The 72,089-nt window shown below is 43.4% G+C and overlaps 2 protein-coding genes across 2 annotated transcripts; both read right to left on the reverse strand.

Moving 5' to 3' along the window:
- Positions 1-31,257: 31,257 nt before the first annotated feature.
- On the reverse strand, positions 31,258-32,631 carry LOC128070326 (melanoma-associated antigen B2-like). Its single transcript, XM_052663631.1, has 2 exons — positions 31,571-32,631; positions 31,258-31,468 (listed from the first exon to the last, which is right to left on the reverse strand). Exons 1-2 carry the CDS (start codon positions 32,629-32,631, stop codon positions 31,258-31,260), a joined length of 1,272 nt encoding a protein of 423 aa, XP_052519591.1.
- A 15,499-nt stretch (positions 32,632-48,130) lies between these two features.
- Positions 48,131-49,180, reverse strand: LOC128069626 (melanoma-associated antigen B3-like). The gene has a single exon (XM_052662749.1). It carries the CDS (start codon positions 49,178-49,180, stop codon positions 48,131-48,133), a length of 1,050 nt encoding a protein of 349 aa, XP_052518709.1.
- Positions 49,181-72,089: the final 22,909 nt, after the last annotated feature.

Here is a 72,089-nt window from a genome sequence, read left to right on the forward strand (position 1 = left end):
GACAAATGGATAAGAAAGCTGTGGTACATATACACACTGGAATGTTACTCAGCCATTAAAAAGAATACATTTGAATCAGTTCTAATGAGGTGGATGAAACTTGGGCCTATTATACAGAGTGAAGTAAGCCAGAGAAGAAATACACCAATACAGTATGCTGCTGCTGCTGCTAAGCCGCTTCAGTCGTGTCCGAATCTGGGTGACCCCATAGACGGCAGCCCACCAGGCTCCCCCATCCCTGGGATTCTCCAGGCAAGAACACTGGAGTGGGTTGCCATTTCCTTCTCCAATGCATGAAAGTGAAAAGTGAAAGTGAAGTCGTGTCCAACTCTTAGTGACCCCATGGACTGCAGCCTACCAGGCTCCTCCACCACAGGATTTTCCAGGCAAGAGTACTGGAGTGAGTTGCCATTGCCTTCACCAATACAGTATACTAACGCATATATATGGAATTTAGAAAGATGGTAACGATAACCCTATATGTGAGATAGCAAAAGAGACACAGATGTATAGAACAGTCTTTTGGACTCTGTGGGAAAGGGTGAGGGTGGGATGATTTGGGAGAATGGCATTGAAACATGTATATTATCATATGTGAAACAGATTGCCAGTCCAGGTTCAATGCATGAGACAGGGTGCTCAGGACTGGTGCATAGGGATAACCCAGAGGGACGGGATGGGGAGGAAGGTGGGAGGGGGGTTCAGGATGGGGAACACATGTACACCCATGGCTTGTCCATGTCAATGTATGGCAAAACCACTACAATATTGTAAAGTAATTAGCCTCCAATTAAAATAAATTTATATTAAAAAAAGACCCTATGTTTCACATAGCAATCAATCAATCAACAAAATACCATCATAGGAAAAAGTGATAGGGATCCCTGAAAGAAATAATTGATGAGCTAGATTACATTCCCTTTAAATGTCTGCTCTGTAAAAATATAGCATCAAGAGAACAAGAAGAAAACTAACATCTAATAAAATATGGACAAAAGATATGAATAGACCTCCCCAAGGAAGATACATAGCTGGCAACAAACATATGAAAAGATGCTCCATGTCATACACCATTCAGTTCAGTTCAGTCACTCAGTCGTGTCCAACTCTTTGCAACCCCATGAACTGCAGCACATCAGGCCTCCCTGTCCATCACAAACTCCCGGAGTTCACTAAAACTCATGCCCATACTGTCGGTGATGCCATCCAGCAATCTCATCCTCTGTCATCACTTTCTCCTCCTGTCCCCAATCCCTTCCATCATCAGAGTCTTTTTCAATGAGTCAACTCTTCGCATGAGGTGGCCAAAGTACTGGAGTTTCAGCTTTAGCATTATTCCTTCCAAAGAACACCCAGGACTGATCTCCTTTAGAATGGACATACACCATTAGGGAACGGCAAATTAAAAAAAAAACCAGCAGATATCACAATATGCCTTTTAGAATGGCCATCATCCAAAGGACTGACAACACCAAATGGTGGTAAGGATGTGAATCAACAAGAATTCTCATTCCTTGGTGGTGGTGATGCAAAACGGGAGAACCACTGTGGAAGACAGTCTGCAAGTTTCTTAGTAAACTATACATATTCAACACTGCTGGTAGGAATACAAATTGGTACACCCACTATGGAAAACAGTATTGAGGTTCCTCAGAAAATAAAAAATAACACATAATATTCTCTGCAATTCCACTACTATCCAAAGGAGTTGAAATCAGGACCTTGAAGAGAACTCTGCACTCCCATGTTCATTGCAGCACTACTCACAATAGCCAAGAGAGGGAAGAAGCCTAAGTGTCCAGGGACAGATGAATGGATAAAGAAGATGTAAATATACATACAATGGAATATCATTCAGCCTTAAAAAGAAGCTAACCTCTCCAGTTATGACAGCATGGATATAACTAGAGGACTTTATGCTACAGTGAAATAAGCCAGACACAGAAGGACAAATACTACATGTCATTTATATGAGCAATCTATAATGGTCAAAGTCAAAGAAGCAGAGAATAGAGTGGTGGTTGCCGGAGGCTATGGGAGGGTGGATGGGAAGGAACTGTAGACTTAGAAAACATTCACAACCTAAAAGTTAACAGTGTTGTTCTATTTGGTAGAAACGTTTAGGACTTCTACCCAGGAGGCAGCATCTCGAGTAACCCTGAGAGTTCGAACTGCTCTGGGGAAGGGAGGGGAGGAACCAGGTCATATAGAAGTTTTACAACAAAGGGCAGGTAGTCTGAATGTCAAAAGATTATCATAAATGAAGGAAAACCAGATAACCCAAGTTAAGGAGTTTAGCGCTTCTGCTTGTATGGGAAGATGCAAGAATCTGGGCCACTGAAATCATTTTTTGATATCCACCTCACCTATCTGTATCCTGTAGTTTTACATCTTGTGTTCCCTCAAGGCTCACCATCTGTGGGGGCTGCAGCTGTTGAAAACTGACAATGTTTATTCACTGATATGGCAGGCAGTATTCCAATTCTCAGTATTAATCAAAAGTTACAAAGTTTAATTATACAAAATGAGTAAGTTCTGGGAAACTGCTATATAATACAGAGCCTATACTTAAGAATACTATATCGTACACTCTCTAAGAGGGCAAATACTATGGTCAGTGTTCTTATCACACACAGAACACAGAAAAGGTGAGAAGGCAACTGTTAGAATGGCCATGATCAAAAAATCTAAGAACAATAAATGCTGGAGAAGGTGTACAGAAAAGAGAACATTCTTGCATTGTTGGTGGGAATGTAAATTGATACAGCCACTATGGAGAACAGTATAGAAATTCCTTAAAAATTAGGAATAAAACTACCACATGATCTAACAATCCCACTATTGGGCATATACCCTTAAGAAGCCATAGCTGAATAAGACACATGTACTCCAATGTTAACTGCAGCACTATTTACAACAGCTAGGACGTGGAAGCCACTTACATGTCCACTGATAGATGAATGGATGAAGAAGCTGTGGTACATGTATATACAACAGAAAACTACTAAGCAATAAAAAGGAACACCTTTGGGTCAGTTCTAATGTGCTGGATGAACCTAGAGCCAATTATACAGAGTGAAGTAAGTCAGAAGGAGAAATGTAAATATCGTATACTGACGCATACCTATGGAATCTTGAGAGATGGTACTGATGAATGTATTTGCAGGTCAGGAATGGAGATGCAGATGTAGAGCTCAAACCACTGCTCTGTGATAACCAAGGGGGTGGGAAGGAGTGGGAGGTGGGAGGGAGGTTCCAGTGGATGGGGAAATATGTATACCTATGGTTGATTCGTGTTGATGTATGGCAGAAACCAACACAATATTGTAAAGCAATGAAAAATAAACTTTAACAAGGGTGAGAGGGAAATTTTGGAGGTAATGGATATGTTTATGGCATAAACTGCAGTGGTAGTTTCACAGCAGACTTAACTCCAAACTCATCCATTTGTATACATTAAATATGTACAGGTTATTGTATGTCAATCATACCTTAATAAATTGCTTTTTTTTTTTTAAACAAACTAAACAAATTCTTGGGCTTCCAAGGTGGCTCAATGGTAAAGAATCCATCTGCATTGCAGGAGACATGGGTTTGATCCCTGAGTTAGGAAGATCCCCTGGCAAAGGAAACGGTAACCCACTCCAGTATTCATGCCTAGGAAATCCCATGGGTAGAGGAGCCTGGTGGGCTATAGTCCATGAGGTTGCAAAGAGTCGGACATGACTGAGCGACTGAACAACAAACATACTCTCACCCTACGATTTAGTGGTCATGCTCCTTGGTGTTTAGCCAGACGAGCTGGAAACTTACATCCACACAAAACCTGCATGCAGTTCTTTACAGCAGCTTAACTCATATTTTCCAAAATTTAAAAAAAGCAACAATGCTGTCCTTTAGCAGGTAACAGGATAAGTATTGGAATACTGTTCAGTGCTAAAAATGAATAAGTTTCCAAACCCTGAAGAGACATGGAGGAACGTTTGATGTGTATTACTAAGTGATAGAAACTAATGTGCAAAGGCTACACACTGCATGATTCCAACTACATGACTCCTGGAAAAAAGCAAAAGTACTGAAACAGTAAAAAGACCAATGGTTGCCTGGGACTGGGTGGGGATGGGCAGAGGGAGGGATGGACAGAGTACAGAGAGGTCTTGCTGTTGTCAAACTGCTTTGTATGACCCTATAGGGGTGGGTGCTGTTGTTTAGTCACTCAGTCATGTCCGATTTTTGTGACCTCACAGATTGTAGCCTGACAGACTCCTCTGTTTATGGGATTTCTCAGGCAAGAACACTTGGGTGAGTTCCCTCTGTCTTCTCCAGGGGATCTTCCCATCCAGGGATTGAACCCGTGTCTCCTGCATGGGCAGATGGATTCTCTACCACTGACTCACCAGAGAAGCCCATAAGGCTGGATACAAGTCATCATCCATTTGTCTATACTCACAGAGGGTACAATACCAAATAAAGAAGCTAATGTAAGTAAGTGTGCTAATGATATATAATGTAGCTTCCTAGATTGTAGCAAACGGCCTACTCTGCTGGGGGACGTTGACAGTAGGGGAGGCTGTGCATGTGTCCAGGAGGAAGATAGATGGGAACTCTCCATACTTTCTGCTCCATTTTGCTGTCACTCTAAGACTGCTTAAAAAAGTAAGCTTAAAAATCTAATGGGGCTGGGGTGGTGGCTCAGCCCCATACCCTTCCCTGGGGATTGCAGTCTTGAGTGCAGGGCCAGGCCCTCTTACCCCTCTATCCAAAAGGGGGTGGGCCCCTCAGTCCTCATTCAGTTTGCTTGATCTGGATGCTGGCAGGGCCTGAGGGCTCCACTCTTTTAGGGTCTGAGATCATTTCCTGAGATCCAAAAGGATGTGAGGGTGGTATCCCTGGACCACACTTGCCATGCCATGAGTGACAACTGCATCAGGCAGGTTGAGAACGCATATGATGGTGATCCCACTGGGGGTGCTGACTCCACACCCTAAATCTGACTCGGGTGAAGGCCTAAGAGTTTCCCCTCTGCTGACCTGAGACCTCCACCTCAAATCAAGCTCATCACTTTTCTGTTACCCCTGAGAAGGACATGAGGCCATCTCTTTCTGACTTTACAAGGATCTTCCATGGCAACAGGGAGGATTCCATGAGGTCTCTGCTGATATGGGCTTGGCAGGGCTCCTCTCCTTCCTCTGGGCACACCTTAGAAATATTTCTCTCTACTGACCTGAGCCGGCCAACCTCAGATAAAGGTCTGCTGACTTGGGCACCCTCCTAGGCGGGAGTCATAAGTCCTTGAGAACCCTGAAAGTTAAGTGAGTGATTGCTCAGGCTGATAACATTGCCTGGGGCAAGTTACCCTCCCCAGCCCACCTGTAAGGGCCTCTTCCTCCTGGCTCGTTCCTTTTCTTTTTTTTTTTTTAATTTAAATTTATTGATTTTGTTTGGAGGCTAATTACTATACCATATTGTATTGGTTCTGCCACACATTAAAAGTCTTCCTGGGCAAGGCCACATCCTGGCAACCTCTTGACCCATTTCCCTATTGAAAACATTTAAGAGACTGGGTTCCTGTCCCAGGAGTGATGTGAATAGGGAAGTTGTAAGGCAAGGCAGGATGGATGTCTTGACAAAGGATAAAACACCTTCATCTATCCCTTCTCTTTACTAGCAACACTTCACTTTTTTTTTTTTTTTTACTTTATTTTACAATACTGTATTGGTTTTGCCATACATTGACATGAATCCACCACGGGTGTACATGCGATCCCAAACATGAACCCCCTCCACCTCCCTCCCCACAACACTTCACTTTTTATGTAACTTCTCTTTGAACCGTTTTAACCTCCAAATGCAAGGGGCTATCCAGCATGATTTCCTGGGCCCCTGATCATTTGGGTTCTCTGACTTTGGATATGTAGATGATTATATTGTCACTAAATATTACCTTTCTCTGCTTTATTCAGACTTCTCAATTATTTTGATATGCTTATTTCTGTGGTTACATATTTCCATCCAGTGTTTTGGGCACAGAGTTCTCCTTTTTATCACCTGACATACATGTGGGACCAGTCAATCAGACGTAAGGCAAATGAAGGAACACAAAGTTGGCCTCAGGCTAGGAGGATTGGCAAGGTGTAGGCATCAGACTTATTTAGGCCAGGAGTCTACTTCCAACCCTGTCATTTAAGAACTGTGTGAAACTGAATACCTTACCAAACTCTGGGAGTCTCAGTTTCTTCATCTGTGAAATGGGTTTCAGAAGGTCTGTCTTTGGGATTGAGAATAATGCCTGTAAAATGCCTGGCCTGTTATTTGGCCTGTCCTGAGACTATCAAGAATGCCAGTCCATACAGTGATCAATTGTCCCTGGAGATTCAACCCACTACACTGTGATTCAACTTTCAACCCAGGAGATGTCAAAGAATAAGCAGGGGTCTGGAAAATCCCTGGACGGAGGAGCTTGGTGGGCTGCAGTCCATGGGGTCGCTAGAGTCAGACATGACTGAGTGACTTCACTTTTACTTTTCACTTTCGTGCATTGGAGAAAGAAATGGCAACCCACTCCACTGTTCTTGCCTGGAGAATCCCAGGGATGGCAGAGCCTGGTGGAGTGCCGTCTATGGGGTCACACGGAGTCAGACATGACTGAAAGGACAGCAGCAGCACCAGGGCAAAGAACCTTCTACCAGAAAAATCCTGGTTAGCAAGGAAAACTAGCATATCCCAGTTAAGAGTATGCCACTGAAGGTCACCATGAGGTAGACATCCTCAATGGTTGTAACACAAAGCTCTAAAATGTTTCAAGGGCCCCAAACTTACCTATCACTCACTTGCTCTTTTTTTTATAAACCATTCCCATTCTCATTCATTTAACCACCCACAAGTGTCTATTCCTTCCTTATTGTTTGCTAAAATACAGTCAAGAAAACTTAATTTGAATTATTATTATTATTTTTTTAGTGGCGTGGGCTCTGGCTCCCCCACCGGGGGAAGAGTGAGCCAGTCCAGTGGCTTCAAGGCATCATCCCACCTCAGAGGAGTGCCACCCTGATTTCTGCGAAACGCCATAAACAAGAGACAACATGAATAAAACATCTAATCTGCACAGTGTTTACCCGTACTAGAACATGGGCACAGGACACATTTCATGCCAGCTTCACATGATTTCTCTCTGATTTACTCACAATCCCGAAGCACAGGCAGTATCAGAAAATACTGCAGGTTTGGGTCTCAACCCCCAAAGGAAAGCCCATATCACAACTGAGTCATATGAATTTTTTGGTTTCCCAGTGCTTTCATAAAATTTATGTTTACACTATACTACAAGCTAATAAGTGGGCAACAGCATTATGCCTAAGGACAATATAGATATCTTAAATAAAACCACCTCTTTGCGAAAAGAAAAAAATGCTAACCATTATCTGAGCCTTCACTGAGTCCATCTTTTTGCTGCTGAGGGTGTCAACATTGCAAGAGTTATCAAAATGTGACACACAGACATGAAGTGAGCAAATGATGTTGGAAAGATGGAGCCGAAACACTTGCTGGAAGCAAAGTTGACTAACACAAACTTTCAATTTGGTCAAGAAAAAGAACAAAGAAAAGAAAAGCAGTACCTGTGAAATACAATAAAGCAAAGTGCAACAGAGTGAAGCGTGCCTCTAACTGTTAAGGGCAGTTCCCAATCCCAGGCTTCGTCTTTAAACTATGGGGTCCACCAAGTGAGAACCTGGTCCCTGGTCACGACTACCACAGCCTCATCTAGCCCACCATGCACGCAACTTATAATTCCTTCCCACGAAGGACTTACATTTTCCCAAGGCCCACCACTACCTTGCATCAGGGAATTCACATTTGACTGCTGTCATGTCACCATTTGCTTTACATGACAGCTGCCTCTAGACTCTGTATTTTTATGGTTAGTGGCTAGATTTTTTTCTCAGCTCTCCAAGTATTAGCACAGAGTCTTCTATGAGCCCAGGCTCAATTAATATTTAGGGAATAAATGAGCCTGTGAACATGAGGATGAATTTCTTAGAAATTAATTTTACATTTTTCAATTAACAAAGCATACACTGTCATTTATAATTTTGTAAAAATAGCGTACAAAAGAGGAGGATACAGCATGCTTGGGGCTGGTGCATGGGGATGACCCAGAGAGATGTTATGGGGAGGGAGGTGGGAGGGGGGTTCATGTTTGGGAACGCATGTACACCCGTGGTGGATTCATGTCAATGTATGGCAAAACCAATACAGTATTGTAAAGTAAAATAAAGTAAAAATAAAAATTAAAAAAAAAAAAAGAGGAGGAAACCAAATACCGTCCATCTCACTTTCCCTCTATTTCTTGATCCCACATATTTCACTGCTTAATTTTTTCATATTTTCAAAGAAATAACATATTGTAATGCCATGTTATCTTGCACCAGCTTACTAAATAAGATGGAAGCTTTCCCATTTGTTTTATACAACAGAAACACTCTTATCCTTAAGACAGATAAACAACAGTAAGTGTGACTGATGTCATTCGTAAACTTAGATTAAGCTTTCATTGAGGAGCAACCTTTGAAAAGTAGCACTAACATAAAAACACAGATTTATCTCTAAATTGGTCATACAGAACACAAACCCCAAAGAATTATACACTGTGCACCCTCTGGGATGCTCAGTTCTATACCACTTAGAGAACACTGAATGCTATCTTCTGCCACAAAGTACAAAATTTGGCCCAGCTTCACTGGGTGTGGGAAGAATTGCTGGAGGAACACTGGGACATCCGCTGGCTCGGGCCCTCTCTTGCTCACCTCCCAAAGCTGAGATACCCAGGATCTCCGATAGCTGACAGAAGGGGTGGGGTTGGGGGAGTGGAAGAAGCCCGGCGGGGTGTTCTACAGTCCTCATCAGAGTCCCCATCTTCGTATCTACCATCGTCTGACACTCCTCCCTTTACGGAACTGTGCCCACAAGCCTCCAAACAAAGTTTCACCTCTTCGAGTTCGGCAGGGGAGAAGTCCGGGAATTGAGCGCATGCGTGCCGCTTTGTCTCGCCATCTTTACCGCCCCATGCCTCGTTAGCACTCGGCGCTCTCCCGGTGACTGGAGATAGGGCCTAGGTTTCCTTCATTTACACAATCAAGTAATCGCTTATCTTACAGAATGTCTTAGATCAAGATATACCGAAGAAATCGGCCTAAGAGAGTTGTAGGAACCGTCCCCTGCCGATCACAGAGATGAGACTTTTGGCGTCATCTTTGTTACAGGACAGGGACACGGCCCCTTGAGTCCATATTCAGGTCCTCACCTTGCCTGCAGATCAGTCCTGGGAATCCACTCTTAGCCACACGAATGCACCGAACATCAGTCCCAGCTCTTCGCCACCAGCATGGAAGTTTTGCAGAGACACTTCCACAAAAGACAATTCCGGAATCTATGGCTTCCCTGTGCACGAACTCTGAGGGATGACGGAAAGGGCGGGGCTCTGTGGGCACCCCGTCGTTCAGTGTTCAGCGGTCCCATTGGTCATCCCTTCGGGTCCTCACCATGCCGGCTGTCAGAGCCCGGGACACTTCGCACTACAGACTTGAGTCCTCCTGCCCCCAAACCAAGCCCTCATCTCTCCAAGTCCCTAGTGGGGAGACAGGGCGCTTCTCTGAGCATCTCTCCTTGACAGGGGGAGCATCACTCTGTGAGCCTTCTTCCTTGGTGGGAGAGACCCTCTCATTAGCACTGATGTTCCTCATCTTCCTGGTGGTGATGGCCAAGATGTCACCCTCCTAAGAACTGGGGTTCTATCCATTCCCTCGCTGAGACCAGACAGAAATGAAGAGGCTTCTCATTCCTATCACTCTGCCTGGAGCCTCTGGGGTTAGGAATAGGGGCAGGGGTCTGTAAAGCCTCCTCATTTGTGGCTCTAGTGACAATTCTTTCTTCACTATGTGACCTCACCATGATCCTGGCCAGTCCTGGGACCTGACCCTCCAACCTGAGATTCTCCCTCTGTTGAACTGAAGCCATTCTTCTTAGACTGAGACTTTGACCTCACAGAGAACTACAAGGCTATTAAGAGGGAATGTCTTGTCTGGGCATTCTAGACCTTAGAGCAAGTTTGGGCAGGTCTCTGAATGACCTGGATTTTATGGTGGTTGTCTCTCCAGTCTTCACCTATGGGGCCCAAATTTTGTCTATCTCTTGGGTTAAAAGATTCCTGGGGAAAACCACATCCCGGCAAACTCTTGAGCAGTGTCCCTAATGCAAACCTTATAGTTTCATGTCCCAGACTTGACCTGAGAAGGGGAAATAACACAGAAGGCAGGGGGCAGAATGGGGTGTGCTCCCAGAGAAAAATGCTGCTCCATCCTTTTCAAAAGCCAGAGTCAGTCTCTTTTCATGACTTGTTTTAATTGATTGACAGGCATACTTTTAAAACATTGTACTGCATGTAATCATGCTTCACAAATACTGTGTTTTGTTACAAAGTGAAACCTTATGGTAACCATCCACTGAACATGTCTATGGCACCATTTTCCCAACATCATGTATTCACTTGGGGTTTCTGTTCCACATATTGTTAATTCTTTAAATATTTTAAACTCTTTCCTTATTTTACTTCTTATGGTGCTCTGATCAGTTGTCTTTGTTACTATTGTAACTGTCCTACATTTGTAAATTAAGCTATGTGCATTTTTGGACATCTTCTAGGAAGTGTACAATAGGATTAACAAGTTTTAAAGCACTGGGAATCCCCCAAATTCCTAATGATTTACTCTATGGCAATTTTCACTTTATTGCAGTGATCTAGAACCCAAGTCACCATATCTGAGCTATCAGTACAATTCTAAAGAAAAAAGCCATCCAAGATGGTTTTGTGCTATTCTGATTGAGGTTATCTGACACTGCACAGAGAGATGATCTTACTGTCCCTATCATCTGTTTCTCTTCTTTATTCCTGTCATGTATTGATGTAGACTTCAAGGCTTTGTGCCTAAAGAAGTGTCTTGGAATATATCCAGAGTCCTTACTTTTATCCCAAGATACCTTTGAGTGTTAAGGAACACAAGCTCTGCTTTAGGGCAAGAGGAGTATAACAGCATTGGATCTAGAGGAATTAAGAGAGGAATCTAATTCCAGGCCTATCAGTCACTAGTGTTCCCCAGCAAGGGCTTGCTGCCTGATGCACATAGAAGCCAATACTATGGAATGGGCTTTTGAGAGAAAAACTTTAATCCAAGGTGGAGTGGCAAGAAGACAGGAAGTAGGGCTCTCAAATCTGTCTCCTCAATCCAGAGTTTGAGGTAAAATTAAAGGGTTTAGGGGAACTGCAGACTTGGAAGCTAATTGGCTAGTCTTGAATTAGTTCATGTAAGCTATTCATGCTGCTAGAAGCCAGATTTTCCATATTGAAGGACTTCATACAGTTCTCCCATGGCAACATTCCTACTCTGAGAGTTCCACAGACGGAACCCTCTTGGTTCTGCAGTCATCCTGGAAACATAGGCTCCTTTTTGGCACATGCATAGTGCTGCCTCTAAAAATTACTCAAGGTTTGATTAATCAACAACCTAAGGAGGCAAAACCACTTTAAACTGGTCAATGTTTTATGTTTCAGTCCCCCCATTTCTCTTTGTACATTCTTCAAGCTTGTTGGAAATCCTCCTCAATTTGGTTAATGATTCTCAGATTCTGTAGAAAATGATAATCCCAGGTCCCAGATTTCTGTACCACCAGGACTGGAGTGTTATATAAGCATTGGCAAGCTTGGATTAATTGGTATTTATGAAAGGTGATCATCAGAGGCTTGGTTTCCTTCACATGTCTCTTTACAGGCTATTGCTTTAAAGTTGGCATTTTGGTGCCTGGATGGAATTTATTACTATTGGGTCAGCTGTCTTGGCTCTTCCTGGCCACTCATCAGCCCAAACTGAGCTTGCAGTTGACTCTACTGCTCAAAATAGTTTACATTTTGGCCAGCAAACAGAGCCTGGACCAACTGTCTTACCAATGCTTGATGCTTCTTCCCAGCCTTCATGGATTGCATCGACCTCAACCAGGACTCTTATCAGGAGCTTGAGGTCTCTGGATGAGGCAGAAATGTTGGCTTCCCCTGGAAAACCCCTGCATTCATGGGAGCTGTAGGAAAGCCTTCAGGGCTTGTCTATCTGTGGCTCAGAGTGCTTTGTTCCTTTCTAGGAAGAAAATGGGCAAACTTGAGGCTTTGCCCCTTAATTTAGAACCCAATTCCATCTCCTCGTTTGGTTTCTGGAAAGCATTGGCTGTATCAGTTCCCTGGAGAAACCACTGAGAACAATGGACAGTTTCAAGGTGAACAGCTTGGATCTGAGAGTTCACTTAAAGAACCCTGAAAAGTTTTCCATTATTCTATGTGGTTGTCAAACTGTAGCTTGAAAGGCACAGGTGCTACCCAGCTTCCAAGGAATCTGTCCCACCACTTCCAAGACTGGAGCCCATTTGGTCAGAGGCTCTAATATTTCTGCTCCGCCATGTGCTGAGGGCATGCTTGTCTACTGAAGAGGGTGCTATGGAAGTTCAGGCTCTGTCTCAGTCTCCACATAGAAAAACTTACCTAGTGAGCAGGAGGCTGAGGGAGTGATTGCATCACATTGAAGAAAGTGAAACAGGAAGCTGTCTTAGACTCAGAGAGCTGACTTTCAGAGAGCCATTCAGGAGCACACACATTTAAACACCGATTTCCTCACTTCCTTTCTGAGCATGCTGGGGTTTAATCTTTCTGGTAGATGACCAAAATACTTTACCCTTCCAGCAGAGATCATCGACAAGCAAATCTAGATGTCTGGGCAATTTCCAGGGGAAATACATTCACTCCAAGGCCTCAATGTAGCCCATGGCCTTTAAGACCACAACCAATGGCTATTTTTCCTGGTAAAATTTCATTTTTCACATCACACATGCACAAATATACAATAGTAGTTCAGTAGTGCTGCTGCTGCTGCTGCTGCTGCTGCTGCTAAGTCGCTTCAGTCATGTCTGACTCCGTGCAACCCTATAGATGGCAGCCCACCAGGCTCCTCCGTCCCTCCCTGCTATTCTGGCTGACACAGAATAGGACTAGACTTTTTAGTGAGGAAATGCCAGAATGTGTCCAATTGTATAAAATTCCTCACCCAGATTAGGGTGCGTTCTTCTGTGGGGAGGGGGGAGACTTTTCCTGCTTTATACTCCCTCATTTTACATTTATGCTTGCACCACAACAAGGTAATCAGGGCTGGTTTTATTAAGAATACACTCGTGTGGAACTCCAAGTATCATAAGAAAGAATGACAAACAACTATATGCAAATAAAATGGACAATCTAGAAGAAATGCACAGATTCTTAGCAAGGTACAACCTTCCAAGACTGAACAAGGAAGTAATAGAGAACGTGAATAGATGGATCACAAGTACTGAAGCTGAAACAGTGATTTAAACTTTTCCAATAAAATGTCCTGGACCAGATGGCTTTTCACGTAATTCTATCAAACACTTAGAGATTCTATCACCCTCTTCCAAAAAAAATTACAGAGAAAGGAACACTCCCAAGCTCATTCTATGAGGCCACCATCACCCTGAGAGCAAAGCCAGATAGAGAAGCACACACAAAATAGAAATGAAAAGAAAGTGACAGGCCAATATCACTGAAGAACACAGATGGAAAAATCCTGAACAAAACACTAGCAAACCGAAAAAGACAGTCTCTTCAATAAGTGGTGCCTTGAAAACTGGACAGGTACGTGTAAAATAATGAATTTATTATTTTTAATATAAATTTATTTTAATTGGAAGCTAATTACTTTAAAATATTGTATTGTACCGGGGACCAGCCCCAGTTGGAACCAGGGTATCTGAAGCGTGGACGGCGTGGCGAGAGAGATATATAGATACAGAGACAGATAAGGAAAGAATTTGTAGTTAAGAGAATAGAGGAGAGAAAAGAGGCTGATTTATTTTGGTTTACATGGAAAGCCAGTAAAGCGCTGGACAAGGGACTTGCACTGTTCACGTAGGCTGCAGGCACCCTCTCGAATAGCAGAAGGTGCCCCCACCTTGGGCACCTTCTCGAGTGGGTCTTAGAAGCCCAGGCAGGAAAGTGATCTCAAAGGGCCCCTGCGCTCCAGGGAATTAGCCTGAAAAAGAGATAAAGAGAGAAAGAAAGTACGACATGAGGAGGCCAAGCTTGTGTAAGACTCGCAACTTTATTTTTAAAGTGAACTTATATACCCTAAATTTTACATAATGGAAGATGCAGAGTCATGCAGGGGCAGCAGTCCTAACCCTTATCGATACCAGGCTTTCTTTTTGCATACCTTTCCGTATACAAAAGTTCTCAAGTGATTTACATTCTCTTCTGGCCAGGAGGCCTGTTTACATTTTATGGCTCTTTTCCTTGATAAATGTTAATCAACCAAAAAACTCATTTTTCCTTGAAGTGTTTTTTCTTTAATCTGTATCTCCCTCAAAGTACTAAATAAAGTTACAGTCTTATAGAACAAAGGTGCAGTGGGTTACAACAAAGAAAGTACTTAACTCAAAGATCTAATGTTGCTAATGCCAGGGCTACTACCTGTTTTTTCTATATACCAACTATATCAACAAATAAAAGATATGAAAACTTGGCAGCAAGTATTGGCTAAACAATGAAACCCTTAACCAGTTCTATTCTAATGATTTTTAACTCCTCAAAAGGCTCTATATTCCTAGAATGTTTAAAGCTTCCTGTGCCTCTCGCGGCTGGGAGGCTGTAAACAATCCCATGCGTAGTTGAAAAAGTACGGATAAACCTGTCAGGCAAGTTAGAAAGCTATCAGAGGGGTTTGAATTGAAACACTCCAATTACATGCCCAGGAGACTTATAAACTAGAGCTCTAAGTTAATTTTCTTCAGAGAAAGGCGATCAGGGACAGTCCCCCGTTGGTAACAGAGGAGTTGGTGAAAAATAGCAGGACAGGCAGATTCTGGTTTTGGGGTAGATGCTCGAGCAGGTCCAAGGGGTCCCTCGAGTCCTGACTTGCCTTTGCCTGTCAGGCCTCTTCCTCATGACCTTTGTCATGGGTGGGATCTCCTGTGCTGGCTCCAGGCAGTATTGGTTTTGCCGTACATCAAGATGAATCTGCCATGGGTGTACATGTGTTCCCCATCCAGAAACCCCTCCCACCTCCCTCCCCATACCATCCCTCTGGTCATCCCAGTGCACCAGCCCTGAGCACCCTGTATCATGCATTGAACCTCGACTGGACATTCTGTAACACCATACACAAAAATAAACTCAAAATGGATCAAAGACTGAAATGTAAAGCCAGACTCCATAAAACCCTCAGAGGAAAACCTAGGCAGAACACTGACATAAGTTGCAGCAGTATTTTTTTCTTTTAATAAAATGGTTTTTGATCCATCTCCTGGAGTAATGAAAAGAAAAAGAAAAATAAACAGGTGACATTTAATTAAAGTCAAAAGCTTCCCCACAGCAAAAGAAACCATAAACAAAAAGACAACTCACAGAATGAGAGGAAATATTTGCAAACAAAGCAAACAACAGCAGAATCATCTCCAAAATATATAAATAGCTCATGCACCTCTGTGTCAAATAAACAATCCCATAAAAAAGTTGGCAGAGTGTATAAACAAACATTCCTTCAAAGAAGACATACAGATGACCAAAAAGCATATGAAAAGATGCTCAACATCACTAATTATCAGAGAAATGCAAATGAAAAGGACAATGAGGTATCACCTCACACCAGCCAGAATGGCCATCATCCCCAAATCTGCAAACAATAAATGATGGAGTGTGGAAGAAAGGGAACACTCTGGCACTCTCGGTGGGAATGCAAATTGACACAGTCATTATGGAGAACGTTATGGCAGTTCCATGAAAAACTTAAAGTAGAGTTACCATATGATCCAGCAATCCCACTCCTGGCACATATCCAGAGAAACCTATGATTCATAAATACACATGCACTCAATCTTCATTATAACACTATTTACATTAGCCAAGACATGGAAGTAACTTAAATGTCCATCTACAGAGAAATGAATAATGCAGATGTGGTGCAATGGAATATTCAGTTCAGTTCAGTATGTCCGACTCTTTCCGAGCCCATGAATTGCAGCACGCCAGGCCTCCCTTTTTTGAGAAAAGAGCTTTACTGCAAGGCCGACCAAGGCAGGAGGCAAGGTATCAAATCTCTCTTCAATCCAGCAGCTTGGGTGAAATCTAAGGGGTCACGGGAATTTCTAACTTGGAAGCTAATTTGCTAGTCTTCAATTAGTCCATTTCAGCTACTCAGGTTACAGGAAGCCAGGCTTTCCTTCTTGAAGGACTTCTCATTTTGCAATGGCCCTTGGGGCAACATTTGTATTCTCTGAGTTCCCCAGATTGAGGATCTTGGCTCCGGGGTCATGCTGAGGTCATGTGTTCCTTCCTGGACGCATGCAGTCCTTTCTTGTAAAATGACTCAAGGTGTGATTAATCAACAATCTTTTTGAGGAGGCAAAAGCAGTTTAAGCTGGTCAATTTTTTCACATGCTGTTTCACTAACCTCCTGAACTCCAGCACATTAACCAAACTCCAAGACAAAGAAAAATCACAGTGAATTTAAATGTTGCCTAGCAAGGACAATCATGTAACAGTCACACCACAGGATGTAACATAGAATGTGCTTGAGGTAGACCCTTTCCCAGTTGGATACAACTCAAAGTTCTTAGAATTTTTGTCATTGACCAGTATCTTCCCTGGAAGGAAATGGCACCCCACCCCAGTACTCTTGCCTGGAAAATCCCATGGATGGAGGAGCCTGGTAGGCTGCAGTCCATGAGGTCGCTAGGAGTCGGACACGACTGAGCGACTTCACTTTCACTTTTCGCTTTCATGCATTGGAGAAGGAAATGGCAACCCACTCCAGTGTTCTTGCCTGGAGAATCCCAGGGATGGGGGAGCCTGGTGGGCTGCCATCTCTGGGGTCGCACAGAGTCGGACACGACTGAAGCGACTTAGCAGTATCAGCAGCAGCAGTATCTGCCCTCCTAGCTACCTTTTCATCTAAATAACCAATATTTCCATGTATTAATTACCAACAAAAAATCTAGAACTTGCCTAGAATTTGCCCAATTACACACAAGATAAAAATAATTAAGTACTTTCTTTTTTCTTTTATTTTTTTAAATTTATTTATTTTAATTGGTCTCTGGCTCCCTCAACCCAGGGTAAAGGTCACCAGTGCAGGAGTCTTTGGACTCTCTGAGGCCCTCCATCTGAGAATCTGGCCATGCCCACCACTCCCACTGTATCTCTAGCCCACAAGACAACTTCAATTAAAATGACTGCTCACTGAAGGCCCTGCATTTTCCTAAGGCTCCAAACCTAGCCATTGTATTAAAAAAGAGATATACTTTTGCTGACAAAGGTCCCTATAGTCAAATCTATGGTTTTTCCAGTAGTCATGTACAAATGTGAGAGTTGGACTGTAAAGAAAGCTGTGTCAAAGAATTGATGCTTTCTAACTGTGGTCTTGGAGAAGACTCTTGAGAGTCCCTTGGACCATCCTCAAGGAATCAACCCTGAATATTCATTGGAAGGACTGATGTGGAAGTTGAAGCTCCAATACTTTGGCCACCTGATGCAAAGAGCCAACTCATTGGAAAAGACCCTGATGCTGGGAAAGAAAGATTTGGGGTAGGAGGAGAAGGGGACAGCAGAGGACAAGATGGTTCAGTGGCATCACTGACAATGCACTTGAGTTTCAGAAAACCCCGGGAGATAGTGAAGGGCAGGGAGGCCTGGTGAGCTGCAGTCCACGGGGTCACAAAGAGTGGGACATGACTTAATAACTGAACAACAACAAGGCTCCAAATTGCCTCACTGCAGGCCATTTACACTTGCTTTCAACTCCAAGCGCTTGCCCTCCTTACCCCTGCTTTTGACTTGTTCTTTCAGCAGTCCCCAACCTTTTTGGCACCAGGGACTGGTTTTGTAGAAGACAATTTTTCCACAGACTGGGAATGGGGGATGGTTTTGGGCTAATTCAAGCACATTCCATTTATTGTGAATTTTATTTCTAATATAAATGCCGCTGCTGATTTCACAGGAGGTACTGGTTGGAGGCCTGAAGTTTGGAGACCCTGCTTTTGCTCATAGAGAGTATCTCACCATCTTTTCATATAATAGTACCTCCTAGACTCTAAAACTCAATGGACAGGGGCTAGATCTTGTTTTGGAGGTTGCTGTTGTGCCAGTTTTTTAAAAAGCATCCACAGTAAGCCTACCAAAAAGCTCATTCTCAGAACTTCCCTGTTGGTCCAGTGTTTAAGACTCCCTGCTCCCAATGCAGGGGCATGGGTGGGTTTGGTCCCTGGTTGGGGATGGTCCAGTATGCTTCACCAAGAGAAAAAAAAAGAGCTCCTTCTCAAATAATAATTGGGAAATAACCAAGAGAATAAGCATGTGGCCTAATCCATTAGAATTTATCTTACATTCATAAATAATATAAGCAAATACAGGCATATAACTTTAATTTTAGAAGAAAAAGCACAAGAAGGAGTTAGGTAAACCAAAAATTAACTATCTTTTCATTATTTATACTCTTTCTTTCAGCCTTTATTGATTAAATATAAAGTGCCTACTGTACACTTTGCATTATGCTCAGACTACAACCCCAAATAAGACCAAATATCTGCTCTTTTTTTTAAAAAAAACACTTTATTGAGATATGATTATCATATAAAAAAGCTGTACTCATTTAATGTATACAACTCGATGTTTGGAAATAAATATACACTTCTGAAACACCGCTACAATCTATGCCATAAACGTGTCCCTTACCTCCAAAAGTTTCCTCCTACGCTCTTTATTGATTTACTCATTTATTTTTGTGGAGGTGAGGAGGAGCAAGGAAAATTAACATAACATCTATCCTTTCAGCAAAACTTTAAGTATCCAATATGGAATTGTTAACTATAGGCTCTATGCTACACATTACATTTCTAGAAATTATTCATCTTGTATAACTGAAAATCTGTGTCCTTTGACAATCACTTCCTCATTATGCCCCCTCCCAGGCCCTGGCAATCACCATCCTACCCTGCTTCTATCAGTTTGCCTGTTTTAGATTCCTCATTTAAGTGGTATCATGTATTTGTCATTCTGTGTCTGGCTTATTTGACTTAGCACAATGTCTTCTAGGTCATCTCTGTTATTGCAAGTGAAAAAGTTTCCTTCTTTTTAAGGTTGAGTAATACTCCATTATAAGCTTCCCAGGTAAATAATCCACCTGCCAATGCAGGACACACAGGAGACTCAGGTTCAATCCCTAGATTGGGAAGATCTCCTGGAGGAGGAAATAGCAACCCATTCTAGTATTCTAGTACTGGAGTTTCAGCTCCAGCATCATTCCTTCCAAAGAAATCCCAGGGCTCATCTCCTTCAGAATGGACTGGTTGGATCTCCTTGCAGTCCAAGGGACTCTCAAGAGTCTTCTCCAACACCACAGTTCAAAAGCATCCATTCTTTGGCACTCAGCCTTCTTCACACTCCAACTCTCACATCCATACATGACTACTGGAAAAACCTTTAGATACCTCATATAAGTGAAACCATAGAGCATTTGTCCTTCTGAGACTGGCTTATTTCATTAGAATAATATCCCTGTGGTCTCTCCATGTTGTCCCATATAACAAGATTTCTTTACTTTTTAAGGTGAAATTATTCCCCATTGTCTGTGTCTACCACATGTTCTTTATCCATTTATCTGTTGGTAGATTTTGGGTTGTTACCGTATCTTGGCTATTGTAAATAATGGTGCCATGAACACAGGAGTGAAGATGTCTCTTTGAGATACTGACTTCACTTCCTTTGGATGTACAATTGACCCTTGAACCATGTGGAGTTTAGAAGCACCAACTCCCATGCAGTCAAAATCCCTGTATAATTTTGACTCTGCCCAAACTTAACTAATAATAACCTACCGTTGACTGGAAGCTTTACTGATAAACAGTCAATGCATATTTTGTATGCTATAAGTATTTTCTTCTGTATTCTTACAATAAAGTAAGCTAGAGAAAAAATGTTATTGAGAAAATTATAAGAGAAAATATATTCACAGTACTGTATTTATCAACATTGTAACTTTACAGCATCCATTTATAAGAAAAATTGGCTGTAAGTACCGACATCTATATTGTCTTATATGACACAAAGGACTACACATACAAGACACTAAACATCAACCATGAAAAAATAATATGAAAAGAAATTCATATTTATTTACAGGTATAATGATTCAAGCTTTGATAATGAGGAAGCAGCAATATGACTGCTTTATAGTAGCCTAGTGTAATCGATAGGATTGCCTCATGGTAGCCGAGCATATACAGTAATGAATGAATAGCTAAAAATTTTGATAGCATACACTATTATGGTAATACTTATAATACACTACTGAAAACCTTGTTACTTTAAGAGAAAACACTTACCTGTGAGGACAGGCTGATGGGCAGTTTATCCATTGACAAGAGAGAGGTGGGACAGTGTGCAATAATACAATTCTTTGAAACTAAAGTTATAAAGCAATAATAAAATGAAACATTACTAACTTTATATTAAATATCACTCACCTTCTGCCTATGCAATGGTAGGCTATCCATTTCAATACAAGTCTTGCACGCCATGTTCTACGTGATGAATACTTAGCTGGTGGTGATGATGACGATGGTGACACAGAAACATCTCATACAGTCCTGGCCTACAGTTATTAGCTCTTAGCACAAAGACACTCACACACATACCCAACAGATAAGATTATTACCGGTATGGCACAGTGAGTATTCACTACTCATTGAGTGGAAGTGGAGCGTCATGAAGGTCTTCATTCCTGACACCTTCTTGCTGAGGAGGCTGAGGAGGAGGAAGAGGAGGGCTTGACCTTGCCGAGTGGCAGAGATGGAAGAGCAGAGGAGGTGGAAGGGGAGGCAGGGCAAGCAGGCACACTCGGGGTACCTTTATGGAAGTACATTGTAATTTCTGTCTGAAGGTTTTGCTTTTTCATTTCTCTAAAAACGTTTCTGCGTGTTATCAGTCCTCCTTCCACCATTTGCTTTTGTTTCCGTGCCCATATCACAGAAGGGTCCATGCCACACAAGAGTCAAAAGCAGTCTTGAGAACTCAGAACGCTTCTGCCAGATTGTCTAATGCCAGTTTGTTTTCTGGCACTGCTGCTTCTAGGTCTTCTCCCTCATCATCCAGCTCTGGTTCGGAACCACTCATCTCCATCAAGTCGTATTCTGTTAATTCCTCTGCTGCAGGGTCTGCTAGCGCTTGGATTTTTCCAAGATCTGTATTTTGGGACTCTTCACCCTCTCCCACCCTTTCATGTCATATCCACAGTCTCCTTCATGATTTCCTTGACTGACTCTGTCACAAATCCTGTGAAGGCATGCACAACACCTGGACAGTTTTATTTAGCAGGAATTTATTGTTTGGGCTTTCATGGGCTGTGTGTGTGTGTGTGTGTGTGAGAGAGAGAGAGAGAGACAACAGTTGCATCTTCAGTCGTGTAATCCTTCCAGACTTCATGATGTTCTATCAGGGTTCGCTTCCATAGCACTGACAATCATTTCCATAGAGTACCAGGTGTAATGAGCTTTAAAGGTCCCTTCGACCCTCTGATCCATAGGCTGACTTAGAGATGTGTTTAGGGGAAAGGAGACACTTTGACACCTTCAGTGTTGACCTCACGGGGTTCTGGGTGGCCAAGGCATTGTCCAATATTGAAAGAATTTTAAAAGGCAGTCAGTAACCGGAAAGGTACTTCCTGAATTCAGGGATGAAGCACTGATGACACCAATCCCCCCAAAGGTTCCTGCTGTCCGGCCTTCTCGTTGTACAACCAAAAGACTGACAGATGGTGTTTATCGTTTCCCTTGAAGGCTCAGGGTTAGCAGCTCTATAGGCAAGGGGAGTCCTGATCAGGGGAGTCCTGATCATTTGCACAAAAACCTGATGGCATTTGCACAAAATCATAGAATTAGCCTATCTCAGTCTGTCTCAAATCCTGGAGTTCACTTCCCTTCCTTACCAATGCATGTACTTTGTGGCATTTCCCCCCAGAATAGGACACTTCCATCTGCATTAAAACCTGTCCAGACACATCTGTTTACTCAGTGATTTTCTTTTCTAAATTTTCTTGGTGTACAGGTGATTTACAATGTTGTGTTAGTTGCAGGTGTACTGCAAAGTGATTCAGTGATATGTCTACATATATCCATTCTTTTAAAGAATCTTTTGTCATATAAGTTATCACAGAATATTGAGTTTCCTGCTCTATAGAGTAGATACTTGTTGGCTATCTACCTTATATACAGTATGTGTATATGTTCATCTCAAGCTTTGGATTTATTGCTCCCTCCCTGCCCCATTTGCTCTTTGGTAACCATAAGTTCATCTTTTATACCTGTTCAGTCTGTTTCTATTTTTTAAATAAGTTCCTTTGTATCATTTTTTAAAACTGTATTCCACATATGAGTGATATTTCTTTGTCTAACTTCACTTAATATGAAAATCTCAACGATGTCCATTGTCTCCACTTTCACTCAACATGATTTGAGAAGCCCTAGCTGTGGCAATCAGAGCAGAGAAGATATAAAAGGAATCCAAGTTGAAAAAGAAGTAAAACTCGCACTGTTTGCAGATGACATGGTACTATCACATCGTGACAAATGGATGGGGAAACGATGGAAACAGTGAGAGACTTTATTTTTTTGGGCCTCCAAAATCACTGCAGATGATGACTGCAGCCATGAAATTAAAAGATGCTTGCTCCTAGGAAGAAAAGCTTTGATCAACCTAGACAGCCACAGGACTTTAAAGGTCAGTTTTCATTCCAAATCCCAAAGAAAGGCAATGCCAAAGAATGCTCAAACTACCGCACAATTGCACTCATCTCACACACTAGTAAAGTAATGCTCAAAATTATCCAAGCCAGGCTTCAACAATATGGGAACCATGAACTTCCAGATGTTCAAGCTGGTTTTAGAAAAGGCAGAGGAATCAGAGATCAAATGGCCAGCATCCACTGGATTATCAGAAAAGCAAGAGAGTTCCAGAAAAACATCTATTTCTGCTTTATTGACTATGCCAAAGCCTTTGACTGTGGGAATCACCACAAACTGTGGAAAATTCTGAAAGAGATGGGAATACCAGACCACTTAACCTGCCTCTTGAGAAATCTGTATGCAGGTCAGGAAGCAACAGCTAGAACTGGACCTGGAACAACAGACTGGTTCCAAATAGGAAAAGGAGTATGGCATCTTGGAATGGTGGCAGCCATGACTGCAGACCCAAAGTGTGGTACACAACAAGTAATTCAACTTTTTCATATAATGTCATGACTTCTGTTTCTTGAGAGCACTTCCAGCACCACTAGCGGCACTTCATATGAGTTCAATGGTGTTATTCAAGGTTTACAGTATTGTACTAAACCCAGTGAGAAATACCTGAGAACCATGGTGATTATTTTTTTTTTTTTGAGATCACAGTTTACTATAGAAACTGCTCATCAGAGATGAATAGTGCTATTCATGGTCCATAAGTGTGTGTGTGTCTGTGTTTGTGTGCACAACTTTTGATAAATTTAACCTTTTCATATTTGTGCATATTTTATGGCAGTAAGTGATAAAATAGACTAGTATCTATATAAATTTTATGCATTCATGACACTTTTTCCTTAATTTTTGATATTTCTAGGCTATGTGAGTCACCTGTGAGTTTTTTCAAGTCATCTCAAATCTCGGAATAGTTTTCCCATGTATTTATTGAAAAAAATTCATCTATAAGTGGCCTTGCACGTTCAGTCTTGTGTTGTTCAAGGGTCGACTGCACACAAGGAAGTGGCAATGCTGCGTCACACGATAGCTACAGTTGTGATGTTCTGAGGAGCCTCCACACTGTTTTCCATAGTGGCTGTGCCAATTTATATTCCCAGCAACTGTGGGCAAAGGTTCCCTTTTCTCAACACCCCTGCCAACACTTCTTAGCACTTGGCTTTTTGATAATAGTTCTCCCAACAGGTATGAGGTGATCTGTGATTGTGGTCTGGATTACCATCTCACTGATGATTAGTGATGCTGAGCCCCTTTTCACATAGCTTTTGGCCATTTCTATGTCTTCCTTAGAAATATTTAGGTTCTTTGCTCATTTTTTAGTTATTTTTGATTAACTAGTCTGTAATTGAGTTGTATGAGTTCCTTTTATAATTTAGATATTAACTTATCAGCTATATGGCTTACAAACTTTTTCTATTTCACCTTTCCATTTTGTTGATTGTTTCCACTGCTCTACAGAATCTTTTTAATTTGATGTAGCCCCATTGATTTTTCTTTTTCTTGTCTGTGTTTCTGTTGTCAAATTAAAAACAAAAAAACACAAAACATTGCCATGACCAATGACAAGGAGCTCTCCCCTATGTTTTCTTCTAAGAATTTTATGATTTCTGGCCTCATTTTAAAGTCTTAAATCCATTTTTTTTTAGTATGATGTACGATAAGACTCTAGTTTTACTCTTGCAGGCAGATTTTCAGTTTTTTCAACACTATTTGTTCATTGAGGATACTTTTTTTTTCCCTTTGTATTCTTCGTGCCTTTGTTAAGAATTACTTGCCTATATATGCGTGGGTTTATACATGGCTCTATTCTGTTCCATTGGTATGTGTGTCTATGTTTATGCTGGTATCACACTGTCTTGTACTGTAGTTCAAAATCAAGAAGCACTGTACTTACACCTTTGCTCCTCTTTGTCAAGATTACTTTATCTATTCAAGGTCTTTTGTGATGTCATATGATTTTAGCCTTTCTATTACTCTGGAAAATTCTACTGGAATTATGACACACATTACATTAAATCTGTAGATCACTTTGGGTAGTATGAATATTTTAACAATGTGAATTCTTCCAATCCCTATAGTTGGGACATCATTTTATTTGATCTTTTCCACTTTCTTCAATCAATGTCTCCTTGTTTTCAGTGTGTAGATCTTTTACTTCCTCGGTTAAATTTATTTCTATGTATTTTATTCTTTTGACGTTTTTGAAATAGAACTGTTTTCTTAATTTCTTTTTCAGATGGTTTGTTGTTAATGTTTACAAACATTACTCATTTTTGTCTGTTATTTTGTGTCCTGCAGCTTTCTTGAATTCATTTCAGAGTTCTAACATATTCCTGGACACCCGGAACATTCACCCCACTCTCACTTTTCCCCACCAAGAAAGGTCACAATCTCTCTTGGCACTGAACTGTGCCAGCCTGAGACAAGGGCTGATGCCAATAAAGTCAAATTGCTGTTCTTACCCACTTCAAGTACAGCTGATCTAAGCTATATGCTTACCCGTGGTACTGCAATTTCTTAATTGCATTCTGAAACTTCTATAAGGGTATTTTGTTACTTATACAATGTTAAAATCTGGGCTGCTGAGGGGATACAGGGGCTGGGAATTCCCATTCCACTGTATTACAGATGCCACTCAATCAGGACCGTTTTCTTTATTTCCTGATACCAACAATTTTTCTGTGTTCATTCACGTTGGCAAGCAAATGCCAGTTCTCTTGACATGTTATCTTGTTCTGAACCACAAAAGGAGATTCAAGGATTTGATTCATTATACAAAATACCAAAACGTTTATACTTACACTGAAATACAGCAAGAAATGGGATATAGTTTGTTCATAAACACAGATACGGAAGTCAAATAAACTTTCGATTACAAGGAAGAGTATTTTAAGAGTACCAAAAAAGAAAAAGAAAGCCCTAAACAGAAAAAGATACATCTCCCAGTTACTGAGGTCAAGCAAGAACAAAGAAAGACATGAAATATGTTCCCTTCAGCTCCATCTTGGCACTCAGTTACTTGGAATACTTATGTCTCTTTTCAACCTCAAGATGAAGGATCTGCCCTGGATGTCACTATGTGGGAGGAGCTGGAGGACTTGGTTCTGGAACATGCCCTGCCCATGGCAGTAGCACTCTGTCTCTCTCAGCTCTCAAGGCCTCTCTCTTCCTCATTCTATGATGGAATTCAGGAACTCCCAGGGCTGACAGCAGGAAGTGGACGCTACAGAACCCCAGTGGTTCTGGGTGGCTATTTCTTTACTTCTCTTTAAGGGGCTTTACATATATATCTGACAATTCCTTCTCTGACCTGAGATTGCCCTCCTTAGACCAAAGGTCTCAAGCCCCTGACAACTGTACTGTGAGCGAGATGTTCAGCTTGAGAGCTCTGCCTGGAGCCTTCTTATACCTAATATTCTGGGGGTATTGCTTTCCTCAGTCCAGATGCATGGCTATCTTCCTATAGGCCCTTGCCCATTTGATAAATGGCTTCTTGGGAAATGTCACATCCCTGAAAAGCCCCAAGCAGTTTCCCTACTGTAGGTGTTGCAGAGATGGAGTCCCTGTCCTAGGAGGGATGACAGATGGGAAATCCATGGCATAAGTAAGGGGGCCCAGGTAGAGACCCGTGAGAGAAACAAACATGGTAAGTTGTCCCTTCTCTCCCTCAGCCAGACTTCTCAGCAACTTATGTTCGAATAAAGAAACTTTGTATTTTATGTCCAATAGATATTTCTTTATGCAAAGAAATGGCTCTGAGATGACTTGCTTTTGAATCCTGATCTTTTGAGCTTATGTGTAACTTTAAACTTTTCAGAACTTTTAAGTTTATCCGAGACCTCATATATATGGACAGATGATCCTATGGTCAGCAAACATTATTGCTTTGTTTCTTCTCTTCATATGGCACATTTATTTTAGTTTTATTATTATTATTGCTCTAGCTATGTATTACAACAGTTTGACCTGAGAGTCCTTCTTCTTATTGCTTCTGATACATTTCTCAGTAATGAAAATAAACAGGGAATTAAGGGCACAAGGTCAGCTCAGGCTTGCAGGAGTGAGAGGGCGAGCTTTAGACTAAGTCAACTCAAGGGCCTACGACCATCCTTGTCACTTACCAGCCATGGGAAGTGTGTCAGGTCATTAAACTCTCTGAGAGCGCCTCAGGCTCTTTATCTGTGAAGTGAGTTTGACAAGCCCTGTCTGGAGGGACTGGTGCCATGTGGTGGTAATTGTAAAGCATCTGCCACAGTGCCTGGAAGGCACCATATCCCTCCTTTCTCATGACTGGTGGCTGCACTTTCCAGCAAAGACCTGACCTCCCTTAGGCCTGAAATAGGGCCACTCTAGTGGCTCAGCAGTAAAGGATCTGCCTGTGGTACATACAGGAGCTGCAGGAGACCTAAGTCAGTCCCTGGGTTGGGAAGATTCCCTGGAGGAGGAAATGGCAACCCACTCCAGTTTTTCCCTGAAGAATCTCATGGACAGAGGAGCCTGGGGGGCTACAGTCCATGAATCTAAAAGGAGTCAGGCACGACTTAGTGATTCAACAATGACAAAAAGAAGGTCTGATAGAAAGAAGTGAGGGAGAGCCTTGCCTGACAGCCCTCCCCTGAGCTTTCTAGAACTGCTATCAAAGGCTATGGCATGACACGCTTTGTCTCTATTCAGGGATGGGTAGACCCCTCCGTCTCCACTCGGGCTCCACAATTTGACTTCTGGTGGGGCCTGGGGAATCCCCTCCTTCTGGACCTGAGGCTTATCTCCTCATAGTAAGACTCTTACCTCCCTGTGAGCCTGGAGGAGGAAATAAGGGTGGCCTTATCTAGCTACCCCTGCCCATAGTCTAACAAGGATGAAAGCTCTGGAAGCTGGTTGAGGATGAAAGACAGTTCTGCTCAGGGCCCCAAATCACCGTTCCAAATCGGGGTCCCAAATTTGACTCTCAGCCAAGCCCAAGATCCCCCCCTCTCTGTTGACATGGGACCACCACCATCAGACCAAAACCCTAACTTTCCTGCTACTCCTTGGTCAGAACTGAAGGGTCCCTTGGGCTGACAACTCTGCCTGGGACCTTCTAGCCTGATAGTAGGGACGATTCTATGTGGCCATCCTGGTATGTGTATTCCCGCATTCTTTACCATCCTCACCCTGACTTACAAATAATCTTGAAATATTTACAACCTGGAAATATTCACTGACTTACCTTAAGGCTTCTCCCCTCAAGCCCCCAATTCCCTGAGACCCTCAAGGAAGAGGTGGAATTTGCCTCATCAGGCCACCACAGCCTGTGGTCTTCCACTACTGAGGCAAACAGTAGTGGAAGGAATATGTTCTGCCCCATTGTTTTGAGGTGGGTGGTCTTTTCAGTCATCAGGGTCCTTACCTTGGCTTCTGGCACAATCTGGAAACCATACTTCTGTTGAGCTGTGGCTGCTCCCTTTGATCAGGATGAGGTTCCTTACCTCCATGAGATGTTCTGGAAGGAAGTGAGTAGGACTCACCATGTCACCAGGCCTAAGGGGCACAGTCTAAGGCCTAACAGGGACACTGCCCTCTGTAGCCCCCTTCTTTCTGGGAGGGATCCCTCACTGTTGGTCAGTATCGTCAGTTGACTCCTGTTAGGAACTGGGTACCCTTCCTCAGCTGATAGAGGCTTCCTCCATTAGTCCAAGGACTTTAATGCCCTGAAGCCATTCTCCTTCAGGAAATAAGGGATACACTTACTCTGAAGGCCCTGCCTGTTCCCTCCCAGGGCCCATTACATTTGCAGGGCTTTCTAAGAATTTACCTGTAATGGGGTAGTTGGCTGCCATACCCCTCATACATACAGGACTGTGCAAATATCATGCCTGGGATTTCCACTCTCTGATGAAGAGCCAGCCTATAAACCAAGGTCCACATCTCCTTGACAGCCTCCAGTCAGAAGTCAGGGGGACATTGGGCTGGCCAGCACTTACCTATGCTTCCCAGGGCTAACTGGAGAGGAGGGACTAAGTGTAGCCCTGTCGGCTGGGGTTGCGGGGCTTCCATATCCACACCCTGGGTCTTCAATTTGACTCTGCACCCTTTCTGGGGCTCTATTCTCTGCTGATCTGAGGCTGAGGACTCTGCTGATTCCCAATGTCCCCACCTTCCTGGGACCTGAGTTGAAAATGTTAGCCACAGCAGCCTGGATTGCTCTGGACTTCATGGGATTGCCAATGAGGCCGGGTCTTTACGGGTTGCTACTGTTGTGGCTGGGTCTTTCTATCACTCTCATTCAGGTTTATCACCATCATTTCTGAGAGATTGACCCTCTCTCCTATCCAACCTCTGAACTCTGCCCCAAGACCAAGTTTCTGAGAAGCCTGAAAAATAAGTGAGGCATGCTTAGCCTAACAGTTCTGAGATCCTCTGTGTCTGAAAGCAGACGAGAGTGCTGTCCCAGTGACCCCCACCCCATATTCTGGGGTGTTGCTCTCCTCAATCCTCCTACATGGGGTCCTCATCTTGCTGTGTCTTGGATTAAAGGCTTCTCGGGAAATTCCCCATCTCTGCAAACTCTTGAGCCGTGTTTGATCTGCAGTGCTACAGAGAATGAATGGGTCCCTGTCCCAGGAGTGTTGGGAGATGGACAAGCTAGAGCCCAAGGAGTCCCAGGAGAGGTGGTAGCCCGTCAGGGAGGAAAAAAAAAAAAAAAAAAGGTACATCAGTCTATCTCCTCATCAGCCAGGTGAAAATTTTCATGTCATTTCTATTCTGACAGATTTACTTTCTATAGGCAAGAGACTGTAAGCATGATACTGGAGAGCCCTTGGTCTTCAGAGGTTATCTAATATGGCCAATGTACATGCTTATACTGGCACGGAATATTGTCTCTTTATCTGTGAGTAATGAATAAGGTATACCTATTTTTTGTTAAATAGATTTGGTATTCTTACTGCTCTGGCTACACATTCCAATCCAGGAGCTTGAGCACAAGGGCATTCTTTTTTTATCACCTAGGACAAATTTTGAAGTACTGAGAAAAACACTGAAATAAAAGATACAGGGTGGGGACTTTCCTGGTGGTCCAGTGGCTAGTACCCCAGGCTCCCAATGCAGGGGGCCCAGGTTCGATCCCTTGTCAGGGAAGTAAACCCCACGTGCCACAATTAAGATTCAACACGGCCAAATGAATAAATAAAAAGTAAATAAATAAGGAAAAGGAAATGAAATGTCGAAAGTACTTGTTTGAAAAAAAGACAAGGGTATGTCTCAGGGTGGGGAGAGAAGAATAGTATGAGTGCTAAAGTAGTTTAGGGCAGGAGTCTAGCCCCAGCTCTGTCATTTACCAGCTTTAAGTATTTCGGCACAAAACCAAACTAACTCTCTAAACCTCGGGCTCTCCACTGTGAAGTGAGTTTGATAAGCTCTGTCTGGTAGGACTGTTGAAATATATGTATTTATGGAAAGCACTGGGCATGGCGCTTGTCTCTATTGAGACCTTAGGGGCAATGGCAGTTATTACTATGATTATCTTGACCTCAGATGTTACATCAGCTGGGCTTTTTTTTCTTTTTTGGCATCTAAGAGATGTCAGGGACTATGCAGTGTTCTAACTGAAAAAAAAAAAAAAAAAAAGATCTACCTCCCCAATCAGCCAAACTTCTGCTTAGCAATGAAACCAAATATGTTCTCGCCACCCCCTCTTTACCTTGCTTCTTTCTTGTTCTTCCTGATTTAGAGAGTAACTCAGCCTCTTCCAAATAATGACAGCTTCTCTGAGAAACTATAACTGCATGGGCAGAGGCATGCAATGCTTTTTTTTTTTTGACTAAATATTGCCAGTACAAGCATGAAGTTTTCTTAACAGCAGATGCTCAATTAATGTTTGTGTGAAAGAAGAACCACGTATAAATCATTTGCTATAATTTATATTCTCAAACATTCTTACAAAATATAATCTGATCAAAGCATATATCTTTTACATTTACATAAAGGGAAACTAACAAGAGAGTAAAACAAACCAAAAATTGACGAACTTTCAGCTTTCTCTCTATGCATCTATGTTCTGAGCCTTTCTTAGTGTGGTGTCTTGCACATTTCTAAGGATATTCTTATCCTAAAGTATAGTTATTCTCATCCTGGATCACAAAAGCGATTTGAGGATTTCCAATATGTATTTCAAAAAACAAAACTCTTAATCCTAAATCTGACAAACAGCAAACTGCATGAGACCCACGTAATTCATATACTTCTATCATGAACCTAAAATAAACTTTGTTGAAAAAATTAACAGTTGAAAATTGAGGAATAAAAAGTCAACAAGTTATTGATGCATATTAGGAACATAGGTTGTCAGGCTTCTCAAACCACAAAGTGAAGAACGGGCTTCAGATGACACTAGGGGCGAGATGAGCAGCTGGATGTGGCCCTAGAGCGGGCACTGGCTGAGGTAGAAGTGCCAGCCCTGGCCGAGGCCGAAGTGCCAGCCCTGGCCGAGTCCGAAGGGCCAGCACTGGCCGAGGCAGACATGTCAGCCCTGGCTGCAGCCGAGGTGCCAGCCCTGGCCGAGGCCGAAGGGCCAGAACTGGCCGAGGCAGACATGTCAGCCCTGGCCGAGGCCGAAGGGCCAGCACTGGCCGAGGCAGACATATAAGGCCTGGCTGAGGCTGAAGTGCCAGCCCTGGCTGCAACATAAGTGCAAACTCTGGACAAGGCAGAAGGGCCAGCAGTGGCTGAGGCAGAAGGGCCAGCACTGGCTGAGGCAGAAGGGCCGGTCCCGGCTGCAGCTCCAGCTCCGGTGTTCTCTACCTCCTCTCTCGAAGCCTCCAAATAATGCGGCAGTAAGGCATCAGGGACCAAATGGTTGACCTTGGTCAAAAACTGCAGGACTTTCGTCTTGCAGGTTTCTGTGAGAGCTTTAGGACCCCACAGGAACTCATAGCGAGGGGGATTGCTGCCGGGCACCTGGTTGTATTCCAGATACTCTTCCCGCACCAGATCTTCTGTGATGAGCTTCCTGGTGTCTCCAAAGATGAAGTGACTTCTTCCATCATAGATACCCAGAATATTCAGGAACTTCCAGATCTCCTCCTCAGAGGTGCGATGGCCATTTAGGTAGATGACACCCAGCAGAGGCATCAGAAGACCATTCTTCGGCAGCCCCCAGTCACCTCTCATAGACTCACTGTCGCTGAGATCTAGGTTGCTCACCAGGGTATAGCAGTGACTGTTGGGCCTGACTTCCTTCAGCACCATGCCAAACACCATCTCCATGTGCTCAGAGGCCCTGCTGAGGATCTCAGGGAATTGCTCCCTGTACCTTCTATGGACAACTTTCAGCATTTCTGACCTCTTAATGAGCTCCCTCGTATTATACTTAAATAGCATGTACTGCACCAACATCTCTGCCTTCCAGGTCAGAAGATCTGTGTGAGAGCTCTCAGCAGCAGCTGAGGCCTGGGAGGAATTTTCCCCTTCCTGAACCTGGCCCTCGGCACCTACACCAGATCTCGAGCGTGCTGCGCGCCCGACACCAGATCTTTTGCGTACAGCACCTGCAGCAGCACTGGTGGTGCCTTGGGCTCCCTGAGGCTCCTTGGAGGTGCCAGCAGCAGACGAGCTTGAGGGACCGCTCTCTGAATCAGGAGGGGAGGAGGAGGTGGTCTCTTCTCCCCCAGATGTGGTAGCCTGATCATGAAGACCCTGGGTCTCAGCCCGGGCCTGGCGACGTTTCTCACGAGCACGGTGCTTACTCTTCTGCCCACGGGGCATGATGGCTGTGGTCAGGGACTGCAGGCAGGAGTCTGGGCCAATAGACAGGAGGTTGGGGCACCTGGAGGATGCAGAATGAGATGATATGAGCACCTTAAAACAGGGAGTTTCCACCTTGGTTTAATCAAAGTCCGCCTCTGCAGGTGTCCTTGAGGACACTGCCCTAGGAACCAACAAGGCTCCTGTTTCCTGGTCAGCCTGTCCCCTGAGAATCCCAGAGGAAGAACAGAGGCCTTACTTTTCCTCTGCGTCCTCTCAGCCCTGCTTTGGATTTACTGAGGTGACAGCAGGTGCTGGCAGTGGGGTCCTCTCAGCTCATCTTCAGTATTATCACATCAAGTCCTGGCGGAGCATGGGCACCCTTCCCTCTGATACTCTGATGAAGACACTTTAGACCTCCACATGATTCAGAAGCAAGTGAAGGGCTGCCTCAGTCCACCTCTCTCCCAGGGGATACTCAGTGCTGAGAGCTCAGTAGGGTCTTTTCTATCCTGAGTTCACTGGGATCATCATTCATGGTCCTTACTTTGGTTCCTTAACACGCTGGGCACTATTCTCCATTTGCTGACTGGTGGCTGCACCTTCAGACTAGACATTTCCCCTCCCCTAGACTTGGCATAAACAGTAAAGCAGATGTTCAAACTCACAGCCCATCCCTGAGATTTCCTGGGTTGAAATCCAAGGGTTGGGATGGATGCTCTGAGTCCTCACTCAGGTTCCTCAACTGAGCGCCTGGTAGAGAACCTCCTCTTTCTCCTGAACTGATACCTGTCTGATAGTAAAAGCAAACCACCCTGTGTCCCAACAGGAGGAAGTGAAGATGACCTCATCTTACCAAACATGGTCTCCTAAGAATGGAAGCTGTTGCAGGCAGGTTGATGTCCCTGTGGTCCCATCCAAGATCCCAATTCAAAGTTAAAATTTTTTTAGCTTCTCTTCTTCTCTATGTCTTTTTTTAAAATACATTTATTTTTAATGGAAGTATATCTTTACAATATTGTGTTGTCTTATGCCCCACATTAATATGAATCAGCCATAGGTATACTATATGTCCCCTCCCTCTTGAAACTCTCTCCCACCTCCCACCCCATTCCACCCTTCTTAAGCTGTCAGAGCACTGGCTTTGAGCTCCCTGAGTCATAAAACTAATTCCCACTGGTTATCTGTTTTCCATATGGTAATATGTACGTTTTCAATGTTACTCTCTCAATCTGCCCCTCCCTCTCCTTCCCCCACTGTGTCCACGAGTGTGTTCTCTAGGTCTGCATCTCCAGGCTGCCCTGCAAATAGGTTCATCAGTACCATCTTTCTGGATTCCATATAAATGCATTAATATATGATATTGGCTTTCCTCTTTCTGACTTAATTCACTGTGCATAAAAAAACTAGGAATAAAATTACCACATGAGCCAACAGTACAAATACGGGGCATATATCCTGAGGAAACTAACTGAAAAAAACACTTGGACTCAAATGTTCACTGCAGCACTATTTACAATACCCAGGACATGGAAGTAACCAAGGTCTACATTTGATTGATGACAGGGTCTAAGAGTTCTCCCTCTGCTGACAACTCCTTAGCCCACAGTGGGGACCGACATGAATTCTTGAGGTCTGCCACAGATGACGACAGGGAGGATTTGGTCTGAATGATGTGGTGTGGAACATCCCCACAGCCCCCGAGGTTCTCACCATGACTCCTTGCAAATCTGAATTGCCAACCTGAGGCTGCCCCCTTTGACCTGGTCACTCACTTCCCTTAGATGTCCCGGGAAGTGTCATGTCAAACGCCCGATTCTCCCAGGCCTGAAAACAGGGCTGGCGCTTTATGCGGCCCCGTTTCTTACGGAACTGGCCCCCATCCTCACTCAGCGTCACAACCATGAATCATGTTGGGGACTAGCTCCCTTTGTTGAACTGGGTTTATTCTGTTAGAGCAAGGCTCTCACTCCCCCAAACCAGCTCCAGTGGACACCAGGGGGCACCACAGTTGGCCAGCTCTACCCCGGGCCTCCTAGCGCCCAGTATAGGGGAGTCACTGTGTGGCCTCCTTGCGGTGTCGAAGTCTGCTCATCAGCCCTCAGGGCCGTTATCTAGGTCCTAGACCTCCTCCGGGGTAGAATCCGGGCCTACCCCCACAGACCAACACCTTAGCCTGAGACACTGTAGACCACATTCAGCCGATAGCACTGAGGGGCCCACAAGAGCCATATCACAGGGGTGGGATGTGGATGGGTCACTTTTATTACTGGGAGGGTTGGGAAGTCCGTTCAGCTCCATTCAGGTCCTCACCTTGGTTCCGGACGAGTCCTGGACACTAAGTTTCCGCCAAACGGTCGCTGCGGCTACCCGTCGAGCTTCTCGCCGTCGAAGCGGAAGTGGAGGGGGGCTGCGTAAGGTCCTACGTGAGGTCGCCCAGGGACATCGGCAGGGGCAGCGTGCTACGGGAACCCCGGTAGCTCAATATTCATCCGTCCCTGGATTCTCTCTCAGGGTCCTCCGGGTGCAGTTTATCAGAGCCCTGAACGCCTCCATCTAAGAATCCAAGTCCTACACCCCAAAACAAAGCCCTCGCCTTCCCAAGTCCCTAGTGGAGGGAATCAGGGCACTGCTCTGAGAATCTCTGCTTGTCAGGAGGGGAGCCACTCTGTAAGCCTCCCTCTTTGGGGAGAGATCCTCTCATTAGCACTGATCCTCCTCACCTTAAGTCCGGTTATGGTCAAGATGACACCCCTCTGCAGATCTGGGGCCCTATCCCGCTAGAGAAGGCCATGCCCTCCCTGAGATCACACAGGTGGAATGAGGGGACCACTCAGAAGTAGGTCCTCTGGGTCTCTCAGAGCTAAGAATTTACAGAATGTTGTTTGGCTCCCTCTCCAGGGGTCCCCTCTAACACTCAGCATTGTCATCTGAGGTCCTGCTTGCGCTCAGGTTCATCCACCCACAAAACTAGGCTAATCCTATTAGACAGAGGCCTCACCTCAATGAGAATTTCCAGACTGAAATCAACCTGACATCTGTGCCCTGAGCTTCCTGGGGAGCACAGCTACAGATTTTCCAGGGCCTCCTTTGATGCAGTGTGTGCTACTGTGAGTCCACTTTCACGTCCTCACATTGACATGTGACGAACCCTGTAACTCCACTCTCTGCTTTATGGAGCAGCTTGTCTTACATCAAGGTCCTAGTCTCCTTAAGAATTCCAAGTTGGAAGTCAGGGTGACCCTCGTGATCGTAGTCTATAAGGGCCTCCGAAAACAGGCAGTGGGGATGCAACTCGAGTCCTTCTGGATTCCTCTTGTTCAGCATCCTCACTACATCTACCACAGCCTGGGACTGCTCCTTCTACTGATGTAAGATACCTCTTTGGGTGACCACTATAATCAGGAGTCCCTGTCTCTGCAGTCCTCTTTCGTGGAGTTCCGATATCAGCTTCTGTCACTTGATTAAAGGCTTCCTGGGAAATGCATATTCCTACAAACACTTAAGCAGTTATCCTCTAGGAAATCTTGGAGAAAATGGGTCTCAGTCCCTAAAGTGATGTAAGATTAGGAAAATGCAGCAGAAATCAAGGAACTCAGGACAGGTGTTATGCTGTCAGAGAAAAAGAGCTCATATATTCCGTCTCTTCAGCTAGATTTTGGGTGTGTGCTTAGTTGCTTAGTCATGTCTTACTCTCTGCAACCCCATGGACTGTAGCCTGACAGGCTCCTCTCTCCATGGGAATTCTCCAGGCAAGAATCCTGGAGTGAGTTTCTCCCCTCCAGGGGATGTACCAAACCCAGGAATCAAACCCAGGACTCCCACATTGCAGGTGGATTCTTTACTTTCTGAGCCACCAGATTTAGGGTAGTTCTAAAATCTTTACTTTCAGGACCCTCCTGTTGGTCCACTGGTTAAGCCTATGTACTCGCAATGCAGGGGGCACAGGTTCGATCCCTGGTCAGGTAATTGGATCCCACATACCAGAACTAAGAGCTCATGTGCCACAACTAACACTTTCACATGCCACAACTAAAGAGCCTGCATGTGGCAACAAAGATCCTGAGTGGCACAGCTAAGACTCAGAGCAGCCAAAAATAAATACTTTTAATTAAAAAAATTAAGTATTTACTTTCTACATAGAAGGATAGCACCTGATAATCTTGTAAGCCCTTGATGACTTGAGGGTGTCTGAATTTGCACCTACAGATGACCATATGGTTACAGAGCATTATCTATTTCTCTCCTTTTTCTCTATAATTATTTTGGTTATGTGCTATGTGGCAATATTGATGGTAAGAGAGTTTTGGGGGAGAGTGGATACATGTATATGTAAGGGTGAATCCCTTCCCTGTTCATCTGAAACTGTTACAATATTGTTAATCGGTTACCCCCTAGCAAAAAATAAAAGTTCAAATTATAAAAGACGAAACTGTGCTTCCAGTGCAAGGGGTATGAGTTCAATCCCTGGTTGTGGAATTAAGATCCCATGTTTCAAGGGCCGTTCCTAAGACGGCAGAGGAATAGGACGAGGAGACCACTTTCTCCCCCACAAATTCATTGACAGAGCATTTGAATGCTGAACAAAAGGAGGAAGGACAGAATATAAAAGATAAAAAGAGAGACAAAAGAGGTAGGGACGGAGATCCATCCCAGGAAGGGAGTCTTAAAAAAGAGAGAAGTTTCTGAACACCAGGAAACACTCTCACTGGCGGGTCTGTGGCGAGCCTAGGAATCTCACAGGGCAACATAACTGGGAGGAACAATAAATAAATACATAAATAATGAAAACCCACAGATTACGTGCCTAACGGCAACTCCCAGCAGAGCAACAGCCCAGACCCTTGCATCTGCCACTAGAAAGCAGAGGCTGGGAGGCGTGGCCTGCATTGCTTAGGATAAGGACCCTGGCCCTGAATGCCCTGAAGGAACTAACTTGAGATAGCAACCCAGACTGTGGGATAGCTATCCTGGGAAAAGCCCTAACCTAAGACACTGCCAGGCCCGCTCACAGAGCAAAAGACTGAGCAGAGCTAGCCGGCTGTGGACTGGCCCATTCCCCGCTGCAGACAGACAGGCGAGGACAGCCACAGCCAGAAGGGGGCAATCCTGGCTTGCCCAGAAGGCAGCTCCAGAGAGGCATCCTCTACCAAACTGCAAGCAGGCTTCATTGTTAACCAAGACTTCTTGGGATTCTGGATGGCTGACATCCGCCAGGAGGGTCACAGCCAGAGATCAGCTTCCCAGAAGAGACACATGGCACACCTGAGAATACGTGCCCATTGTACACGCAGAAAACCGAGCGGCTGGGACTGGGGAGGTGGTAAGATTCAGCCTCCAACTCAGGGCGACTGTGCTCGCCAAGCACCTGGTCACCTGAACTGCTCAGACCTGGGACAGGCACAAAACGCAGGCCCAACCAAGTCTGTGCCTTTGTGGAGTACCTAAGAACCTGAACCTGAGAGGCTTAGACCTGGGAAGTGCACGCAACCCAGGCCCCGCCTCAGATAGTTTCTGGCAGAGCAACCTAGAGCCTGAGCAGTGTAGACTGGGAAAGCACACACGCTGTGAGCGGGGCAAACCCAGTGTGGCCGAGACACTGCGAGCACTCCCTGCAAACATTTGCTTGCAGTGTTCCTCCCTCCCCACAGCACGACTGAACAAGTGAGCCTAAAATAAGTGACCACCACCGCCCCCTTGTGTCTTGTGGAAATTAGACACTGAAGAGACCAGCAAACAGAAGAAGCTAAAATAAACAGAGGAAACCGCCTTGGAAGTGACAGGTGCAACAGATGAAAACCCTGTAGTTAGCACTGACTACATAGGAAGGGGCCTTTAGATCTTGAGAAGTATAAGCTGGATCAAGGAACTATCTGAAAATGAACTGACCCCACACTGTCCACAACAGCTGGACAGAAAGTCCTAGATATATTTTTACTATTATAATTTTTCAATTAATTTGTTAAAAATTTTAATCCTCTATTACTCCTTTAATTTTCATTTTTATAACCTACTATTACCTTGCAAAAAAAGACCCTCTTTTTAAAGCAAACTTCATATATATATATTATAAATTTTGTAACTTTGTTTTGCTTTTTTAATATTGTATTTTTGAGACTCTAACTTCTACTCTAGATTTTTAATCTTTGCTTTTTCGTATTTGTTATCAATTTTGTACCTTTAAGAACCCAATCTTCGGTACCCATTTTTACTTGGGAGCGAGAATACAGGCTTGACTGCTCTCTCCCACTTTGGACTCTCATCTGCGATCCCAGAGATGGCAGCCCACCAGTCTCCCCCTGGGATTCTCCAGGCAAGAACACTGGAGTGGGTTGCCATTTCCTTCTCCAATGCATGAAAGTGAAAAGTGAAAGTGAAGTCGTTTCCAACTCTTAGCGACCCCATGGACTGCAGCCTAACAGGCTTATCCGTCCATGGGATTTTCCAGGCAAGAGTACTGGAGTGGGTTGCCATTGCCTTCACCAATACAGTATACTAACGCATATATATGGAATTTAGAAAGATGGTAACAGTAACCCTATATGTGAGATAGCAAAAGAGACACAGATGTACAGAACAGTCTTTTGGACTCTGTGGGAGAGGCGAGGGTGGGATGATTTGGGAGAATGACATTGAAACCTGTATATTATCATATGTGTCCAGGTTCGATGCATGAGACAGGGTGCTCAGGACTGGTGCACTGGGATGACCCAGAGGGATGGGATGGGGAGGGAGGTGGGAGGGGGGGTTCAGGATGGGGAACTCATGTACACCCATGGCTTATTCATGTCAATGTTTGGCAAAACCACTACAATATTGTAAAGTAACTAGCTGCCAAATAAATAAATTTATATTAAAAAAAAAGATCCCATGTTTCACATAGCAATCAATCAATCAACAAAATACCATCATAGGAAAAAGTGATGGGGATCCATGAAAGAAATAATTGATAACTTAGATTTCATTCCTTTTAAATGTCTGCTCTGTAAAAATATACCATCAAGAGAACAAAAAGATGAGCCATAGTCTGGGAGAAAATATTAGCAAAAGACGTATCAGATGAAGATTCTAACCTAAAATATACAAAGAACTCTTAAAATTAATAAGAAGAAAACTAACATCTAATAAAATATGGACAAAAGATATGAATAGAGACCTCCACAAGGAAGATACACAGATGTCAACAAGCATATGAAAAGATGCTCCAAATCATATACCATTCAGTTCAGGTCAGTTCAGTCACTCAGTCGTGTATGACTCTTTGCGACCCAGAAATCGCAGCATGCCAGGCCTCCCTGTCCATCACCATCTCCTGGAGTTCACTCAGACTCACGTCCATTGAGACAGTGATGCCATCCAGCCATCTCATCCTCTGTCGTCCCCTTCTCCTCCTGCCCCCAATCCCTCCCAGCATCAGAGTCTTTTCCAATGAGCCAACTCTTCACATGAGGTGGCCAAAGTACTGGAGTTTCAGCTCCAGCATCATTCCTTCCAAAGAAATCCCAGGGCTGATCTCCTTCAGAATGGACTGGTTGGATCTCCTTGCAGTCCAAGGGACTCTCAAGAGTCTTCTCCAACACCACAGTTCAAAAGCATCAGTTCTTTGGTGCTCAGCCTTCTTCACAGTCCAACTCTCACATCCATACATAACCACAGGAAAAACCATAGCCTTGACTAGACGGACCTTAGTCAGCAAGGTAATGTCTCTGCTTTTGAATATACTATCTAGGTTGGTCATAACTTTTCTTCCAAGGAGTAAGTGTCTTTTAATTTCATGGCTGCAATCACCATCTGCAGTGATTTCGGAGCCCAAAAAAATAAAGTCTGCCACTGTTTCCACTGTTTCCCCATCTATTTCCCATGAAGTGATGGGACCGGATGCCATGATCTTCGTTTTCTGAACGCTGAGCTTTAAGCCAACTTTTTCACTCTCCTCTTTCATCAAGAGGCTTTTTAGTTCCTCTTCACTTTCTGCCATAAGGGTGGTGTCATCTGCATATCTGAGGTTATTGATATTTCTCCCTGCAATCTTGATTCCAGCTTGTGTTTCTTCCAGTCCAGCGTTTCTCATGATGTACTCTGCATATAAGTTAAAAAAGAGATGGCAAGAATACACAGAAGAACTGTACAAAAAAGATCGTCACAACCCAGATAATCATGATGGTGTGATCACTCATCTAGAGCCAGACATCCTGGAATGTGAAGTCAAGTGGGCTTTAGAAAGCATCACTATGAACAAAGCTAGTGGAGGTGATGGAATTCCAGTAGAGCTATTTCAAATCCTGAAAGATGATGCCGTGAAAGTGCTGCACTCAATATGCCAGCAAATTTGGAAAACTCAGCAGTGGCCACAGGACTGGAAAAGGTCAGTTTTCATTCCAATCACAAAGAAAGGCAATGCCAAAGAATACTCAAACTACCGCACAATTGCACTCATCTCACACGCTAGTAAAGTAATGCTCAAAATTCTCCAAGCCAGGCTTCAGCAATACGTGAACCGTGACCTTCCTGATGTTCAAGCTGGTTTCAGAAAAGGCAGAGGAACCAGAGATCAAATTGCCAACATCCTCTGGATCATGGAAAAAGCAAGAGAGTTCCAGAAAAACATCTATTTCTGCTTTATTGACTATGCCAAAGCCTTTGACTGTGTGGATCACAATAAACTGTGGGAAATTCTGAAAGAGATGGGAATAGCAGACCACCTGACCTGCCTCTTGAGAAATCTGTATGCAGGCCAGGAAGCAACAGTTAGAACTGGACATGGAACAACAGACTGATTTCAAATAGGAAAAGGAGTACGTCAAGGCTGTATATTGTCACCCTGCTTATTTAACTTATATGCAGAGTACATTAGGGAACTGCAAATTAAAAAGAAAAAAAACAAGCAGATATCACAATATACCTTTTAGAATGACCATCATCCAAAGGACTGAAACACCAAATGGTGGTAAGGATGTGAATCAACAAGAATTCTCATTCCTTGGTGGTGGTGATGCAAAACGGGAGAACCACTGTGGAAGACAGTCTGCAAGTTTCTTAGTAAACTATACATATTCAACACTGCTGGTAGGAATACAAATTGGTACACCCACTATGGAAAACAGTATTGAGGTTCCTCAGAAAATAAAAAATAACACATAATATTCTCTGCAATTCCACTACTATCCAAAGGAGTTGAAATCAGGACCTTGAAGAGAACTCTGCACTCCCATGTTCATTGCAGCACTACTCACAATAGCCAAGAGAGGGAAGAAGCCTAAGTGTCCAGGGACAGATGAATGGATAAAGAAGATGTAAATATACATACAATGGAATATCATTCAGCCTTAAAAAGAAGCTAACCTCTCCAGTTATGACAGCATGGATATAACTAGAGGACTTTATGCTACAGTGAAATAAGCCAGACACAGAAGGACAAATACTACATGTCATTTATATGAGCAATCTATAATGGTCAAAGTCAAAGAAGCAGAGAATAGAGTGGTGGTTGCCGGAGGCTATGGGAGGGTGGATGGGAAGGAACTGTAGACTTAGAAAACATTCACAACCTAAAAGTTAACAGTGTTGTTCTATTTGGTAGAAACGTTTAGGACTTCTACCCAGGAGGCAGCATCTCGAGTAACCCTGAGAGTTCGAACTGCTCTGGGGAAGGGAGGGGAGGAACCAGGTCATATAGAAGTTTTACAACAAAGGGCAGGTAGTCTGAATGTCAAAAGATTATCATAAATGAAGGAAAACCAGATAACCCAAGTTAAGGAGTTTAGCGCTTCTGCTTGTATGGGAAGATGCAAGAATCTGGGCCACTGAAATCATTTTTTGATATCCACCTCACCTATCTGTATCCTGTAGTTTTACATCTTGTGTTCCCTCAAGGCTCACCATCTGTGGGGGCTGCAGCTGTTGAAAACTGACAATGTTTATTCACTGATATGGCAGGCAGTATTCCAATTCTCAGTATTAATCAAAAGTTACAAAGTTTAATTATACAAAATGAGTAAGTTCTGGGAAACTGCTATATAATACAGAGCCTATACTTAAGAATACTATATCGTACACTCTCTAAGAGGGCAAATACTATGGTCAGTGTTCTTATCACACACAGAACACAGAAAAGGTGAGAAGGCAACTGTTAGAATGGCCATGATCAAAAAATCTAAGAACAATAAATGCTGGAGAAGGTGTACAGAAAAGAGAACATTCTTGCATTGTTGGTGGGAATGTAAATTGATACAGCCACTATGGAGAACAGTATAGAAATTCCTCAAAAATTAGGAATAAAACTACCACATGATCTAACAATCCCACTATTGGGCATATACCCTTAAGAAGCCATAGCTGAATAAGACACATGTACTCCAATGTTAACTGCAGCACTATTTACAACAGCTAGGACGTGGAAGCCACTTACATGTCCACTGATAGATGAATGGATGAAGAAGCTGTGGTACATGTATATACAACAGAAAACTACTAAGCAATAAAAAGGAACACCTTTGGGTCAGTTCTAATGTGCTGGATGAACCTAGAGCCAATTATACAGAGTGAAGTAAGTCAGAAGGAGAAATGTAAATATCGTATACTGACGCATACCTATGGAATCTTGAGAGATGGTACTGATGAATGTATTTGCAGGTCAGGAATGGAGATGCAGATGTAGAGCTCAAACCACTGCTCTGTGATAACCAAGGGGGTGGGAAGGAGTGGGAGGTGGGAGGGAGGTTCCAGTGGATGGGGAAATATGTATACCTATGGTTGATTCGTGTTGATGTATGGCAGAAACCAACACAATATTGTAAAGCAATGAAAAATAAACTTTAACAAGGGTGAGAGGGAAATTTTGGAGGTAATGGGTATGTTTATGGCATAAACTGCAGTGGTAGTTTCACAGCAGACTTAACTCCAAACTCATCCATTTGTATACATTAAATATGTACAGGTTATTGTATGTCAATCATACCTTAATAAATTGCTTTTTTTTTTTTAAACAAACTAAACAAATTCTTGGGCTTCCAAGGTGGCTCAATGGTAAAGAATCCATCTGCATTGCAGGAGACATGGGTTTGATCCCTGAGTTAGGAAGATCCCCTGGCAAAGGAAACGGTAACCCACTCCAGTATTCATGCCTAGGAAATCCCATGGGTAGAGGAGCCTGGTGGGCTATAGTCCATGAGGTTGCAAAGAGTCGGACATGACTGAGCGACTGAACAACAAACATACTCTCACCCTACGATTTAGTGGTCATGCTCCTTGGTGTTTAGCCAGACGAGCTGGAAACTTACATCCACACAAAACCTGCATGCAGTTCTTTACAGCAGCTTAACTCATATTTTCCAAAACTTAAAAAAAGCAACAATGTGGTCCTTTAGCAGGTAACAGGATAAGTATTGGAATACTGTTCAGTGCTAAAAATGAATAAGTTTCCAAACCCTGAAGAGACATGGAGGAACGTTTGATGTGTATTACTAAGTGATAGAAACTAATGTGCAAAGGCTACACACTGCATGATTCCAACTACATGACTCCTGGAAAAAAGCAAAAGTATTGAAACAGTAAAAAGACCAATGGTTGCCTGGGACTGGGTGGGGATGGGCAGAGGGAGGGATGCACAGAGCACAGAGAGGTTTTGCTGTTGTCAAACTGCTTTGTATGACCCTATAGAGGTGGGTGCTGTTGTTTAGTCGCTCAGTCATGTCCGATTTTTGTGACCTCACAGATTGTAGCCTGACAGACTCCTCTGATTATGGGATTTCTCAGGCAAGAACACTTGGGTGAGTTCCCTCTGTCTTCTCCAGGGGAACTGCCCATCCAGGGATTGAACCCGTGTCTCCTGCATGGGCAGATGGATTCTCTACCACTGACTCACCAGAGAAGCCCATAAGGCTGGATACAAGTCATCATCCATTTGTCTATACTCACAGAGGGTACAATACCAAATAAAGAAGCTAATGTAAGTAAGTGTGCTAATGATATATCAATGTAGCTTCCTAGATTGTAGCAAACGGCCTACTCTGCTGGGGACATTGACAGTAGGGGAGGCTGTGCATGTGTCCAGGAGGAAGATAGATGGGAACTCTCCATACTTTCTGCTCCATTTTGCTGTCACTCTAAGACTGCTTAAAAAAGTAAGCTTAAAAAACTAATGGGGCTGGGGTGGTGGCTCAGCCCCATACCCTTCCCTGGGGATTGCAGTCTTGAGTGCAGGGCCAGTCCCTCTTACCCCTCTATCCAAAAGGGGGTGAGCCCCTCAGTCCTCATTCAGTTTGCTTGATCTGGATGCTGGCAGGGCCTGAGGGCTCCACTCATTTAGGGTCTGAGAACATTTCCTGAGATCCAAAAGGATGTGAGGGTGGTATCCCTGGACCACACTTGCCATGCCATGAGTGACAACTGCATCAGGCAGGTTGAGAACGCATATGATGGTGATCCCACTGGGGGTGCTGACTCCATACCCTAAATCTGACTCAGGTGAAGGCCTAAGAGTTCCCCCTCTGCTGACCTGAGACCTCCGCCTCAAATCAAGCTCATCACTTTTCTGTTACCCCTGAGAAGGACATGAGGCCATCTCTTTCTGACATTTACAAGGATCTTCCACGGCAACAGGGAGGATTCCGTGAGGTCTCTGCTGATATGGGCTTGGCAGGGCTGCTCTCCTTCCTCTGGGCACACCTTAGAAATATTTCTCTCTACTGACCTGAGCCGCCCAAACTCGCATAAAGGTCTGCTGACCTGGGCACCCTCCAAGGCGGGAGTCACAAGTCCCCGAGAACTTTGAATATTAAGTGAGTGATTGCTCAGGCTGAGGACTTTGCCTGGGGCATGTTGCCCTCCCTCAGCCCTCCTATAAGGGCCTCTTCCTCCTGGCTCCTGTTTCTTTATTAAAAGTCTTCCTGGGCAAGGCCACAGCCTGGCAACCTCTTGACCCATTAGCCTATTGAAAGCCTTTCAGAGACTGGGTCCCAGGAGTGATGTGAAACAGGGAAGTTGTAAGGCAAGGCAGGATGGATGTCTTGACAAAGGATAAAACACCTTCATCTACCCCTTCTCTTTACTAGCCACACTTCAAATTTTATGTGACTTCTCTTTGAAAAGTTTTAACTTCCAAATGGAAGGGGCTATCCAGCATGATTTCCTGGGCCCCTGATCATTTGGGTTCTCTGACTTTGGATATGTAGATGACTATATTGTCACTAAATATTACCTTTCTCTGCTTTATTCAGACTTCTCAATTATTTTGATATGCTTATTGCTGTGGTTACATATTTCCATCCAGTGTTTTGGGCACAAAGATCTTCTTTTTATCACCTGACATCCATATTGGACCAGTCGATAAGAAGTATGGCAAATGAAGGAACACAAAGTTGGCCTCAGGCTAGGAGGAATGGCAAAGTGTGGGCCTCAGACTTATTTAGGCCAGGAGTCTACTTCCAACCCTGTCATTTAAGATCTGTGTCAAACTGAATACCTTACCAAACTCTGCGAGTCTCAATTTCTTCATCTATGAAATGGGTTTCAGAAGGTCTGTCTTGGGGACTGACAATAATGCCTGTAAAATGCCTGGCCCATTGCCTGGCCTGTCCTGAGATTGTCAAGGATGCCAGTCCTTACTGTGATCAATCTGTCCCCAGGTATTCAAACCACTACACTGTGATTCAATTTTTTCAACCCAGGAGATGTCAAAGAATAAGCAGGGGTCTAGGGCAAAGAACACTCTATCAGAAAATTCCTGGTTAGCAAGGAAAACTAGCATATCCCAGTTAACAGTATGCCACTGAAGGTCACCATGAGGTAGACATCCTCAGTGGATGTAACACAAAGTTCCAAAATGTTTCAAGGCCCCTAACTTACCTATCTCTCACTTGCCCTTTTTTTATAAACCATTCCCACGTTCATTCATTTAACCACCCACAAGTGTTTATTCCTTCCCTATTGTTTGCTAAAATACAGTCAATATAACTTGATTTGAATTATTATTATTGTTTTTTTAGTGGCATGGGCTCTGGTTTCCCCACCGAGGGCAGAGTGCACCAGTCCAGTGGCTTCAAGGCATCATCCCACCGCAGGGGAGTGCCACCCTGATTTCTGGGAAACTCCATAGACAGAAGACAACATGAAAAAACATCTAATCTGCACAGTGTTTACCCGTACTGGAACATGGGCACAGGACACATTCCATGCCGGCTTCACATGATTTCTCTTTGATTTACTCACAATCCCAAAGCACAGGCAGACTCAGAAAATACTGCAACTTAGGTTTCCAACACCAAAGGAAAGTCAATATCACAATTGTGTCACAAGTAATTTTTGGTTTCCCAGTGTTTTCATAAAATTTATTTTTACACTATACCGTAGGCTATTAAGTGGGCATAGCATTATGTCTCAGAACTATATAGATATCTTAAATAAAAACATATCTTTGCTAAAAAAATGCTAATCATTATCTGAGCCTTCAGTGAGTCCATCTTTTTTGCTGCTGAGGGTGTGAACATTGCAAGAGGTATCAAAATGTGATACACAGACATGAAGTGAGCAAACGGTATTGGAAAGATGGAGCCGAAACACTTGCTGGAAGCAAGGTTGACTAACACAAACTTTAAATTTATTAAAGAAAAAGAAAAAAGAAAAAGAAAACAGTATCTGTGAAATACAATAAAGCAAAGTGTGACAGAGTGAAGTGTGCCTGTAACTGTTAAGGGCAGTTTCCCATCCCAGGCTTCGTCTTTAAACTATGCGGCCCACCACGTGGGAACCTGGTCCCTGGTCACGATTACCGCAGCCTCATCCAGCCTGCCATGCACGCAACTTATAATTCCTTCCCACTGAAGGACTTCCATTTTCCCAAGGCCCACCACTACCTTGCATCAGGGAATTCACATTTGACTGCTGTCATGTCACCATTTCCTCTACATGACAGCTGCCTCCCGACTCTGTAACTTTATGGCCAGTGGCTAGATCTTTATCTCAGCTCTCCAAGTACTAGCATAGAGTTTTCTATGAGCAGAGGCTCAGTTCATGTTTGGGGAATAAATGAGCCTGTGAGCATGAGGTTGACATTATTAGAATTTATTTCAACACTTTGAATTAACCAGGCATATACCGTTGCTTATAATTTTCTAAAACACAGAGAATAAGGGATGAGGGAACCAAATACTGACCATCTTCCTTTTCCTCTAGTTCTTGATCCCACATATTTTACTACTTTTTTGTATTTTCAAGGAAATAACATATTGCAATGCCATGTTATCTTTCACTGGCTTACTAAATAAGATGGAAGCTTCCCCATTTGCTTTACACAACAGAAAAACTCTTATCCTTAAGACCAACAAAAAATGGTTAAGTGTGACTGATGAATTTGTACACATATATGCTAGATAAGCTTTCATTTAGGAGCAACATTTGAAAAGTAGCAAGAACATAAAAACACAGGTTTATCTCTCAATTCCCCATACAGAACAGCAACACCAAGGTATTTTACACTGTGAACCCTCGGTGAGGTCCAGTCCTATACGACTTGGAACACTGACTACTCTCTTGAGCCACAAAGTGCAGAATTTGCCTCAGCTTCACTAGGTGTGGAAGGAACTGCTGGAGGAACACTGGGACATCCGTTGGCTTGGGCCCTCTCTTCCTCATCTTTCAAAGCCTCTTCATACCAAAAGTGGAAGGCACCGGGATCCAAACGGTTAATCCTGGCCAGGAACTCCAGGACTCTCATCTTGCTTGTTTCAGCGTGTGCTCTCGGACCCCACAGGAACTCATAGCATGCTGGATCGCTGCCCGGCACTTGCCGATATTCCAAATACTTCAGCTGCACCAAATCTTGGGTGATGAGCTTCTTGGGCTCCCCAAATATGAAGTGCCTCTTCCCAGCATGGATACTCATCTTACTCAGGAAATCCCAGATGTATTCCTCTGTGGCGCAGTTGCCCTTCATGAAGATCACACCCAGGAGATTCATCAGGAGACCGGTCTTGGGAAAACCCCTGCCACGGTGCACGATCCCATTGCGGGGGAGACTCATCTTGCTGACAAGGACATAAGAATGCTTGGCAGTGTTGTCTTTCTTCATGTCAATACCAAATACCACCTCCATGCTGTCAGAAGCTCTTTTGAGGATCCTGAGGAATCGGTTGTGGTACTTTTTATCAATAATCTTCAGCATATTCACTTTCCTAATGGGCTTTCTCGTCTTATACATGCGTAACAGGAACTGCACCAACAGATTTATCGGCCTGGTTAGTGAGTGTTTTCCAGACCGCACATTGGAGACAGGGGCCTGAGAGGAATTGTGTGTTTTCCCAATTTCCCCAAGGGGTCTTTTGGATGATCTTGTGGGAGAAACACTTGCAGGCACAGGGGTGGCGGTCAGGGCCCCCTGAGGATGCTTGAGATGGTTACCAGACCTAGCACCGGACCTTCCCTTAGCATCAACCCCGGGACCAGGATTGGAGGAAGAAGAGAGTGCTTCCATCGTGGTGGCAGTGACCTGAGCACCCCTCAGATCCTGGGTGCCATGCTGAGCCTGGCGGCGTTTGTCACAGGTGTGGAGCTTACCCTTCTTACCCCAAGGCATGGTGACTGTCATCAGGGACAACAGGCAGGAGTGCAGGTAGAACAGCACGTGATCTGGGCAGAGAGGAGAGAGGGTGAAAGGGTGTGAGCAGCTGTGGCAGGGAGGCACCAATTTACTTTTAAGAAGGCCCACTCTGCAGGTTTCCACATGGGCACTGCTCTGTGAACGCAAAGGACTCCCGTTCTGATCGCTCTGTCCTATGAAAACTCTGTCAAAATAATTAAGGTGAGACTCAGGCTTCAGCCTGCCAGCCCTGCCTGCTGCCTCCTGAGGCTGAGGAGCAGTGGGCCAGTCTAGTCCTTCTGGACAGCACCCTCCATTCTGGAGGGTGGGGGGTCCTCTCAGTTCATATTCAGGACAATCGCATCAACTTTTGGCAGGCACAGGGCCCCCTCCTCTGTGTGGCTCTAAGCTTATACCCCAGAGCCTGGTCCTCATCTTCCTGTGATACCTGAAGAAGTGAAGAGGTACCTCAGCCTAGTGTCCCTGGCAGGGGGCACCCACAGCAGTCAGCTCTAGGGAACTCTGTCCTGGGCTCACTGGGGTTTTCCATCCTCTTTCAGGGTCTTAAAGAATCTCTTAGATCAAGATTTACCAAAGAAGTAAGCCTAACAGCATTGTAGGAACCGTCCCCTGCCACCCACAGAGGCGAGACTTTGTGGATTTCGTTTTGTTACAGGAGGGGCAATGGTCCCTTGACTCCACATTCAGGTCCTCACCTTGCCTTCAGGTCAGTCCTGGGAATCCACTCTCTTCCAAAGGAACACCCTGAACAGCAGTCCGAGCTCCCCGCCACCAGCACGGATTGTGGGGGGAGCCACTTCGAGCTAAGGCTGCCGTGTGCAGGATCTCTGAGGGATGATGGCAGGGGCAGGGCTCTGTGGGGACCCCATTGTTCAGTGTTCAGCTGTCCGTGGGTCATCGCTTAGGGTCCTCCCTGTACCATCTATCAGGGCCCAGGAACCCTTGCTCTATGGACTTGAGTCCTCTTGCCCTCAAAGCCCTAGCCTCCCCAAATCCCTAGAGGGGAGTCAGGTCACATCTCTGAGCATCTCTCCCTGACAGGAGGGGCACCACTCTTTGAGCCTTCCTCCTTGGTGGGAGAGACCCTCTCATTAGCACCGATGGTCCTCACCTTCACTGTGGCGATGGCCAAGGAACCCACCTCTGCAGAACTGGAGTTTGATCCTGACAGAGAAGCCCTTCCCTCCCTGAGACCAGATAGAAATGAAGAGGCTTCCCATCCCTATAACTCTGCCTGGAGCCTCTGGAGTCAGGAGTAGGGGCAGGGGTGTGTAAAGCCTCCTCATTTGTGGGTCTAGTGATGTTTCTTTCTTCACTCAGGGACCTCACCATGGTCCTGGCCTGTTTTGGGACCTGACCCTTCAACCCGAGATTCTCCCTCTACTGAACCGAGGCCATTCTTCTTAGACTGAGACTTTGACCTCACAGAGAACTACAAGGCTTATAAGAGGGAATGTCCTGTCTGGGCATTCTAGGCCTGAGAGCAAGTTTGGGCAGGTCTCTAAATGACCTGTATTTTAGAGTTGTTGTCTCTCCAGTCCTCACTCATGGGGGCCCTCATTTTGTCTACCTCTTGGATTAAAAAATTCTTGGGGAACACCACATCCCAGCAAACTTTTGAGCAGTGTCCCTAATGCAAACTTTACAGTTTCATGTCCCTGACTTGACCTGAGAAGGGGAAATAACACAGAAGGCAGGGGGCAGAATGGGGTGTGCTCCCAGAGAAAAACGCTGATTCATCCTTTTCAAAAGCCAGAGTCAGTCTCTTTTGAGACTTGTTTTAATTGATTTACAGGCATACTTTTAAAACATTGTACTTCATTTAATCATGCTTCACGGTATTGTGCTTCATTACAAACTTAATGTTTGCATAACCCTGCATTGAACATATCCACGGCACCATTTTTCCAAAACCGAGTGTTCACTTGGGGTCCCTGTTCCACATATTGTTAATTCTTTAAATATTTTAAACTCTTTCCTTATTTTATTTCTTATGCAGCTCTGATCAGTTGTCTTTCTTACTAAGTAACTCTCTTATATATGTAAATTAAGCTATATACATTTTTTAGAGATTTTCTAGTAAGTGTATACAATAGGATTAACAACGTTTATAAGCATGGGAATCCCCCAAATTCCTGTGATTTACTTTATGGTCATATTCACTTTATTGCAGTGATCTATAACCCAACCCACCATATCTGAGATATGTGCACACTTCTAAAGGAAAGGAGCCCTCCAAGATGGCTTTGAGCTATTCTAATTGAGCTTATCTGACAATGCATAGAGAGACAATCTTATTGTCACTATCATCTGTTTCTCCTCCTCACTGCTGTCATTTACTGAGGTAGCCTTCAAGGCTTTGTGCCTAAAGAAGTGTATTGGAATATATCCAGAGTCCTTACTTTTATCCCAAGATACATTTGAGTGTTAAACAACACAAGCTCTGCTTAGGGTCAAGGGGAGTGTAACAGTGTGGGATCTAGAGGAATTCAGAGAGGAATCTAACTCCAGGCCTACCAGTCACTAGTGTCCCCAGCAAGGGCTCGCTGCCTGATGCACATAGAAGCCAATACTATGGAACAGGCTTTTGAGAGAAAAACTTTAATCCAACATGGAGTAGCAAGAAGACACGAGGCAGGGCTCTCAAATCTGTCTCCTCAATCCAGAGTTTGAGGTAAAATTAAAGGGTTTAGGGGAACTGCAAACTTGGAAGCTAATTGGCTAGTCTTGAATTAGTTCATGTAAGCTATTCATGCTGCTAGAAACCAGATTTTCTGTACTGAAGGACGTCATACAGTTCTCCCATGGCAACATTCCTACTCTCAGAGTTTTACAGACTGAACCCTCTTGGTTCGGGGGTCATCCTGGAAACAGGGTCTCCCTTTTGCACATGCCTGGTGCTGTCTTGAAAAATAACTCAAGGTTTCATTAACCAACAACCTGTTTTAAGGAAGCAAAACAAGTTTAAGTTGGTTGATGTTTTATGTTTCAATCCCCCTACCCATCTCTCTTTGTATATTCTTCTATCTTGTGGGAAATCATCCTTAATTTGGTTAATGATTCTCAAATATTGTACAAAATGATAATCCCAAGTCTCAAATCTTTGTACCAATCAGACTGGAGTATTATATAAGCATTGACAAGGTTGGATTAATGGGTATTTAAGAAAGGTAATTATCAGAGATTAACTTCCTTCACATGTCTCTTTATATGCTATAAAGTTTGGAGTTTTGGTGCCTGGATGGACTTATATTACTGTTGGGTTAGCTGTCCTGGCTCTTCCTGGCCACTCATCAGCCCAAACTGAGCTCTGCAGTTGAATGACCAATTTCTTCCACTGTTCAGTTCGGTTCAGTTCAGTCAGACAGTCATGTTCAACTCTTTGCAACCCTATAGACTGCACTTCCACTGTAGTGCTCAAAATAGTTTACATTTTGGCCAGCAAACAGAGCCTGGACCAACTGTCTTTAACCAATGCCTGATGCCTCTTCCCAGCCTTCATGGATTGCAGTCGACATCAACCAGCACTCTTATCAGGAGCTTGAGGTCTCTGGATGAGGCAGAAATGTTGGCTTCCCCTGGAAAACCCCTGCATTCATGGGAGCTGTAGGAAAGCCTTTAGGGCTTGTCTATCTGTGGCTCAGAGCGCTTTGCTCCTTTCTAGGGAGAAAATGGGCAAACTAGAGGCATCACCCCTTAATTTAGGACCCAATTCCATCTCCTAGTTTGGTTTCTGGGAAGAGTTGGCTGTATGAATTCCCTGGAGAAACCACTGAGAAGAATGGACAGTCTCAAGGTGAACAGCTTGGATCTGAGGGTTCACTTAAAAGAACCCTGAAATTTTTTCCATTATATATGGTTGTCAATCTCTAGCTTGAGAGGCACGTGTGCTACCCAGCTTCCAAGGAATCCGTCCCACCATTTTCAAGACTGGAGCCCATTTGGTCAGAGGCTCCTAATATTTCCACCCTGCCATGTGCTGAGGGCATGCTTGTCTACTGAAGACGGGCATATGCACGCTTAGACTCTGTCTCACCCTCTACCTTGAAAAACTTACCTAGTGAGGCAGAGGGTGAAAGAGTGATTGCATCATGTTGAAGAAAGTGAAAGAGGAAGCTGTCTTAAACTCAGCCAGAGCTGAGTTTCAGAGAAGAATTCAGGAGCACACGTGTTTAAACACTGATTTCCTCACTTCCTTTCTGAGCATGCTGGGGTTTAATCTTTCTGGTAGATGACCAAAACATTTTACCACTCCAGCAGAGATCACACACAGACAAGCAAATCTAGATATCTGTGCAATTTTCAGGGGAAATACATTCAATCCCAAGACTTCTATGTAGCCCATTACCTTTAAGACCAGAACCAATGGTTATTTTTCCTGGTAAAATTTCATTTTTAACATCATGCACACACATTTATAAGCAGTTCAATGCTACCTCCCCGCTATTCTGGCTCATACAGAAGAGGACTAGACTTTTTAGTGAAGAAATACCAGAATGTGTCCAATTGTATGAAATTCCTTTAACCAGGGCTCAGGGTATGTTCTTATGGCAGGGGGGCCACATTTTCCTGTTTTACACTCCCTCATTTTACCTCTATGCTCTCACCACACCAAGGTAATCAGGGCTGATTTCATTAAGAATGTACTTGTGTGAAATTCAAAGGATCATAAGAGACTACTACAGACAACTATATGCAAATAAAATGGATAACCTAGAAGAAATAGATTCTTAGAGAGGTACAACCTTCCAAGACTGAACAAGGAAGAAATAGAGAATGAAGCAGACCAATTACAAGTACTGAAACAGTGATTTAACAATTTCCAATATCCAAAAGTCCAGGACCAGATGGTTTCACAGGTGAATTCTATCAAACAGAGAAGAGTTATTACCTATCAATCTCAAAGTCTTCCAAAAAATTGCAGAGGAAGAAACACTCCCAAGCTCATTCTATGAGGCCACCATCACCCTGATAGCAAAATCAGACAAAGATTCACCAAAAAAGGAAATTACAGGCCAATGTCACTTAAGAACATAGGTGCAAATCCTGAACAGAATACTCGCAAACCAAAAATGACAGTCTCTTCAATAAGTGGTGCTGTGAAAATTGGACAGCTACATGGAAAACAATGAAGGGTAGTTCATTCAGGGTAGTTTTCCATTCCAGGCTTAAGTCTCTCAACTTTGAGACCCACCATCTGAGGGTCTGACCCTTATTCAGTGTTTCCATAGCCTCCCTGGTGGGCTCGCCATGTAGCCTAACTTAAAACTACCTTCCACTGCCAGACTTTTATTGCCCTAAAGTCTCCAAGTACCTTGCCTCAGTGTATTTACACTAGACTCCTCATGAGGAAGCCCTCAATCCCCTCACCTCCTTACACCTCATTTTTATTGGGCCCCTAGATCTCAGGTCACCAGCTACTTTATATGAACGCTGCTCTTAGACTCTAGAATTCTATAAGAAGGGGTTCAGTTTATTTTTCTTGCTGCTGCTACTGCTGCTAAGTCACATCAGTCGTGTCCAACTCTGTGCGACCCCATAGATGGTAGCCCACCAGGCTCCCCCGTCCCTGGGATTCTCCAGGCAAGAACACTGGAGTGGGTTGCCATTTCCTTCTCCAATGCATGAAAGTGAAAAGTGAAAGTGAAGTTGCTCAGTCGTGTCTGACCCTCAGCGACCCCATGAACTGCAGCCTTCCATGGGATTTTCCAGGCAAGAGTACTGGAGTGGGGCAAAACCACCAGAAGCCTTCTAAAGAGCAGATGCTAAGTTGATATTTGAACAACTATAGTGCACGTGTGCAAGAAAGCAATTTTACTGGGATTTCACTTCTACCACCTTCTTAAATAAGCTAAGCTAATCCAGGTAAATAAACTTCAATTTTACAAAGAAAGACTAAAACAAAACAAATCAAGATGTGAATACCTCTTAAGATTTTTTTCCATATTTGATAATCACACAGACTTCACTGTGGAAAAATTTCCATTTTCCCAAAAAAATCCATATTCCAATATTATGTTGTCTTATTCTGAATGACAAGAAATGATTCATGGATTTCATTCTGTGCTATGTCATATGAAAATTCTTATTTTTCAACTTGATAATCTGCAGTATATGTGGGAGCTGTGCCATTAGTATACTTGGACTCTGAAGCTAAACACATCTTTAATTAAAAGGAACAACATTTAAAATCAGAAAAAAGAAAAGTCTCCAATTTGTGCATATTGTATAGGAAGACAAATACGTTATATGCTGAATTTCCATTAGCCCCACCATGGCCCTCTGCTAGTTGGAAGATTGCTTGTTTTCTTGAAATGCAATGTGAAGTATCTGCTCAGACTTCACTAGGGGTAGGAGGAGCTTTGGCCACGCTCTGGAAAGTGCAGCGGCCCTGGCACCGTAGGAGCCTGGCTGCAGCTCCGGCTCTGGCTCTCTCTCTTTCGGCTCACAAAGCCTCTTCATACCAGAACGGGAAGGCGCTGGACTTGGTATCACTGACATTAGCCCCAAACTCCCACATCCTTTTATATATCTATATCTATCATGGAAGCATCCCTTATTAGTTAACAAAATTGTACTCATTCCTTTTTATAGCTTCGTAGTACTCCACTCTGTGGATATATCATGTTGCCTCAATTAACATGTGCATGGACATTTACGTATTTTCCTATGGTTGTGGAGGTCTCTTCAGGGTTAATTTCAGAAAACACTGAACTACTGGCTCAAATGTAAAAGCACATTTAATTTTCTGACATTACCAAATTGTATTTATGCTCTAATCTCATTCTTTGACATGTAGCTCTCAAAGAATGAGATCAGCATATTCTCTAACACCATATACAAAAGTAAACTGAAAATGGATTAAAGACCTAGCTATAAGAGGGGAAACCATAAAACTCTTAGAAGATAATATGAGCAGAACACTCTTTGACATAAATCATAACAATATTTTTTGGATCTGTCTCCTAAAACTAGGGAAATAAAAGCAAAAATAAATAAATGGGTGGTAATTAAAGTTAAAAGCTTTTGCACAGCAAAGGAAACCATCAACAAAATGAAAAGCCAACCTACTATACGGGAGAAAATATTTGCCAATGATATCACCAATAAGGGGTTAATATCCAAAATACATAAACAGTTGATATAACAGTTTAAAAAAAACAATCAAGAAAAAGATGGGCAGAAGACTTAAATACACATTTTTCAAAGAAGACATATAAACGGCCGAGAGGCACATTAATCATCATATGAATGCAAATTAAACCCACAATGAGGTATTATCTTATACCTTTCAGAAGGGCTATCATCCCAAAGGAAGAGAAGTCACAAATGCTGGTGAACATGTGGACAAGATCTGTACACTGTTGGTGGGAATGTTAATTGGTGCAGCCACCATGGATAACAGTAAGGAGGGTCCTCAAAATCTAAAAACAGACCAGACAAATGACCCAGCAATCCCACTCCTGGGTGTATATCTGAAAAAAAAATAACCCACTAATTTGGATGGTCTCTGTCAGGTACGCGATGCTTGTCTGAGTCTAAGGGTTTCTACTGCTCGTCTCCCCTTCCCCTCCAGCCTCATCTACTCTCTGCCAGGAAGCCCTCCCCAGTCCAACCTCCCTGGTTATTAAGAAGGCACCTGTGTCTGGCAGAGCCAGTGTGAGATGAAGAGATAGTCCTTCCCAGCCACCAGATAATCAGGAGGTTTAGCTGGACGTTTGGGCACACACTGAGACAGTGAGGAGTCAGACAAAAAGCACAGACTGTGGCACTGAAATGGATTAATAAGGAACTTAGTGATGTGGCCAGTGACCCTCCAGCACAATATTCTGCAGGTCCAGTTGGGGATGATACATTTCATTGGCAAATCACAATTATGAAAAAGAATGGCAGCCCATATCGAGGCAGTATATTCTCTTTGACTATTCATTTCCCTAAAGACTACCCGTTCACACTACCTAAGGGTGCATTTGCAACAGAATTTATCATCCAGACATGAACACTAATGGCAGCACTCGGCTCGCTACTCTAAGATCACTGTGGTCTCTTGCTTTCATGATTTCTAGAGTTCTGGTGTCCATTTGTTCCCTGCTATGCGATCGGAACCCAGATGATAGCCTCCCCAGAGCCAGAGGTTGCACAGATCTATAAAACAGAAATAAGTAAAAAGAATTTTTCAGGAATGTACTCAGAAGTATGCCATGTGATGCTACCTTAAAGTCAGAATAACCTGCATTAAAGCTTGAATAAACTTTAAATTACTGCTGAAAATGAAAAAAAAGACCCACTAATTCGAAAAGATCCAGACAATGTAATATTACTCAGTCATAAAAAAGAATGAACTTTTGCCATTTTCAAGTACATGGATTGATTGAAAGGTATTATGTTAACTGAAATATGTGAGATAGAGGAAGACAAATGCTGTATAATACCATTTATATGGAGAATTAAAAAATAAAACAGACTAAGGAGATGAAGCAGACTCACAGATACAGAGAACAAGCTAGTAGTGGTTACCAGTGGAGAGCAGCAAGGGGGAGGGTAAGGGCAGGGATAGAAGATTAAGAGGAGCAAAGTAATATGTAAAAAATAGATAAGCTACAAGGATATATTGCAATAAAGGGGATATACCCAATATTTTATAATAACTATAAATGGAACATAACATTTATAAACTGCGAATCACTTTGTCATGTACCTGAAACATAAAATATTGTACATCAACTATGAAAATTAAGTGAAAGTGTTAGTTGCTCAGTCTTGTTCAACTCTTTTTGACCCTAAGGACGGTAGTCTGCCAGGCTCCTCTATTGATGGAATTCTCCAAGTACGAATTACCCACTGGAGTGGGTAACCATTCCCTTCTCCAGGGGATCTTCCTGACTAAGTGATCAAACCCAGGTCTCCTACATTGCAGGCAGATTCTTTGCCATCTGAGCCACCAGGGAAGACCATAACAACTATACTTTGCTTTAAAAATATATATTCTGGGGCGGTCCTAAGATGGCAGAGGAATAGGACAGGGAGACCACTTTCTCCCCCACAAATTCATCAAAAGAACATTTAAACACTGAGTAAATTCCACAAAACAACTTCTGAATGCCAGCAGAGGACATCAGGCACCCAGAAAAGCAGCCCATTGTCTTTGAAAGGAGGTAGGAAAAAATATAAAAGATGAAAAAAGAGACAAAGGAGGTAGGGATGGAACTCCATCCCGGAAAGGGAGTCTTAAAAAGAGAAGTTTCCAAACACTAGGAAACACTCTCACTGCCGAGTCTGTGGCGAGCCTTGGAAGCACAGAGGGCAACATAACAGGGAAGAAAAATAAATAAATAATTAAAACCCACAGATTATGAGCCCAACGGTAACTCCCCCAGTGGAGAAGCAGCGCAGACGCCTGCACCTGGCACTAGCAAGCGGGGGCTGGGCAGGGAGGCGCGGGCTGTATTGCTTAGAGTAAGGATCTGGCCTGAATGCCCCGAGGGCAATCTGAGGAAAGTAACTTGGGCTAGCAAACCAGACTGTGGGATAGCTACCATGTGAAAAGCCCTAAGACACCACCAGGCCTGTGCACAGAACAAAGGACTGAACAGAACTAGCCGGCTGCAGACCATCCCCCTCTGGTGACAGGCAGCCAGAGCCAGAAGGGGGCAATCGCAGTCCCAGAGAGACATTATCTACCAAACCTCAAGCAGGCTTCTTTGCTAACTAAGACTTCTTGGGGTTCTGGACATCTGTCTGCAAAGGTGCGCTGGTTGTACACCCAGAAAACCAAGCAGCAGGGATGGGGGAGGAGATAAGTTGCAGCGACCGTACTCACCAAACACCTCATCACCTGAGCTGCTCAGACCTGGGAAGGGCACAAAACACAGGCCCAACCGAGTCTGCGCCTCTGAGGACTACCCGAGTGCCTGAACCTGAGCGACTTAGACCTGGGAGGTGCATGCAACCCAGGGCCGGCCTTGGATGGTTCCCGGAGGAGCAACCTAGAGCCTGAGCAGTGTGGACAGGGAGGGCACACGCGCCGTGAGTGGGGACAGGCCCAGTGTGGCTGAGACACTGCAAGCACATGCCAGTGTTATTTGTTTGCAGCATCCCTCCCTCCCCACAGTGAGACTGAACAAGTGAGCCTAAAAAAGTGTCCACCACCGCCCCCTTGTGTCAGGGTGGAAATTAGACACTGAAGAGACCAGCAAACAGAAGAAGCTAAAACAGAGGGAACCGCCTTGGAAGTGACAGATGCAATAGATTAAAACCCTGTCGTTAGTACTGACTACATAGGAAGGGGCCTATAGATCTTGAGAAATATAAGCCGGACCAAGGAACTATCCGAAAATGAACTGACCCCACACTACCCACAACAACACCAGAGAAAGTCCTAGATATAATTTTACTATTTTTATGATCTTTCTTTTTTTTTAATTAAAAAAATTTTAAGTCCTTTGTTATAAACCACTGCGTCCTTGCTATGTAGAAATGTAACTTTATCAGTATCTTAAGACTAAACAGATCTTAAGGGGAACATTGGTGAAGGTGTTCATTTGTTGGGCTGATGTTTGCTGTTAAATCTCCATATTCCCTGCCCTTATAATGAATAAAACTAGCATATAGGAGAAATAAGTATTAACCTTTAAGATTAATCATGTTAACCTTAGGTTAAATAAATTCCTTTCTTAGTTGTAACCCACTACACCCTGACCCTATAGGAATGCAACTTTATCTGCTACCTTCAGAGGGTGGTGCCTGGTTTAAGAAAAAACACCCTTGGAAAAAATAATTTTTCTGGTTTACTGACCATTATCAGAAAGAAAGGGTCGTAAAATGTCAGCAGGCCTCATGGCCAGAAGATGATGTAAAACCCCTAAGACCTTTTTTTATACATTTATGTGAAGCACCTGATTTTGATAAAGGTCAGGACTGCTGACCCCCGCATGACTTTAAAATTTCCATGTGTCTCTATGTGTAGCAAAAGGTATATAAGCAAACCTAAAAAATAAAGAGATGGGATCAGTTTCTGGAAAGAGTGATTCCCCCATGTCGTTCTTTCTTACTCCCCGTTTTTCTGGCTGAATTCCCATCTGGAGCGTGGGTGCTCGCCACGTCTACTTACTTGCCCCGGCTTTTAAGTTCCACGCGAGAAGGAGCCCAAGGAGGGGCACCTTCCGATATTCAAGTGGCGCCGGTGGCCCAACGTAGATGGCACAAATTCCTTGTCTTGGAATTTTATTGGTATCCCACGTAAACCAAGTTATTCAGCCTCTTTTTCTCCACTAATATTTCCTACTACACTATCCGTTTCTAATCTCTCTCTCTATCTGTAATTAAATATGTGATTTCCTAGGATGCCGATACTGTCTCCCCTTCGAATTACCCTGGATCCACTGGGGCTGGAACCCGGCACTTAGAAAAGTATAACTTTCCAAAACTGAACCAGGAAGAAATAGAAAATCTTAACAGACCCATCACAAGCACGGAAATTGAAACTGTAATCAGAAATCTTCCAGCAAACAAAAGCCCAGGCCCAGATGGCTTCACAGCTGAATTCTACCAAAAATTTAGAGAAGAGCTAACACCTATCCTACTGAAACTCTTCCAGAATATTGCAGAGGAAGGTAAACTTCCAAACTCATTCTATGAGGCTACCATCACCCTAATACCAAAACCAGACAAAGATGCCACAAAAAAAGAAAACTATAGGCCAATATCACTGATGAACATGATGCAAAAATCCTTAACAAAATTCTAGCAATCAGAATCCAACAACACATTAAAAAGATCATAGACCATGACCAAGTGGGCTTTATCCCAGGGATGCGAGGATTCTTCAATATACGCAAATCAATCAATGTAATACCCCATATTAACAAATTGAAAAATAAAAGCCATATGATTATCTCAATAGATGCAGAGAAAGCCTTTGACAAAATTCAACATCCATTTATGATAAAAACTCTCCAGAAAGGAGGAATAGAAGGAACATACCTCAACATAATAAAAGCTATATATGACAATCCCACAGCAAACATTATCCTCAATGGCAAAAACTTGAAAGCATTTCCCCTAAAGTCAGGAACAAGACAAGGGTGCCCACTCTCACCACTACTATTCAACATAGTTTTGGAAGTTTTGGCTGGAGCAATCAGAGCAGAAAAAGAAATAAAAGGAGTCCAGATTGGAAAAGAAGAAATAAAACTTTCACTGTTTGCAGATGACATGATCCTCTACATAGATAACCCTAAAGACTCCACCAGAAAATTACTAGAGCTAATCAATGAACAGTGTAAAGTTGCAGGATATAAAATCAACACACAGAAATCCCTTGCATTCCTATACATTAACAATGAGAAAACAGAAAGAGAAATTAAGGAAACAATTCCATTCACCATTGCGATGAAAAGAATAAAATACTTAGGAATATATCTACCTAAAAAAACAAAAGACCTATAGATAGAAAACTATAAAACGCTGGTGAAAGAAATCAAACAAGACATGCACAGATGGAGAAATATACCATGTTCATGGATTGGAAGAATCAATACAGTGAAGATGATTATACTACCCAAAGCCGTCTATAGATGCAATGCAATCCCTATCAAGCTACCAACTGTATTTTTCACAGAACTAGAACAGATAATTTCACAATTTGTACGGAAATACAAAAAACCTTGAATAACCAAAGCAATCTTGAGAAAGAAGAATGGAACTGGAGGATTCAACCGGCCTGACTTCAAACTCTACTACAAAGCCACAATCATGAAGGCAGTATGGTACTAGCACAAAGACAGAAATGCAGATCAATGGAACAAAATAGAAAGCCCAGAAGTAAATCCACGCACCTATGGACACCTTATCTTTGACAAAGGAGGCAAGAATATACAATGGAGAAAAGATAATCTCTTTAACAAGTGGTGCTGGGAAAACTGGTCAACCACTTGTAAAACAATGAAACTAGAACACTTTCTAACACCATGCACAAAAGTAAACTCAAAATGGATTAAAGATCTAAATGTAAGACCAGAAACTATAAAACTCCTAGAGGAGAACATAGGCAAAAGACTCTCTGACATAAATCACAGCAGGATCCTCTATGGCCCACCTCCCAGAGTATTGGAAATAAAAGCAAAAATAAACGAATGGTAACTAAATAAACTTAAAAGCTTCTGCACAACAAAGGAAACTATAAGCAAGGTGAAAAGACAGCCTTCAGAATGGGAGAAAATAACAGCAAATAAAGCAACTGACAAACAACTAATCTCGAAAATATATAAGCAACTTATGCAGCTCAATTCCAGAAAAATAAATGACCCAATAAAAAAATGGGCCAAAGAACTAAATAGACATTTCTCCAAAGAAAACATACAGATGGCTAACAAACACATGCAAAGATGCTCAACATCACTCATTATCAGAGAAATGCAAATCAAGACCACAATGAGGTACCATTTCACACCAGTCAGAATGGCTGCAATACAAAAGTCTACAAGCAATAAATGCTGGAGAGGGGGTAGAGAAAGGAAACGCTCTTACACTGTTGGTGGGAATGCAAACTAGTACAGACACTATGGAGAACAGTGTGGAGATTCCTTAAAAAACTGGAAATAGAACTGCCTTCAGTTCAGTTCAGTTGCTCAGTTGTGTCCGACTCTTTGTGACCCCATGAATCGCAGCACGCCAGGCCTCCCTGTCCATCACCATCTCCTGGAGTTCACTCAGATTCACGTCCATTGAGTCAGTGATGCCATCCAGCCATCTCATCCTTGGTCGTCCCCTTCTCCTCCTGCCCCCAATCCCTCCCAGAATCAAAGTCTTTTCCAATGAGTCAACTCTTCACATGAGGTGGCCAAAGTACTGGAGTTTCAGCTCCAGCATCATTCCTTCCAAAGAAATCCCAGGGCTCATCTCCTTCAGAATGGACTGGTTGGATCTCCTTGCAGTCTAAGGGACTCTCAAGAGTCTTCTCCAACACCACAGTTCAAAAGCATCAATTCTTTGGCACTCAGCCTTCTTCACAGTCCAACTCTCACATCCATACATGACCACAAGAAAAACCATAGCCTTGACAAGACGGACCTTAGTCGGCAAAGTAATGTCTCTGCTTTTGAATATGCTATCTAGGTTGCTCATAACTTTTCTTCCAAGGAGTAAGCGTCTTTTAATGTCATGGCTGCAATCACCATCTGCAGTGATTCTGGAGCCCCCAAAAATAAAGTCTGACACTGTTTCCACTGTTTTCCCATCTATTTCCCATGAAGTGATGGGGCTGGATGCCATGATCTTTGTTTTCTGAGTGTTGAGCTTTAAGCCAACTTTTCCACTCTTCAAGTTCACTTTCATCAAAAGGCTTTTTAGCTCCTGTTCACTTTCTGCCATAAGGGTGGTGTCATCTGCATATCTGAGGTTACTGAGATTTCTCCCTGCAATCTTGATTCCACCTTGTGTTTCTTCCAGTCCAGCGTTTCTCATGATGTACTCTGCATATAAGTTAAATAAGCAGGGTGACAATATACAGCCCTGACGTACTCCTTTTCCTATTTGGAACCAGTCTGTTGTTCCATGTCCAGTTCTAACTGTTGCTTCCTGACATGCATACACATTTCTCAAGAGACAGGTCAGGTGGTCTGGTATTCCCATCTCTTTCAGAATTTCCCGCAGTTTATTGTGATCCACACAGTCAAAGGCTTTGGCATAGTCAATAAAGCAGAAATAGATGTTTTTTTCTGGAACTCTCTTGCTTTTTCCATGATCCAGCAGATGTTGGCAATTTGATCTCTGGTTCCTCTTCCTGACCCAGCAATCCCACTGATGGGCATACACACTGAGGAAACCAGAACTGAAAGAGACACATGTACCCCAATGTTCATCGCAGCACTATTTATAACAGCCAGGACATGGAAGCTACCTAGATGTCCATCAGCAGATAAATGGATAAGAAAGCTGTGGTACATATACACAATGGAGTATTACTCAGCCAGTAAAAAGAATACATTTGAATCAGTTCTAATGAGGTGGATGAAACTGGAGCCTATTATACAGAGTGAAGTAAGCCAGAAAGAAAAACACCAATACAGTTTACTAACGCATATATATGGAATTTAGAAAGATGGTAATGATAACCCTGTATGCGAGACAGCAAAATGACACAGATGTATAGAACAGTCTTTTGGACTCTGTGGGAGAGGGAGAGGGTTGGATGATTTGGGAGAATGGCACTGAAACATGTATAATATCATATATGAAATGAATCACCAGTCCAGGTTTAATGCATGATACAGGATTCTTGGGGCTGGTGCACTGGGATGACCCAGAGGGATTGTACGGGGAGGGAGGTAGGAGGGGTGTTCAGGATGGGGAACAGATGTATACCCATGGCGGATCATGCTGATGTATGGCAAAACCGATACTATATTTTAAAGTAATTAGCCTCCAATTAAAATAAATAAATTTAAATTAAAACAAAAAAAATAAAAATATGTTCTCTCAGGAGAATATATTCTCTCAGGAGGAAATAATATTCTCAGGAACTTTCACATACAGAATACAGCATTTTTTTTTAATTTTTATTTTTACTTTATTTTAGTTTACAATACTGTATTGGTTTTGCCATACATTGTACTATCATGTAAGAAACGAATCGCCAGTCTATGTCCAATACAGTATTATTAACTATGGGCTTCCCTGGTGGCTCAGTGGTAAAGAATCTGCCTGTTGATGCAGGAGATACAGGTTCAATTCCTGGGTCGGGAAGATCCCCTGGAGGAGGACATGGCAACTCAATCCAGTATCCTTGCATGGAAAATTCCAAAGACAGAGGAGGCTGGCAAGCTACAATCCATGGGGTTGCAGAGAGTAGGAAACGACTTGGCGACTTAACAACAATGATTAACTGCAGTCACCATGCTGTATATTATATCCCTAGGGCTTCTTTATTTTGTAAGTGAAAGTTGTGAATCTTTATGCCATTTGATCACTTACACCCATTTCATCCATCCTGCAACCCCTTCTTGTGGCAACCGCCAATCTGCAACATGATTGACCTAGAGATTATCATACTGATTGAGGTGATTCAGACAGAGAAGGAGAAATATTATATGACATATCTTATATGTATAATTTAAAAAGAGATGATACAAATGAATTTAACTACAAAATAGAAAGACTTTCAGTCTCAGAGAGCAAGTTTATGGTTGCCGCTGGGGAAGGATGTGGGACAGGGATAGTTAGGGGATTTGGGATGGACATGTACACACTGCTATATTTAAAATGGATAAGCAACAAGGATGTACTGTATCACACAAGGAACTCTGCTTAGTATTATGCGGCAATATTGATGGAGGTTTGGGGGAGAGTGGATACGTGTATATGTATGGCTGAGCCCCTTCACTGTTCACCTGAAAACTGTCACAATATTGTTAATTTGCTATATCCCAAAACAAAATATAAAAGCTAAAATTTTACAAAAACCATGCCTCTAGTGCAAGGGGTGTGAGTTCAAACCCTGGTTGGGGAATTAAGATCCCATGTGGCACACAGCAAGCCAATCAACAAAATATCATCGCAGAAAAAAGTGATGGGGCTCCATGAAAGAAATAATTGACAATCTAGATTTCATTCCCTTTAAACTTCTGCTCTATGAAAATACACCAAGAGAACAAGAAGATGAGCCATAGTCTGGGAGAAAATATTTGCAAAAGACATATCTGATGAAGGCTCTAATCTAAAATATACAAAGAACTCTTAATATTAATAAGAAGAAAACTAACATCTAATAAAAAATGGACCAAAGATATGAATAGATACCTCACCAAGGAAGATACACAGATGGCAAACAAGCATATGAAAAGATGCTCCACATCATATACCATTAGGGAACTGCAAATTAAAAAAAAAAAAAAGCAGATACCATGACATGCCTTTCAGAATGGCCAGCATTCAAAGGACTGACAACACCAAATGCTGGTAAGGATGTGAATCAACAAGAACTCTCATTCCTCGGTGGTGGTGATGGAAAATGGTAGAGCCACTTTGGAAGACAGTTGCAGGTTTCTTAGTAAACTATACATATTCAACACTGCTGGTAGGAATGTAAATTGGTACAGCCAATTTACAGGGAAAACAGTGTAGCAGTTCCTCAAAAAATCAAAAATAACACATAATACTTTCCACAATTCCACTACTATCCAAAGGAATTGAAATCAGGACCGTGAGGAGAGCTCTGCACTCCCATGTTCATTGCAGCACTACTCACAATAGCCAAGAAAGGAAAGCAGCCTAGGTGTCCAGTGACAGATGAATGGATAAAAAAGATGCAAAATATAAATACAATGGAATATCATTCAGCCTTAAAAAGAAGCTAACCTCTCCAGTTATGAAAGTGTGGATAAACCTAGAGGACCTTCTGCTACAGTGAAATAAGCCAGACACAGAAGGACAAATACTGCGTGTCATTTATATGAAGAATTTATAATGGTCAAAGTCAAAAAAACAGAGAGTAGAGTGGTGGTTGCCATGGTCTATGGGAGGATGAGTGAGAAGGAATTGTAGACTTAAAAAACATTCACAACCTATGTATGAGACAGGGTGCTCAGGGCTGGTGCACTGGGATGACCCTGAGAGATGGGATCAGGAGGGAGGTGGGAGGGGGCTTCAGGAAAGGGAACAATGTACACCCATGGCTGATTCATGTCAATGTATGGCAAAAGCCACTACAATACTGTAAAGTAATTAGCCTCCAATTAAAATAAATAAACGAAAAAAACATTCACAACCTAAAAGTTGACAGGTACGTTCACTTTGGTACAAACCTTTAGGACTTCAACCCAGGAGGCAGCATCTCAAGTAACCCTGAGAGAACTGCTCCAAGGAAGGGAGGGGAGGAGCCAGGTTACATAGAAGTTTTGCAGCAAAGGGCAGGTAGTCTGAATATCAAAAGATTATGATAAATGAAGGAAAACAAGATAATCCAGGTTAAGGAATTTAGCACTTTTCCATATATGGAAAGATGCAAGAATCGGAGCTCACTGAAATTATTCCTTTGATATGAACTTCAGAAATCTGGGGCCTGTATCCTGTATTTTTACATCCTGTGTTCCCTCAGGGTTCACCATCCGTGGTGGCTGCAACTGTTGATAACTGACACTGTTATTCACTGATACAGCAGGCAGTATTCCAATTCTCAGTATTAATCAAAAGTTACAAAGTTTAATTATACAAAATGAGTAAGTTCTCAGGATCTACTACATAATATAGAGCTTATAGTTAAGAATACTATATTGTACACTCTCTAAGAGGTCAAATCTTACGGTAAGTGTGTTTATCACAGATACAGAACATAAAGGGTGAGAAGGCATCTGTGAAAATGGCCATCATCAAAAAATCTATAAACAATAAACGCTGGAGAGGGTGTGGAGAAAAGGGAACTCTCTTACATTGTTGGTGTGAATGTAAATTGATACAGCCTCTATGGCTGGCTCAGAGACTAAAGAATCTGCCTGCAATTCAGGAGACCTGGGTTCAATCCCTCGGTCTGGAAGATCCCCTGGAGAAGGAAATGGCAACCCACTCCAGTACTCTTGCCTGGAAAATCCCATGGACAGAGAAGCCTGGCAGACTACAGTCCATGGGATCACAAAGAATCGGACATGACTGAGCGACTTCACTTTCCTTCTTTCTATGGAGAAGAGTATGAAGTTTCCTTAAAAATTAGGAATAAAACCACCATATGACCCAACCATCCCACTACTGGGCATAAACCCTTAGGAAACCATAACTGAATAAGACACATGTACTCCAATGTTCACTGCAGCACTATTTACAACAGACAGGCCACAGAAGCAACCTAGATGTCCATCGACGAATGGATGAAGAAGCTTTGGTACATGTACACAATGAAATACTACTTAGCCATAACAAAGACCATATTTGAGTGAGTTCCAATGTAGTGGGTGAACCTAGGGCCTATTATACAGAGTGAAGAAAGTCAGAAAGAAAAATATAAACATCATATACTGACACATACACATGAAATCTAGGAGACAGCACTGATGAATGTATTTGTGGGGCAGGTTGGAGATGCAGACATAGAGGACAGACTTGGTGACACAGGGGTGAGGAGAGGGAGGGACAAACTGAGAGTAATCCTGAAACATACACATTACCATATGGAACATCGACAGCCAATGGGGATTTGCTGTGTGATGCAGGGAGCTCAAACAGGTGCTCTGTGATAACCTAGCGGGGTGGGAAGGAGTGACAGGAGGGGGGATGTTCAAGGGGGAGGGGACACATTTATACCTATGGCGGATTCATGTTGATGTATGGCAGAAACCAACACAATAGGGTAAAGCAACTATACTCCGATTAAAAATAAACTTTGAAAAGGAAGAGAGGGACATTTTGGAGGTAATGGATATGCTTATGGCATAAACTGTGGTGGTCATTTCACAGGAGTAAACTTAACTCCAAACTCATCAATAAATTAAACATGTATAGGTTTTTGTATGTCAATCATACCTCAATAAATTGTCTTTTTTGAAACCAACTAAATAGATGAGAAAGCAATGGAAACAGTGACAGACTTTATTTTTGGGGGCTCCAAAATCACTGCAGATGGTGACTGCAGCCACAAATTTAAAAGACACTTGCTTCTTGGAAGAAAAGTTATGACCAACCTAGACAGAACATTAAAAACCAGAGACATTACTTTGCCAACAAAGGTCCGCTAGTCAAGGCTATGGTTTTTCCAGTAGTCATGTATGGATGTGAGAGTTGGACTATAAAGAAGCTGAGCACCAAAGAATTGATGCTTTTGAACTGTCATGTCGGAGAAGACTCTTCACAGTCCCTTGGACTGCAAGGAGATCCAACCAGTCCATCCTAAAGGAGATCAGTTTTGAATATTCTTTGGAAGGTCTGATGCTGAAGCAGAAACTCCAATACTCTGGCCACCTGACGCGAAGAACTGACTCATTTGAAAAGTCCCTCATGCTGGGAGGGATTGGGGGCGGGAGGAGAAGGGGACGACAGAGGATGAGATGGTTGGATGGCATCACCGACTCAATGGACATGAGTTTGAGTAAACTCCAGGAGTTGGTGATGGACAGGGAGGCCTGGCATGCTGCAGTCTATGGGGTTGCAAAGAGTTACACACGACAGTGATTGAACTGAACTGAAACATACTCTTGGGCTAGTGGTAAAGAATCCAACTACCATGCAGGAGACTCATGGGTTTGATCCCTGAGTTGGGAAGACTCCCTAGAAGAGGAAATGGTAACCCACTCCAGTATTTTGTCTGGGAAATCCCATGGACAGAGGAGCCTGATGGGCCATATTCCATGAGGTGGCAAAGAGTTGGACCCAACTAAGTGACTAAACAGTAAATATACTCTTACCCTGTGATCTAGTGGTCATGCTCCTTGGTGTTTAGCCAGATGAGCTGGAAACTTACATCAACACAAAAACCTGCATGCAGTTGTTTATAGCAGCTTATCTCATATTTTTCAAAACTTAAAAAGCAACATCGGTGTCCTTCAGCAGGTAATGGGATAAGTAACAGAATACTGTTCAATGCTAAAAATGAATAAGTTTTCAAACCGTGAAAAGACATGGAGGAACCTTAGATGTGTATTACTAAAAAAAAAAAAATTAATCTCAAAAAGCTACACACTGCATGATTCCAACTACATGACTCTTGGAAAAAAGCAGAATTATAGAAACAGTAGAAAGACCAGTGGTTTCCAGGGGTTAGGGGGCAGGGAAGGAGGGATGAACAGAGGATAGAGAGCTTTTCACTGTCGTGAAACTGCTCTGTGTGACCCTACACGGGTGGGTGCTGTTGTTAGTCACTCAGTTATGCCCGACTCTTTGCAACCTCATGGACTGTACCCCGCCAGACTCCTCTGTTTATGGGATTTCTCAGGCAAGAATACTCAGTGAGATGCCTTTGTCTTCTCCAGGGGATCTTCCCATCCAGGGATTGAACCCATGTCTCTTGCATGGGCAGGTGGATTCTTTACCACAGATGCACGAAGGAAGCCCATAAGGCTGGATGCAAGTCACCATCCATTCGTCTATACTCACAGAGGGTACAATACCAAATAAAGAAGCTAATGTAAGTAAGTGTGCTAATGATATATCAATGTAGCTTCCTAGATTGTAGCAAACGGCCTACTCTGCTTGGGACATTGACAGAAGGGGAGGCTGTGCATGTTCCAGGAAGAAGATAGATGGGAACTCTCCATACTTTCTGCTCCATTTTTCTGTCACTCTAAGACTGCTTAAAAAAGTAAGCTTAAAAATCTAATGGGGCTGGGGTGGTGGCTCAGCCCCATACCCTTCCCTGGGGATTGCAGTCTTGAGTGCAGGGCCAGGCCCTCTTACCCCTCTATCCAAAAGGGGGTGGGCCCCTCAGTCCTCATTCAGTCCACTTGCTTGATTTGGATGCTGGCAGGGCCTGAGGCTTCCCTCTTTTTGGGTCTGAGAACACTTCCTGAGATCCAAAAGGATGTGAGGGTGATATCCCTTGACCACACCTGCCATGCCATGAGTGACAACTGCATCAGGCAGGTTGAGAACGCATATGATGGTGATCCCACTGGGGGTGCTGACTCCATACCCTAAATCTGACTTGGGTGAAGGCCTAAGAGTTCCCCCTCTGCTGACCTGAGACCTCCGCCTCAAATCAAGCTCATCACTTTTCTGTTACCCCTGAGAAGGACATGAGGCCATCTCTTTCTGACTTTACAAGGCTCTTCCACGGCAACAGGGAGGATTCCGTGAGGTCTCTGCTGATATGGGCTTGGCAGGGCTGCTCTCCTTCCTCCGGGCACATCTTAGAAATATTTCTCTCTACTGACCTGAGCCGGCCAACCTCAGATAAAGGTCTGCTGACCTGGGCACCCTCCAAGGCGGGAGTCACAAGTCCCCGAGAACCCTGAACGTTAAGTGAGCGATTTTTCGGGCTGAGAACTTGGCCTGGGGCATGTTGCCCTCCCCAGCCCTCCTGTAAGGGCCTCTTCCTCCTGGCTCCTGTTTCTTTATTAAAAGTCTTCCTGGGCAAGGCCACAGCCTGGCAACCTCTTGACCCATTAGCCTATTGAAAACCCTTCAGAGACTGGGTTCCTGTCCCAGGAGTGATGTGAAACAGGGAAGTTGTAAGGCAAGGCAGGATGGATGTCTTGACAAAGGATAAAACACCTTCATCTACCCCTTCTCTTTACTAGCCACACTTCAAATTTTATGTGACTTCTCTTTGAAAAGTTTTAACTTCCAAATGCAAGGGGCTGTCCAGCATGATTTTCTGGGCCCCTGATCATTTGGGTTCTCTGACTTTGGATATGTAGATGATTATATTGTCACTAAATATTACCTTTCTCTGCTTTATTCAGACTTCTCAATTATTTTGATGTGCTTATTGCTGTGGATACCTATTTGCATCCAGTGTTTTGGGCACAGAGTTCTCCTTTTTATCACCTGACATACATGTTCGAACAGTCGATCAGACATAAGGCAAATGAAGGAACAGAAAGTTGGCCTCAGGCTAGGAGGAATGGCAAAGTGTGGGCCTCAGACTTATTTAGGCCAGGAGTCTACTTCCAACCCTGTCATTTAAGAAATAAACTGAGTAAATACCTTACCAAACTCTGTGAGCCTCAATTTCTTCATGTGTGAAATGGGTTTGAGAAGGTCTATCTTGGGACTGAGAATAATGCCTGGCCCGTTGCCTGGCCTGTCCTGAGATTGTCAAGGATGCCAGTCCTTACTGTGATCAATCTGTCCCCGGGTATTCATCCCACTACACTGTGATTCAATTTTCAACCCAGGAGATGTCAAAGAATAAGCAGGGGTCTAGGGCAAAGAACACTCTATCAGAAAATTCCTGGTTAGCAAG

Source organism: Budorcas taxicolor, chromosome X (genome assembly GCF_023091745.1).
Source record: "Budorcas taxicolor isolate Tak-1 chromosome X, Takin1.1, whole genome shotgun sequence".
NCBI lineage: Eukaryota > Metazoa > Chordata > Mammalia > Artiodactyla > Bovidae > Budorcas > Budorcas taxicolor.

Excerpts from the sequence above, each read along its gene's own strand:
- LOC128070326 (XM_052663631.1), bottom strand. The coding sequence starts at position 32,631 with ATGCCCCGTGGGCAGAAGAGTAAGCACCGTGCTCGTGAGAAACGTCGC. Across the intron at positions 31,469-31,570 it reads ACTGCTGGCCCTTCTGCCTT|GGCTGACATGTCTGCCTCGG; the intron begins GTCCAGAGTTTG and ends GGCCTCGGCCAG.
- LOC128069626 (XM_052662749.1), bottom strand. The coding sequence starts at position 49,180 with ATGCCTTGGGGTAAGAAGGGTAAGCTCCACACCTGTGACAAACGCCGC.